The 60,948-nt window shown below is 42.7% G+C and overlaps 1 protein-coding gene across 1 annotated transcript; it reads right to left on the reverse strand.

Annotated features, from left to right (window-relative positions):
- Nucleotides 1–38,464: 38,464 nt before the first annotated feature.
- Hlx (H2.0 like homeobox) lies at nt 38,465–43,960 on the reverse strand. The gene is made up of 4 exons (XM_047520741.1): nt 42,924–43,960; nt 42,025–42,204; nt 41,100–41,284; nt 38,465–39,292 (listed from the first exon to the last, which is right to left on the reverse strand). Exons 1-4 carry the CDS (start codon nt 43,522–43,524, stop codon nt 38,783–38,785), a joined length of 1,476 nt encoding a protein of 491 aa, XP_047376697.1. The 5' UTR covers nt 43,525–43,960; the 3' UTR covers nt 38,465–38,782.
- Nucleotides 43,961–60,948: the final 16,988 nt, after the last annotated feature.

The following is a 60,948-nucleotide window of genomic DNA, read 5'->3' on the forward strand; positions in this document are numbered from 1 at the left end:
CTCATCCAATCTGCCATAACACACTGATGTACCTCTAGCACCTCACTACACTGCCACACTGTGAACAAAGGATAAAAGGAACATTTACCACACTAAGTATAAGTCCTCTAATAACTGTGTTCGCTGGCTAACTCACTGAGGGGAGTGGAAGAGACTGCATCATGTAAAGAAGGAACAGTAGTGTTGAGCTTGCACCAAATCAAATAATCACATATTATTAGAAAATTGTAAGGAACTTGTTTCCTAAGTATATAAGAAAGTTTTACTGGATAACAGGTAGTCCTAATCAAATTCCTAGAGTACTTGAGGATACCTTTTGCTTTTAACAAAATGCCCAACAGAAATGGATGAAATAGAAGGACATTGATTATCTTGCATAACGAAGTCTGGAGGAAGGCAGTTCCAAGGTTAGTTGAGCAGCCCTGTGATGTTGTTAAATCCCAGGATTGTTCCATCTTTCCAATCTTGAAGTCTAAATTCACCTGGGTGCAGTGGTGCATGCCTGTAATTCCAACAGCTCTGGAGCCTGAGGCAGGAGGATCACAAGTTCAAAGCCAGCCTCAGCAAAAGCAAGGCACTAAGTAACTCAGTGAGACCTTGTCTCTAAATAAAATACAAAATAGAGATGGGATGTGGCTCAATGGCCAAGTGCCCCTGAGTTCAATCCCTAATACCCCCCCAAAAAAAATCTATCTTCATTGATTCAGTCTTTAAGCATCTGTCCTCATGAATGCAGAATGACTGCTCTAGTTAGTCAACATTGTAAAACATGGTAATATTCAGCAAAGAACTTCCCATGGGTCTTTTTTAGTGTCAGGTTCTTTCAAGTACTATTTGCTGATATTGAACCACATGGTGAGGCCCTGGCTGCAAGGGAGTCTGGGAAAACAAGTGTCTGGTATTTTTAGCCTCTGTGATGAGAAATGAATTGCACAAGTAAAACACATTAACCAAGGATGTCTCTGGAGTGAATAATTGAAGAATCCAGAAACTATGGATGTTTACTCAAAACTCAGAGTTTTTATTCTACAATAGTAGTAATTGTGTGTTGATTATTACTAACTCATTGAATGTGATTTTCAAACAATTAGTCCCTTCCAATGTGTAGCCAAATATTCTAGTATTTCAAATGAGCCACAAACATAAAAAGGCTGAGCACTCATTTGCTATACTGTAGTAAATGCTACTCATGCAAATGAAATGGTTTGGAGAAGATGAAAGAATCAACCAAGAGATGCATACTTACATATTCATATAATAATTAATTTTTGAATATCTGATATGTATCTGATACCATTTTACATTAGTGAATAAGATGTCCCTATTCTCATGGAATTTAAATTGGGGGGTGATTATATGTCTTTAGTACCAATAATTCTGCTGTCCTATGTTTGTGGTTTTATTATTTCTACACTCCATGTCCCTTCTCCTGATGCCTGTATCCTTATACTCTGCACGTTGGTAATTGTGCCTATGGAATGTAAATATCTTTATATTTATTAATAAGAGAGTTTCTTATTATTTTAAGTATATGAAAACTCTGGATCTTTTCTCTATCAAGTCTGTAAATTTTAAAGAATAGGAAAAACAAGACTTCCCTCCCTCAAAATGCCTAACTTAGTGCAGGTCATTCATCTTGGTTCTGGGTCAGAGTGGGAAATTTCAAACCCACACGCTCATCCCAGTTTTGTTCCTTATCTGCCACATAACCTTGAGCAAGTCACTTTTCCAGCCTCAGCTTTCACATCTGAAAATGGGCATGATGATAATGCATATATTGCTATGTAACATGATAATAACAGCACCACATCTTGTTACAACACTTAGACAAAATAAGTATACAATCTTTTGGTAAATGAAAAACTAGTAACAATCTTCCCTGCACTTTGACCTTCTACTCTCATTAACCATTTGTCAAATAAAGCAAACCCTCAGCAGCAGGTGGCCGGGGCAGCCAATTAATGCTTGCAGATGGCATGTGATCTGCTAATTGCTCCAAGGTTTCCAAATCTAAATTGGTGTGTAGCCCAGCTGCCAAGGACATCAAGTCTCCCTCTCTCACTCTCCCTGCCTGAGCCCCACTCCTGAGAATTCCAGTGAAAACTCTGATTCTCCAGAGACAGGTCAGCAGTTTGCACAGTTAAAAATAAGTTGCTTGGACCCTGACCTGACATGTATTAGGAAACAGAAGGCACCTGATTTCTTCATGCCCACCAACCATAATATATAATATATAACATTATATATGCATAGTAAAAACTATGGAGATCTTGACATTTTTCTCACAATGAAGATCTTCAACCTTCATCCAGACAATTCTCTGACCAAGCAGGAGATAACCAGAGAGGCTGAGATGACACAAGGAACCTCAAGAAAACTTCAAATTCCATTTTTCATTCAAGTGGCAACACACAGCATAGACTTGCTGCTACAAAATAATAGATTTTTTTAAATAGCCAAGCATTTCTAAGTATATAAATTTATGCTATATTTTTTTTCTAAATAAATAATCAACTTGGTCTCCATGCAACTCAAGAAACCATCTGTGTTTCTGAGCTCTATCCTCACAGATGTCCTTCCTGAATTTTAAACCACGAGCTGGGCCTGGGCTTCCTGCTAGGAAGTATGGGTAGCTCACCACTTACAGGGGAAGAGCCTCGGCACGTATTTTTTTATTGCCATTCTAAAACCATGGCATGTTACCCATATATCAAAGCATTACTTTTCTCTGGCACATTATTACCTGTGTGTTTAATAGATGGTGACTGAACATGATGGAAAATAGTTAAGAAATGGACCGCAGAGGTAAAGGAAACAGATAGAGAGGGAAAAAAACCTCTCCCTTTACAGCCCAAAAGACCACACATCAATGGAGCTGTGTCTTAGATGAGAAAAGAACAGGAATTAGGAGAAAACAAGCAAAAAGCCCAGCACTTTCCAGAGTCATTCAAGAGCAGCATTGGAAGGAAGAAGCTTCTCTGGAATTGATCATTTCATGGCAAATTTCATCTTTATTGCTTGTCTTAGTTCAGACTGTCATGAAAAATTGCCGCATATTTGTGGCTTAAACAGCAAAGACTTGTTTTTAACAGTCCTGGTAGCAGGAAAGTCCAAGATGAAGGTGCCAACCGTTTCACTCCATGGAGGGTCCTTTTCAATGTCTTCACATGGCAAAGGGAAAGAGAGAGGGGAAAGAGTCTCTTCTTGTAAGGACACTAATCCTGTCAAGTCAGGGCCCTACCCTTATGGTGTCATCCAACCTTAATTACTCTTTTATAAGCTCTGACTCCAAATAAAGTCACATTAAGGTTTAAAACTTCAACATATGGATTTGGAGGGGACACGATGCAGTCCATAATTCTGGTAAAGAATGTTCTTCATCTGAAGGCACCTCCCACATTCTAGCTGGAATCATCTCTGGCACCTACCATGTACTCCAATAAACAGTAATCCCAGGACCTCAGGCTCAAGCAAAATCCTCTACACAAATTTTAAAGAAGTCCTTTATCAATATCAAAATTTATTATTTAAAAAGGATTGTCACTTTGTCAAAGAATTCCTCTGATAAGCCTACATTTATGAATTGTTAGAAGTAGGAGTATTTATGTGGGAAGCATTTGAGATTTCTGCCCTTTAAAAAGTTATTAGAAATAAAGATAAGGCAGGACTAAAATCATGGCAGATGGACTTCAAATGGTAGCCTGCTTTTCAGGAATGCCTCTGTTGCTAAAACAAGGCCATCATGCTCCTCATATTGGATATTATTTTAGTGTTGCCTTGTTGGGTTCCACTGTGTGCTCATTTAAAGAAAAGCAGCATTTCAAAGTGCAGGGTTTGTTCTCCCTGACAAATTCCACATACATTCTATTCAATTCAACCAATATGTGTCAGGCAGCTACTACAGGTCAGAGATCATTCTAGACACTGAAAATGTCCAGGCTTTGGAGAGGTATTATTTGCCACACTAATAGGTCTCTGCCTCTCTCTTCCATACACTCTGGGTCTTCAGGTTGTGCCTGCCCACAGCACACAGAATTGGAGGAGTGATCCAAATGACCCCTTGGTCCTTCTCGCCTTTCCCCTCCAGGACTGCCCAGAAAGGACTGTGCAGCTGCCTTGTACCCAGCACCATGGCAGTCTCCACTCCAGGTCCCATTAATGCCACACAGAATACTTTCAATTTTCTTTCCTAGTTGTAATACTTTTGCACCAAGCCATTCACATGCCACTTATTATTGACCACAGAACCACACTTAGAAGCAGGTTATATAGAGTTAGAACAAAACAAGGCTCAGACTCCAGTAGAGGAGTCATCAGAGGAAATGATGGTGAAGATGTCTCTGAAGAGCCTACCAGGTTCTCCATCATCCCCAGGTCACTCGGTATATTTTCCTTCTCTTTCTCTCCCTGCATCCTCATTTCTATTCTCTTTTACCTCTCACTTGACTATGCCTTCAAGGTTTTGGGTGTCTCTCTTGGAGATTCACATGCATATCAGCAAGAAAACGTGCCATAAAGAAATATATCTAATCCAATTTCTCCCGAATGCAGTTCACTCCTAAAGTAGTGCCTAGCACAGTGGGTGGCTTTCTAGGGGTTACTGATCTGTTTCCAAGGATTTTAAAGTTGGTGATTAATCTGCCCCAATTACAACCTTACCTTCCTAAATGCATTTGACTACAGCCCCCTTTTTTGACACCTAACAATAGCAGAAGGAACTATTATTGTACATGTCAAGAAATTCTGTTGCAAAACAATTTTCTCTTCTGTTCTTTTCCTCTTCTACCAAATCTCCTCTATTCTGTGTCTCATTCTGTGGGATAAATTTAGATAGCTAAGCTAATCATGACACTTATTTTGATTGTTTGGTACTAGATCCTACTCTCTAAAATACTGTGGAGGGAAAAAAGGTGGAAGCATCCTCATTTCATAGTTGAAGAAACTGAGACTTAAATAAGGTAAAGAACTTTCTAGGTCTCATCTAACCCCAAGATGTCCAACTGGACTTAAAGCCCAGGTCTTCTAATGATTTCTTTTATGCTAATCATTCTGTCAATAAGGCCTTAATATGCTCACCTCCCCCAGATGTTTAAATTTCCAACCAAAGAGAGAAAAAAAAATACTTTAATCCCAGAAGAATGAAATGAATCCCTACTAGCAGGAATCATGGAAGCCTTCAAAGAAGTAAAGGGAGAGAGAATGTGAGGAGGCTACTTGCTCTTCCTGTCTTTCTCCCAGATCATAGTCCCATCTCCCTAAGGGTTCCAGAAAAATCCTGCCTGCTTGAGCCAGAGAAACTTCCATCTTCTTCCAAGCTAAGGATATGCAGATAGCCCATACTTATGTGTAGGCACAGCTATGGAGCAGGGTTACATAAAAATAACACCAGGTATTCTGATTTGTGTAACCCACATACTGTGCCCTTCATTAACAGCTTGGTTTACGGTTTTATTCCAGTGAGGTTGAACTAAAACCCCATCATGCGTGAACATTCTCCACCATAAGGAATACACCCATGTAAAGCTAGTTGCATAATGCCCAGTGTGTTGCCTTTCAAACCAATTGATTTACTAAATATTTTCTAAAATAATAATCCTAGAAATTGGTTCTTGTTTTCGGCATGTATTTGCTCCAAAACAGATGGCAAATTCGCCCAACTCCCCAAATCAGAATTTGGGGTGAGTTTTTCTGGGTGTCATCCCTTCTAAGGTGTTACAAATATAAATGCATTGTCTGTAATGATAATCTAGGCTGCGGGGATGCATCAGTGGAATTTCCCTGGGCCGCCTGATGGTCATCTCATTAGGCTCCAATCCAGTTGCGTTGGTTCTTCTCCATCACCTTTATTTGTTTAAGAGGCCTGACAAGGCAAACACTCTTGATGCGATGTTTACACTGCAGCTTTCACTGGAGCTTATTAAACTCATCGTTACTTCATATAAGCTGCAGATATGTGGTTAGGGCCCGTTAAGTGTTGACAGTAAGTAACAGACACCCTGTCACAAGGTAACATGTTTATATACTCCATTGGATGCCTGGTGGATTTTGTCCCTGTAAAACTATCACAGATAATGAAGCTACTATCAGATAAGTGACTATAATAAATGACCACAATTAGGTCTCTGGTTGATGAGAACACTTGGTGGTCTCTGCTGCCTGACTTGGACAAATCCCAGACTAAGTTCACTTGGGGAAAAGAAAAGGAATAAAAAAATCAAATGCAATTGAGATTGATGGAATAGAGCACCATTTGATTTCAAAGGGAGCAAGAGTTAAAATTTTTTCATCTTCTTTTCCAGCCCTCTTTCCCTTACCTTTTTTCCCATCTCAAAAATGATTACTTAATTGATTAGTCATACTTATAAAATTCAGAAGCACTCAGTATGGCTTCTCCACACATATCCCCATGAAATCTTGACTGGTAGAAAATACCACCACACATCTAAGCCTGGAGAAGCTTCTCCCAGGAGGAAGACTCTGACTTGGGTTGTAATTGCCCCCAGAAAGAAAACTGGAGGAGAGACCACATCTCCCAGGGGTCTTGTCATGGGTTTCAATAAGGCTGGATGGCCAAGGCTACATTCGGCAGATCACAAGGCAGGACTATAATCACTTCTTTAAAGGTTTTTCGGTTACACCAGGCAGGCTCTCATTACATGACAGGGAAATAATAGCACAGAATTTGAGTACTCTGATGAAAAGACCTTTAAAAGTCATTCGTTTTCTTGTGCAGAATAGTCATTTCCATGACTTATAGATTTACAGGGAACTTTTTCTATAGATGTATAACTTAAGAATGTGCTGAAAGAAGGTTTGTAGTGCCCCTTCAGAGACCTTAAAAGATGATAACTGGCAAAGTAGGACATGATTGGCAGTCAGACGCGCACTCTGTGCACCAGGAAATTATTTTTCATCAGTGACAACTATGCTGTTTATGTCATGTCGTGATGGCCTGCCCTAGATATCTGCCCCCTCTTCCCCTCAAGTCCCTTCCCCACCCCAATACTTCCAGCCATCCTTCCAGCCTTCTTTGAATCACAGCTCCCTTTTTTAAATGTGACCAGAGGGAAAGTGTTTTTCTATAAAGGTGTGTGGAATCTGGGGTTTTCCATTGTTTCTTGATTTAATATCCCCTAATAATAGTTTCAAGGGAAATTACCCTGAATGATAGAATGATCCGCCCTAGGAATAAATGCTTTGGGAGTGGAGGATCGGGGTGATGGATGGGGCTTTTGTCTATCCCTGTTGCCAGAAGACCTCATAAACTCCGGAAAGCTGCCCAGGCACCACTCTGTTTACCTTTTCACGACTTTAAAGGTGATTTATTTGACCTTTGAAAACAGCGATCATACTTCTTGCTGAAAACAGTGCACATTTCAGCATAAACGGTGACTGTCAAGATGGAGAGGTCTCCAGTCTGAGGTCCTTTACCATTTTCTTCTCTGTTCTAATCAGAATGGGGAGCATCTGCTGGATTCTTAGTACAAACACATTTGAGGGACATTGTCTAAATACACGGAGATAAGATGTGTTTATGTACATACATATAGTTTCCATAACGATTTCTAAAACTATTTATAAACGCCCTACATATTGGGTAAACAAGAGGTAGTATGGGTAAAGAAAAGACCTGGAATTTGAGATAGGATCTGAGTCCCACACTTACTAGCTGGTTTACCCTAATTAAATAATTTAGGAACTTAGAAGTGAGAACTCTAGAGCCAAGCCACCTGCATTGAATCATAAGCTCTGCCACTTACACACTATGTGATTGTGAGCAAGACACTTAACCTCTCTGTGCCTTGATGATTTATATGCAAAATGGAACATTAATAGTGCCTGTACCTTATAAGGTTGATGTGAAGATTAAATGAGTTGAAACATGCACATTGCTTAACCTAATGCCTGGCACACAGAAAACAATAAATGTTAATTGTTCTTATTATCTTCTGTAAAGGGGATAAAATAATTACACTTCCAACAAGTAGATAATGTAGGAAGAAATACTACAGTATTTAAGCATCTTGTACAACATGACATGCTATAAAAATGCTACTTGGCCACTGAACTAAAGACAGCTGCACAAGACCTGTTTATATCATTAGTACTGAATGCTATGATGAGGTAGCTTTTTATAACATTAATCATTAACCATAATGCTTTTTAACTATGAAGCAATAAGATCATTTGTATCTTCATTTTACATGTGAAGAAACTGAAGGTCAAAAATAAATGAAATTTCTTGCTCAAGGTCACATGGCTCCTTAGAATATAGTATTCTGTATATTCTAATTAAAATGCTATGGCTTTATAATGTTGTTTATTGACTGATGAGCAAGAGGCAAAATACTAGTTAGGGGTTCTTTGGATTTGTGCAACCTGTTTCCCTACAGGAACCAGTTTCCACTCCAGGGGGACCCAATCAGCAGAGGAAACAGTTCCCAGATCAGAAAGAATGTGAACAGCCATAGGCAGCATTTCCCAAAAACAATCCTGGGAGGAAATGAAGGGAAGCATTAAGCTCCAGATACTGGAGTTAGAGAATTGCTTTCTCAACTGCACAGAGTTTTACTTCTCTGGACTATTGGAAAAAATATTTGGTATCAATAAGATCTCTATTTTAAAACATTTTATGTCTTTCTAAAACTCAGTCCATCAATAAAGAATGAACAACTGCGAAGAGAACTCATTCTGTGAAAATAGAACTGGGTTTATTTCCACCGATGACTTTGCAAGCCCTCCCAACAACTGGTCAGCAGGCGAGGGCAGGGATATATGAGTATAGGGGGAACATGTTGACATTGAGACCATCATACCTTTTGCAAGCCAGGAGGAGTTCACTGTGTGATGATTTTTTTTAAAGCCCTAGGAGCTAGTTAGTGACACAGGGTATAGTTAATTGGTATGGACAGAGGGGACAAGCCTTGAGGGGAGTCAGAAGTTAAATTCTTGGGACACATGAAATGGTGTTTTCCCAGGCACTGGGGATAGTGGTAGCAATATGTGATTGTTTTCTAGAAACCAGAGGGCATCCATTCTGGGACTAGACTCACCTACTTCCAGAGCTCTGCCTATAGAAACTGCTCACTGACTGACACTTCCCATGGTTCCACCCTCCCCTGTCTCACTCAGAGGCATCAGCACTAAAGAATGCTGCAACAAGGTGCCCATACCTGACCCTGTACAGGCCCAGCTTAAAACCACAAACTGAGAAGGGCTCTGGAGTTGCTCACCATCCTCTATGATGACAACCTATAATTTATTAGCCACTGCCTTTCTTTCAGGACGTGACGATTGCAGGTGCACTAAGGGGACAGCTGAAGGCTCATTAATCTTCACCCCGGTGGGTAAGAGACTGATGGTAATTTAATTTAACTGAATGGGTGAGGTAGATACAAAGACCACAAGGTAAAAATGACAAGATTATTAACTGCTCCCAGATACATCTGTTTACCAAGCTACCTCAAGAAATGGAAGCGGGCTGGTTAAATGTGGACCAAGGCTCAAGACAGGTTGAGAGAGGGGAGCCTCTGGCAGATGTGGGTAATGGTAAGGCTCCACATTTCCAGAAAGAAGGCAAAGGACTTTTGTGGTCAGAAGAGGAACTTGGGCTTTAACCAGCTCAGCAAGCAGGCTAAAGTTTAAAAGGTCAGGGTAAATTCAGAAATATTTCTCTCCCATACCCACAAAAAGGAAACGGTTAAACTTAATCACCATGGTCCCGTCAAGTCCTTCCCTGAGCCACCTCCCATTCCAACTAACTCAGATTTCCCTCCTGTCCAAGGTTTTTTAAAAGCTGAGCTGCAGCTCTTTGCCTGAGAGAAACCAGTTCTCTCTGTGGAAAGGTCTGACCATCTGCCTCAAGCCAGCTCTGGGAAATTTCCTGATCTTCCAGGAGAGAAAGCACCAAGTAAAGAGATATGAATCCACCACTCCTCCTTGTCCATGACCACCTCAGATACTCTCTGTGGGATATTTCCTAGATATCTGCCTTCTCCACCTCATGGAAGCCTAGGAAATTCCAACAGTAAAAAGTACTGTCCCACACACAGACCACAGGTGGAGAAATGTAATGACATGCTTCCAAGCTCTTGATATATCCTCACTTTGTGCCTAAACTGGCCCTGACCCAGCCCTGTCATTCAACCCACCTCCATGCCCAAATTAACCATGTCAAACTACAGATCAGTGGATCCAATAGGTCCTCCCAGACAAGGACAAAAAAAGAAAAAAAAGAAAAAGAAACAGGCAAGTGTAAGGTGCTTAAGGCCTTGTGTTTTACAAAGACTTCATCTAAAATGATCCTTACTTGCCCTAATAGGTGGGAACAGAGGAAGTATTAACCTCTCCACTTGACAGATGAGAAAACTGAGACACAGAGGCATTAGGCTTACCAAGGTAGTAGGAAGCAGGGCAGATAACTAGAATCGCTCCAAGTATTTATTTCATGTTAGTGTACAGATTTGTATAAGTGCATATCTCCCTGTGGAAGATACTCATTTACCTCCTTGAAAGTCATTAGTCCTTCCTTATTCACAGAATTCTGGCCAGAATTCTGTTCTTGCCAGAGATGCATTGGTCTCCAAAAATGAACCCAGCCTCTGGACTAAGAACAGGCATGTGACTGATTTCTGATCTATAAGATGAAAGAGGGAGTCTATAGTGGTTTCTGGGAAATTTTTCCTCCATGATGAGAGAGAGATCCTTGAGTGGAAACTCTCTTGCCCTACATTGCTCATCAGCTCCTGATTTTGACCTGGAAAGGATAGTGGTATAATGATAGGGGTCGATGCCTCTTTGGGCAACGAGGAAGATCAAGGACACCAAAGCGAAGACAACCCAGAGCCTTGAAATCTTTAAGCTGCTACCTTAGCATCAGTAACTGAATACTAAACACACTTCTAGTTAAATTCATTTCTAGTTGAGCATTTTCTTTTTACTGATGTTCAAAGCATTCTCAGCTAATATGCTTCTCCACCAAACAGTGAGAAGTTTAAAGACAGAAAATATTTTATTTGTTTGAGTCCCTCTGGAACTTGGTCCAGAAGTGGTTGCTTAGGGTCTGGGGACATAGGTCAGTAGCAAAGTGTTTGCTTTGCCTGTGAAAGGCCTTGGATCAATGCCTAGCACCAAGTGTGTGTGTGTGTGTGTGTGTGTGTGTGTGTGTGTGTGTACATGTACACAGGGGTATTTGTGTGTGTGCATGTGTGTGCACACATGCTAGAATGAAGGAAAGAAGGAAAAAAGCATACTTATATACCTTAGTGTGATGAACTTGTCAAAATCAATGAAATAAAACTTGGGGTTTTACACTTGCTGATACTTGATATTCCTTTAGGTTCTGTATTACTATTGCCATTACTCTTTATTTTCTAGAACTGTTCTTACTGTTCTTATAAACTTTGACAGCTAAAAACATCTTTTTAGAAAGCAAACAGATTAGTAATGTGTTTTTGCAATTTACATACAGAATCATTTAAAAGAGACATTTGAAATCAGTGAAGTTATTCAATAAAAAAACAAAACAATCTAATGATTATACAAAAAAATTAAATAAGATTCCCAATGATACACACCAAAATAAATCCCAGATGAATGACAGTCTACTATACTACAAAACTAATTATAGAAATCTTAAAAATATATAAAATACATAAAGAATATATTAGTGAATATTTACATGTTGACTTTCAAAGAACTTTACAAGGCAGAAATCACAAAGGAGAAAATCAAAATATTGACTACCTAGAAATTTAAGTGTTCTGAGTATTAAAAAGTACCATGAACAAAATTTTTTTAAAAAAATAACATTTACACACAAAATGAATGTCTTAATCTGTATAGGAATCTTATAAGAAATCATGGAAGAAAAATCACACCAAAAAATAATGTGCAAAGGACATTAGCTTAAAATTCACTACTAAAAACAAAAATACCAGAAACAAATAAACATATGAAAATATAGAAATCTCACTAGTAACGAAAGACATTCAAACTAAAATGAGGGGGTTTAGCTCAGTGGTAGTGCATGCCTAGGTATACATGATTTGATTTGATTCCTGGTACAGAAAAAAAATTAAAATGAAATCACCTTTGTCATTTTTTGGCAAATTTTTTTCATGAGAATATCAAGTGCTTCAGAGAGGTTAGAAAAATGTGCTGCTTATAATCTCCTTCCTACTGGAACCAGAAATCAGAAAATGAAAATTCACAGAAAAAATAAAAACCTTTGAACCACCTTTTTTTTTTTGAGTTTTTAAACTTTAGTCTTTGTTATGCCAATGGTGTTCTGCGTGTGGGGGGGGTGAAAAAATAAAATAATGCACAAGTATTAAAAGGATCAAATCTGGAAACAGACTCCAAAACTCACCTTTGAATTATTTCACTGTCTTTTTTTTTTAATTATTATTGTATACAAATGGGATACATGTTGTTTCTCTATTTGTACATGGAGTCAAGGCATACCATTTGTGTAATCATACGTTTACATAGGGCAATGATGTTTGATTCATTATTTTTTTTCCCTTCCCCCCCACCCCTCCCACCCCTCCCACCCCTCCCACCCCTCTTTTCCCTCTATACAGTCCTTCTTTCCTTCATTCTTACCACACTCCTTATCCCTAACCCTAAACCTAACCCCAAACCTAATGCTAACCCCTCCCATCCCCCATTATATGTCCCCATCCGCTTATCAGTGAGATCATTCATCCTTTGGTTTTTTGAGATTGGCTTATCTCACTTAGTATGATATTCTCCAATTTCATCCATTTACCTGCAAATGCCATAATTTTATCATTCTTCATTGCGGAGTAATATTCCATTGTATATATATGCCACAGTTTCTTTATCCATTCATCAACTGAAGGGCATCTAGGTTGGTTCCACAATCCGGCTATGGTGAATTGAGCAGCAATGAACATTGATGTGGTTGTATCTCTGTAGTATGCTGATTTTAAGTCCTTTGGGTATAGGCCAAGGAGTGGGATAGCTGGGTCAAATGGTGTTTCCATTCCAAGCTTTCTGAGGAATCTCCATACTGCTTTCCAGAGTGCCTGCACTAATTTGCAACCCCACCAGCAATGTATGAGTGTTCCTTTTTCACCACATCCTCGCCAACACCTATTGTTGCTTGTGTTCTTGATAATCACCATTCTACTTGGGGTGAGATGGAAACTTAGGGTAGTTTTGATTTGCATTTCTCTTATTACTATAGATGTTGAACATTTTTTCATATATCTGTTGATTGCTTGTACATCTTCTTCTGTGAAGTGTCTGTTCATTTCCTTAGCCCATTTGTTGATTGGATTATTTGTATTCTTCGTGTAGAGTTTTTTGAGTTCTTTATATATTCTGGAAATTAGCGCTCTATCTGAAGTATGGTTGGCAAAGATATTCTCCCACTCTGTAGGCTCTCTCTTCACATTGCTGATAGTTTCCTTTGCTGAGAGAAAGCTTTTTAGTTTGAATCTATCCCAGTTGTTGATTCTTGCTTTTATTTCTTGTGCTATGGGAGTCCTGTTAAGGAAGTCTGATCCTAATTTGGACCTACTTTTTCTTCTATAAGATGCAGGGTCTCTGGTCTGATTCCGAGGTCCTTGATCCATTTGAGTTGAGTTTTGTGTAGGGTGAGAGATAGGGGTTTAATTTCATTCTATTGCATATGGTTTTCCAGTTTTCCCAGCACCATTTGTTGAAGAGGCTATCTTTTCTCCATTGCATATTTTTGGAACCTTTGTCTAGTATGAGAAAATTGTATTTATTTGGGTTTGTGTCCATGTCCTCTATTCTGTACCATTGATCTATCTACCTGTCTATTTTGGTACCAATACCATGCCGTTTTTGTTACTATTGCTTTGTAGTAGAGTTGAAGATCTGGTATTGCAATACTCCCTGCTTCGTTCTTGCTACTGAGGATTGCTTTAGCTATTCTAGGTTTTTTATTCTTCCAGATGAATTTCATAATTGCTTGCTCTATTTCTGCAAGGTACATCATTGGGATTTTAATTGGAATTGCATTGAATCTGTATAGCACTTTAGGTAGTATGGCCATTTTGACAATATTAATTCTGCCTATCCAAGAACATGGGAGATCTTTCCATCTTCTAAGGTTTTCTTTAATTTCTTTCTTTAGTGTTCTGTAGTTCTCATTGTAGAGGTCTTTCACTTCTTTTGTGAGATTGATTCCCAAGTATTTTATTTTTTTCGATGCTATTGTGAATGGGGTAGTTTTCCTAATTTCTCTTTCTGAAGATTCATCACTTATGTATAAAAATGCATTGGATTTATGAGCATTGATCTTGTAACCTGCTACTTTACTGAATTCACTTATGAGTTCTAAAAGTTTTCTGGTGGAATTTCCAGGTTCCTCTAAATATATAATCATGTCGTCAGTGAACAGGAATAGTTTGAGTTCTTCTTTTCCAATTCGTAGCCCTTTAATTTCTTTGGTTTGTCTAATTGCTCTGGCTAGAGTCTCAAGGACGATGTTGAATAGAAGTGGTGAAAGAGGAGATCCCTGCCTTGTTCCAGTTTTTAGGGGGAACACTTTCAGTTTTTCACCATTTAGAATGATATTGGCCATCGGCTTAGCATAGATGGCCTTTATAATTTTAAGGTGAACCATCTTATCATTTTACAGAATCTACTCTAAGGTAATACGTCTAAGAAGAATTCAAAGACTTATCTGTAACTATGTTAACTGCAGCATTATATGCAAGAATTTTCAAAAGAATTAAACTAAATGTCATATTGTCAGATTGCTTATCTATTCAGTGCTCTTACAGAGCAATGCAGGTACTCAGAGATGCTTCATCATGGTATAAGTGAAAAAGCAAAACAAGCAAGTCATGAAATAATTTTAAGTATCTCAATGTTGAGTATGAGTGAGTAGTGAGGTAGCAGCAGCACAAAATTTTTCTTTTTTCTTTCTTTTGTCTATTCCAACCTTTCTAAGCATTACCATGAATTGCATAAATTATTTTCATCATCAAGAATATTATTTTGTGTCAGAAAGAATAATTACAAGCTGAATATCACACACCTGGAGATAGGCTCTTCCCAACAGTACTTCAATTCCTAACAAATTACTTCCTAGTCATGTTGCCAATACAGACTACTAACAAAGACCAGGTGCTAACCAAAAAAAAAAATCATATTTTCAGTGCATCAATAATAAACCTTCCTGAATAAGTTTTGTTAATAAAACTGACAAAATATGTATCTTCACAAGACAGTTCCTTATACAGACACTATATCCTGTACCCTTAACAAGAAGAAACTCCAAGGGAGAGATGTGCAAGCATCTCTCAGGACATCTAGGTGGCTTGTCCAAGGGAGAAAATATTAAGTGCTGGGCCTGAAGGCCTCTGACTTACTGTGCACTTCAGTCCCTTGTGCACAACTGCATAAAGCATGTACCTGTGGGTGAATCCTAATGACTGCATGGCTCCTAAGGGCTATGGCCCTGGGAATGAGGGGCCTGCCTGGAAACGAGGGACCTTCAAACCTCTTCCAGTCATTGCACATCCCCAGCCCCCAGCATTGCTCATGACCCTGAAGGGGTCTCTTGGAGTATACTGTCTTGGGTAATGGTGGGCTCTCTGAGCAGTGTAATGTACAAAGCTGCTCCCCCCGACCTTTCTGGTGCAGCCATTTTCCCCACCTCCCAACTACTGTCAGTCTGTGAACATCCTAGCTAGCTATTGGTTCATCAGTCAGCTTGCAAGTATCCTTCTCCATTATTGGTCCCCTGTTAGCCCAGTTGAATTCAACTGCTTCACAGTAGCTACCCCGCCATCTTTTCTCATCCTTCTCTCTCTCCTACTCACTTTCTCTATCCTCCTCGTTTTTACACTCTTTCTTGCGAGTGCCCTTTCTCATTCCCTTTCTTTTCCTCTCATTTTCTCTTACCCTGCAGGGAGACACTCTGTTTGCTTAATAAACTCCCTTATGTGATTTCCCGTGTCCGGCGTGGTTTCCGTGGGATCCCTTACAAGCAGCACCCATAGAGAGCCCAATAGTGGGTTAGAATGAAATACAGTTAGACACAAACCTATTGAAGACTCAAGTCATGTAAGAGGTTGTAGCTCAGCCACAACTGCCAAATTGGTCTCCAGTGCTTCATTGCCTGGAATCACTTCCCCTTAACATTATGCCAGGGACTAGCAAGGGGATGCAGCTATTTAATGCTCAATAAATGTTTCTTCTCTGACTGATATCTTCTTATAGGGTGGCCTTAGAAATTCCTTTTAACAACAACAAAAAAAATTCATAAGATAGATCTATTTTTGTCCTATCTACCATCATAATAGAAATACTTGACCTAAACCTCAGGCCTTAAGCAGACAGAAAGAAAAAAATATAAGGAAGTAAGACAGAAAGAGAAGAAGGAAGGAAGGAAGGACAGAAGGAAGGAAGGAAGGAAAGAGGGAAGGAAGGAAAGAAGGAAGGAAGGGGAAGGAAGGGAAAGAAAGAAAAGGAAATAGAACTTGGTCATGGGGAAATACATATACACTGTTGGATATAAGATGCTTTAAAACTTTATTTTTTTCCTTCTTCCAAGAAATGTCCAAGTCAGTTCATCACCATCTCCAAATACGTGGATCATTACAATCCAAGAATTAGGGAGGAAGATACCTAATTAAAGCTAAGGTGGGGTTAGGACAAAAGTTCAGACATGGTTGTTGACCTCATGATTATTTTCATAATCACATTCAAAGATATGCATCTTAAAAACAAACTTTCATCTTCATCTTAAACACAGACCTGAAGGCCCATACCTGACACCAACTCCAATTTCACTGTGAAAGAAGGTGAGTTTGGAAAAGTTACTTTGCCTTTCTCCAAATTCAGTTTCCCTAACTGCAAAATGAAAACAGCAGGATCTATCTCATACAGATTCTTTAAATCTATGATTAAATTAACTATTGTGCAAAGGTGCTCAATGAAAAATCAGATCTCCCCTGACATTTTCCTCCTTTGCAAATGGCTCAGAATGCATATTTGGAGCTTGGGGAAACTACCACCACCTGGTGTATGGGTCTCAAAACTGCATACGCTACAGAAAAGGTGAAAATACAACCCTAACTGAGAAAACTGCAAATGTTCAGAAATGACAGAAAGTCACATGCATATAATACATTCATATGTGTGGGAGAGAGGCCACTGGAGATTTCAGGATGATGGATAGAGTCTATCAAGGCAAACTTCCTGGAACAGGTACATTCAATTTTGAAATATGAGAAAAAAAGAAAAGAGGATGTTGACAAACTGGAAAGAAGGTAGAACCACTTTCTGTACAAAGTTTGAGGAAAACCTTAGACGCAAAAGAGGAAGGTCCTAGAGGCCTCAGGAATGGTGTCCACTGGACTTTTAGCATGATCCAGTCTTAATAAGCCCTTAAGCCCAATGATCACAGAAAAACAGCTGGGTGTATGTCACCCCACCATCAGGCACATATTCTCAGACAGCCAGCTGGGAGTGTTCAAAGCACAGTATCTCTAGCTTGTGGCCCATCTTGGTGTCCCCAAAATACCTAAATCAGAACCTGTAGCTAGAAGAAGGCCCACATGTCACTAAGTCAACTTCCCCACCTGACAGGGAGCAGGCAAGGTCTCGTTATACAACTAAGCTCCTACCTACCCCTCCCCTCTGTACCCCTTACTCTATATCCTGGGACTTGCCATGTCCTCTCTTTCTTCTTCATTTGCCTGAAAAATACTGGAAAGTTCCTAGTTGAGACATCTTCCAAAAAAGTGTTTTCTGACCCCCTGTAGCACTAAATAATTAATACCCTTAAAGTTCTAGCATGTCTTATTATAAAATTATTTCTTACCCTCTTATCTGCTTCTGTGTTTGACTCTAACTTCCAGGAAGGCAGAAAAAATATTTCTCTTATTGGTCGCTGATTCTCAAAAACCTAGCATAGCATCTGGTACCTGAAAGATCATTTAAAAAAATACAAGTTCAAGTTAATGGAATGCCCCCAAACCCCAATCTAAGTTGTTCTGAGTAGCCTAAAAATGAAGGAACTCAAGAGAGAATGGCCCTCCACAAGTGCCCAGCTCAGCAGCCCTGAAGCTCAATGCTGTTGGTGCTGACCATGGTAGTTGTCAAATCCAGCACCACCTTAACATTGGCTAGCTTTGGCCACTGTATCCCCACCTTCCCTGAACTAACAGGGATTCGAGTTACTTCACACCCCATATGACACTCTGAGCTTGCTGCCATATGTTGAACAGCCTTGGTGACTGGGTATAAAGCTTCAGTCACAAGGCTGGACAAAGCAGAGCAAGCCCACTTATAATTCTCTCATAGACTCAATTTCTTGAAATAAGGGAAGAACTCACCCTGATTCTCTAACTCCAACAAAAAGAAGAAGAAAACACGATGAACTTGGGAAAGAAAGACAATTTCTCACCCCTGTACCCCCACTTACTAGTAGGACCCACAGTCCAGAACCTGGACAGTCACAACAGGAGCTTCCAATGGAACATTCAGGATGATCTAGGAGTGGGTAAGAAGAGGAGGGAAGGACTAAGGCAGGGAGAGATGTGTATCCAACACTAGAGGGCCAAGCAACATCAGCCAACCACCGTACATGATCCCAGGCATTTCTAGCACCAGCTGCCAAAGAGACTGCTCCTCCGGCACAGCAGCTGCTGTCACCGGGCCGTGATTATGTCACAGCAGCATAAAACCCCCAAGGCAGAATACCAGCAATATCCTGAATATGAATATAAAGTTTTCCTCTGGCTCCACCCTCCTCTCCCTCCTATCAGTATCATGAAGAAAAGAATTTTATGTCCCCAAATGACCTAAGTAGCCTATTTCTGCCAGGAGACATCCCAAACTCTTAGATCACTTGTCCTTTGCAGGTGCACATGATATCATCAAGCAGTTCTGCAGCTTCTTGCACCCAGACATCTATATGTGGTGGCTGGAATTTTGCTGTAAGTGGATTTGGCAAGAGCTGGGTGCCATAACAGAGCTTTAGTGCTTTCAAATTTCTCACCCCTGTACCCCCACTTACAACCCTCCAACCCTCCAATTCCAGATGTTACCTTCAAATGTGAACCATGGCCTTGACTGGGTTCTGCCCCATAGACCACATGTGACATAATTACTCCTGCCCTGTGACCATGGGTCTAGCCAAGCCTGACCCTCACTATCGACTCGCCTTGACTCATTTATCAACAAGGTGGCTGTTTCTCCTGTCTGGGTAAGCATGGGAGGTATTTCATCAAGACATTTGACACCTTCCTTTGAAGGGTGAAGGACAGAACATATGAATGCCTCTGATTAACATCTGAAGGCAGCCTGGCCCCCTGAAATTGCCCCTCCATGGAGCAGCTCTCAGTAAAGACAGCCAGCTCCCACTGCAGGGACCTCTACCATTTCAACTCATTTATCAGCAATTCCATCTGCTTGAGTTTGGGCACTCTGTGTGTCTATGGTTCTGTCATGTCTGCCTGGGTTTCGCTCTTAAGAGTTCCTGGCCTCCGTGCAAGGTCTAATCCAGGCCTGTCATTTTTCCCAATGATATAGCTAGGGCAGCTGTGGCTTCTTCCTTGATAGTAGAGTGGTTGCCAGAACTCCTGAGGGGCCCACCATCTAATTTCCATGCTTGGAGTTAAATCTGTGTGTGCATGATCTTTCCTTGAAACTGTAGGAGAGGACTAGGCTCCTCTACCTTTTACACCAAATTGATTTAACATCTTTTTAAAGAGTGGTGAGCTCATCCCTCCTTCCATTCAACTTCAAAAGGCCAGTGGTCTCATTAACCTAATTGCCTGACTTTAAGTAACTTACTTAAATTACCAATTAATGGATGGCCATTTCTGTCCAAACAAGACATTTTAAAGTATTCCCACTATAAAGAAATTGCTTTCAACCATGACAGATGCATGTCTCCCTTCAGGGGCTTATCCCAATAATTATAGTTGATATGCTTCTAAGCCCTGAGAAATTTTTAAAAGAAAGGTACAAGTGGCAAATTCATATAGATTACAAACTGGGGAATCCTTTTTCAGTGATGGTGTTTTGGAAAGAGTCTGTCACTCAGCCAAGTTATACTAAATTATAAAAACAATTAAATGTCAGTTCTGTAGAACATTTGTCCTTTGAGGGGAAAATATCCCTGAGGAAAAAGAATACTGAAACTATCAGCAGCCCCTGTTGGCTATATTAAAGCTAATAAAATTACTAATGATAAATTCCTCATCAATGAGGAGACCCTGCTGTGCTGCCTCTTCTGGCTTTAGTCACAGTGAACACAAGGCATAGAGATTGAATTATTGGCTGTGCTCATTTTATTGGTTTGGGCTTTGGGGGATGCAGTAGGTTCTATGGGAGATTCTTTTCATGTTTTGCTTTTATTCCCCTCAAGGAGCAGCTGGTTTTGTCTTTAGTTTCAAATGTCAATAAAAAAAATATATCAGGACAATCATTAGAAGTCAGGAATTTGGACATGGGCTCTTCCCAAAACACCTAATGTCAATCCCAGTTTGCCAGAAGGGATCACTCAAGTCTCAACTGGGAGAGATATGGGGAAGGAAAAGATAAAGTGCTGAAATGAAAGTTGCAGGCATGGCTGATAGGTGGGCCCTGGCAGAGAGAGAGAGAGAAGGTACTGTTAGGCAGTGGCAGAAAGGAATGAAAGCTGAGGAGTCTGTGGCCAGGGCTGCCATCAAGGCTGGCCTTCAACATCAGGGTCTCACTCATCATACCAAGACTAGGACCCTGCCCCTTGCTGATCCATGCACAGTTTTAAATTTCTATATAGAGATGATTGCTATGGCAGTGAAAATATCACAATTCCACTGCAAGTCTCAAGAACAGCATGGGGTTCCTGAAGACAAGATATGCAGTGAAACTGCCAGGGACTGGAACTTTCCGATGGAAACAAGGGCTGGTACTGATTTCAGAGTGCAGTTTCCCAAATGCCTATGATCCTATTACTGCTCAGTTCCTTTCATGTCAACCTAACAGTTCTTTTCTGCCTTAGACTAGGACACCAGGGATGACAAAGAGAAATCCAAAACTGGAAACAGTCTCAATCTCTCTTACTATCACCTCTGAACTTGAAGGGCCCGTACCCAAGACTATATGAAGACTCTGGGTCACAGCATACATCCACATGCTGAGCAGCTATCTCTAGCATAAGACCCTCCTCTGAGAAATACTCCTCAGCAGCCAGGGTTGAAATCAAGCCCACAGCTTGACAGTGGTCAGTATTGATGCCCACCTGCTGGCTGCTTTTTCTCTGCTTTAATTTTCTGCATTTTCCTCTCCTGTGCTGTACCCAAAGTTGATTTTTATGGATCATCTTCTGTCTAAATCAATGGGATAAACTTGGGGGAGACTGGGACAGTGGGTAGAGAATGTGTTCAAGGTATTCCTTCCTTCTGCTCACTCCTTACAAGGACAAGACACATCATTATGACAGAGGCTATGCCCTCTTTCCACAGGCACAGCTAGGCACCTTCTCTTCCCTAGCTCCAGGCTACAGCAGCACCATAGTCCTCCTGGGAGGTTGAAGAATGGCCCCCAAAGATAAGCACTCAGAACCTGTACTATTTGCCTTATGTGGCAAAAGGAACTTTGCAGATGTAATTCAGTTAAGGAGCTTGAGATGGAAGGACATCCTGGGTTATCCAGGTGGATACTAAATGCAACCACAAGTGTGTTTATAAGAAGAAAGCAGAGGGATCAGGTACAATGGTACATGCCTGTAATTCCAGCTACTTGGGTGACAGAGGCAGGAGGATCACAAGGTCAAGGTCAGTCTTGGCATCTTAGAGAGACACTGTCTCAAAATAAAAGTCAAAAGGGCTAGGGATGTAGCTCAATGGTAGAGTGCTCCTAGGTTCCCTGAGAAAAGAAAAGACAAGACAAGACAAGAAAAGAAAAGAGAAAAGAAAAAAGAAAGAAAAGTAAAAAGAAAGGAAAGGAAAAGAAAGAAAGAAAGGCAGAGGGAAATTTGAGCAGAGAAGCCAAGATTGGAATGACGAGAACACAAGCCAAGGAATTCCAGAAGCAACCAGAAGCGGAAAGGGGTAAGGAATGGATTCTCCCCCTGGAGCCTTCAGAAGGAACCAGTCCTGTCAACACATTGATGTAAGCCCAGGGAAATGCATTTCAGACTTTTGGCTTCCAGAACTGTAAGGGAGTAAAGTCTGTTGTTTCAAGTCATCAAGTTTATATTAATTTGTGACAGCATCCTAGGAAGTTAATACCCCTCCCAGCCTAGTTGCCATTCCTAGTGGCAACATCCCTTGTTGGTTTCCACACCTCTGTAAATGGTCCTTCAGGAAAAAGTCTCTTCAAAAATCTCTGCTGAGAGTATTCACTATATACTGCCAGAATCCTAATTGATATATTCTATTTGATTTCAAAAAGAATTGAAGATGGTCCAGTTATTAAATGGAACAATAAAATTTTGTTCAATGAGAAAATCAGGGAGATACAGAAAATAAGGATAAAAGAAGTATGAAGCCATGACTAATATACATATCCAAAATTCATGACTTATAGGCTAGAACACTTTTCAATAATTAGCCTACAGATATGACTCTAAGCTCCCAGCAGCCCTTGCAAATCATTTTAATACACTATTTCCTAAACTAGTCTGATAAAAGAAAACATGGATACCCTGCAAAGCATCCAAATACCCAGTTATCCCCTCATCCACAATCTGGTAGAGAAATCATAAGATTCTGAATTTTTAAAAAATTTTTATTTGTTCTTTTTAATTATACATGACAGTAGAATTTATTTTGACATATTTATGCAAAAATGGAATATATCTTATTCTAATTAGGATCCCAGTCTTGTAGTGTACACAATGTTGAGGTTGTATTCATTGTGGTGTATTCATATATATACATAGGAAAGTTATGTTAGATTCATTTCACAATCTTTCCTATTCCTATCTTCCCTCCCTTCCCTTTATTCCCCTTTGTCTAATCCACTGAACATCTATTCTTCCTCTCTCTCCACCCCCACTCACTGTGGGTTAGCTTCCACATATCAGAGAGAACATTCAACCTTTGGCTTTTGGGAACTGGCTTATTTCACTTAGCATGGTAGTCTCAAGATCCATCCATTTACCAGCAAATGTCATAAAGTCAAAGAATCTGAATTTTAATAAATATCCAAGATAAATTAGACAAGTCATAAAATCTATAAGAAAATAACATGGGGATTATTCATAAGTGGAACAGCATTAATGATATAAAAATAAGGCATTATCTCAAGACTGGAAAAATGCCACCAATTATGTACTCTTCCAGAGGGACGAAGCTTTGTCTCCAATGCCCATCCAGTATAACTTTATGATTCAATGACAAAAAGCCAGGCATAGTGGCGCATTCCTGTAATCCCAGTGGCTTGGGAGGCTGAGGCAGGAGGATCACGAGTTCAAAGCCAGCTTAGGCAATTTAGCAAGACCCTGTCTCAAAATGAAATATAAAAAGAGGCTGGGGAAATGGTTCAGTGGTTAATGGCATGCAGGTTCAATCCCTGGTACAAAAACAAGACAAAAGGAACTGTTCTCATCATGAATAATAAGATTACAATTTAACTATGTCCTAAGCACAGATGCATACTGTAGTGGATTCCTGCATTCCCTCTTCAGTTTCTATTCCCTTTCCCCCTTTTCCAGATAGCTGCCCAATGTACTTTTGAGGATTCCCATGGTCAGGGTTAAAGAGGCAAACCGGACTCGTGCAATCAGGTCATTCCATTCCCTTGACCACAATGATTGGAGCAAGGAGGGGTATGTGAACTACACCAATCCAATCAGGCCTTTTTTGTGGAATTCTGGTTACAGGCCATTTCTTATTCCAGATGGTTGTAGTACATACAGATATGAGACTTTTCTACTGGGAAGGCAGCTGTTATTGTTCGGATATAAGGTGTCCCCAAAAATCTCCTGTGTTGATAAAGGAATATTCAGAAATGAAACAATTGGATGGTGAGAGTTGTAATAACCTCATCAGTCTATCCTAGTTTGAATGACAGTCTGGATGATAACTATAGACAGATGGGGCATGGCTGGAGGAGACTGGATCTTGCTCTGGAAGGGTACATCTTTCCTGTGATCCCTTTCTCCCTTCTCTCTCTCTCTCTCTCTCTCTCTCTCTCTCTCTCTCTCTCTCTCTCTCTCTCTCTCTCTCTCACTCTGCTTTGTTGTTGCCATGAGAGAAGCAGCTTCCCTCCACCATGCTATTCTTTCCTAATGTGCTGCCTCACCTTGGACACAGAGCAATGGACTTGGGACTTGGTCATCTGAGATCTCTGATACCATGAGCCAAAATAAACTTTCCCTCCCCTAAATTGTTCTTATTGGATATTTTGGCCATAGTAATGCAAAAGTTAGGCTGAGCTTAAAGTGGATACTGAGAAAAATCACAGGGGTGAGAACTCCTCAGAAAACAGAGTTAGAGTCCCAGTCCAAACATTCATGAAATTCATGAAACTCACTCCCCCACTACACTTTTTAAATCAAGTGAAACAATCATCCTATACAGTATACTGCTGTATTTATCTAATATTTTCAATTGAAAATCTACTTTTAGGGAAAATAACAGAAAACTAAATCTTTGAAGAGAGGCAAAACTCTACCAAAAAACAACCATCATTTTTTTTTTTTTTTGGTACTGGGGATTAAACCCAGAGACGCTTAATCACTGAGCCAATCCCCAGCCCCTTTTTACATTTTATTTAGATACAGGGTCTCACTGAGTTGTTCAGGGCCTCACTAAGTTGCTGAGGCTGACTTTGAACTCTCCATCCTCCTTTCTCATCCTCCCGAGTCACTGGTGTTACAGGTGTGCACCACCACACCCAACTTGAATCTTTTTATTAACTACTGATATTTTAGGAATTTTTTTTCTCTCTCTTTCCTGTCCACTGAACCAAAAAGAAAGCTAAGCCTGGATGACTCATTCTGTTTTTTGTTCTCCTGATAGCTAATCATTAGAACTTTCCATGTAACCAGAAACTTATTTTAAGCTTATTTTTCCTTATTTGTTATTGTGCCACCAACTTTTCTGGCACTTCTCATTAAAAATATCATTTCAAAGACTCCATTATTCTCATCAGCCATCATTGACTCCCTAAACTCAGGATCAATGGTCATTTGAACATCACATCTTCAACCCAAGGGTATATACAGTGCTTGGTTGGGAGGGAGCTGTCAGGATCCTGAGGAAATCAATGGAAATGGAGTATTCCATGGAACCCAGTTACATTTTTTTGGGGGGGGTGGATACCAGAAATTGAACTCTGGTGCACTCAACCTCTGAGCCACATCCTAAGTCCTATTTTGTATTTGATTTAGAGACAGGGTCTCACTGAGTTGCTTAGTGCCTCACTTTTGTTGAGACTAACTTTGAACTTACAATCCTCCTGTCTCAGCCTCCTGAGCTGCTGGTATTACAGATAAGTGTCACCATGCCTGGCAGAACCCAATTACATTTTTGATACTCTGGTTATTCTGTCCCAACCACTTCAGCTATCTTGAATGACTGACAATGATTTCTTAACTGGAATGCTTAGCACTTAGTTAAATGCTTCTGATCTAAATCCTAGAGTCTGAATCACATCAATGTAAAAATGTTACTTGTAGGGAGTTTTTAAATGGGTATAGAGTTTGAACTTTATAAAATAAAAAAAAAGTTCTGGATAGTTGTTGCACAATACTGTGGATACCTTAAAAATATTGAACTATACATTTAAATTTTATTGTCACCCAATAAAGTTTGCACTTTATATAGGGAATAATATCTACCATATACAGTAGGAGTTTCAATGTGCTAATTGCTATTTAAGTACCTTTTACTATTAACTCATTTAACCCTCACAAAAATCCTGAAGGATGTATTACTACGATTATTATTGTTATTCCAACTTACTGGTAAGGAAACTGGGCTGCAGAGAGGTTTTGAAATGAGCCCAAAATAATCTGGGCTGGACTGAGACTGAAGAGCCAGAGTTCATGTTCTTCACAACTAGCTATACTCCCTCTCCATAGTTTTTTATCAGCAATTATTATCCTCGTTTCAGAAGCAAAACAAAGTTCAAAGTTTTCTTTGTTTTTTAAGGGTCTAAGATTATGAAGATAGCAAGAACAGAGTTCAGACACACAGTCTCTGTAATGTAAATGCCTGGGTTAGAGGTGTAATCTAAAGAATGCTCTAGGGGATAATCTCAAGAATTATAGGCCTCTGAATTATTTTATAATTTGAAAATTATTGAGAACACTAAAGGGCATTTGTTTGTGTGATTAAATCTATTTATATCCATGGCATAATTAGCACTTATCACTAGAACTTTCTATGATAGTTTAAGTAGTCTGTATCTTCACTGTCCAATTTGACAGCCACTAACCACATGTGGCAATCGAATAACTCAAATTTGACTGCTGTGGCTGAGGAAATAATCTTTTTCATTTCATTTCATATTAATTAATGTAAATGTGAATAGTCATACAGCACAGGTATGGCTATAAAACTGAACCATATTTTCTAAAACATTTCTACTAAGCAAAATATAAAACTGAAACATTTGTAAAACATTACAAATGCATTCAACATTCCAAAAGCCATCAGAGTCATGATGTCACCACATGCAATGTGGCCTCTGGGAAACTCCATTGTACACTTGTGAAAAAGGCAATAACCTTTTATTGTGAAAATAGTTTTGACCTCAGGGACCCTCTGAAAGGGCCCTTAAGGGACTTGGGACCACACTCTGAGACTTAAGGGACTGACAGTACAACTCCTCCAGGCTCAGGAGCAAGATTCGTCATCCACCCTGCTCTGGGGCTCCTTCCTTCCATTTTTGTGGCTTCTGCCCCGCCCCCGCCTCCGCCCCTTGCATTTCGGCTCCACGGATTTTGGCTTGCTGGGGCGCCGAGAACTCGCTCTTGGTCAACGCAGCCCACCCCAGGGAAGGAGAGCAGGGAGAGCGGCTGGGCTTGCTGCGGGAGAATTTTCCCCCGAGGTTCCAAGGCAGGGGGATCAAACCAAGAAATAGAAGCTCGCAAAGTGAAATTCAAGCTGCTGGAAAAGATGGAAAGGCCTCTTCTCCCTGGAGTCTCCCACTTCTCTGCTCCTTCCGGCAGGCAGGAAAGAGGAGACCGTTCAAGGCAGAGAAGAGAGGGCTTCACAGGGTCTTCTGGGGCAACTCAGTCAAAGAAATTATTTTCCCACAGACGAAGCCAAGAATATCTTAATGGCTTTTTCCTGATTGAGGGATAAATCTTCTATTAATTTATGGCCCAACCCGAAACGAGTTGTGTCAACTCCTCCCACTTCTCTTTTAAAAAATGTGAGAAATGCTTCAAAATCCCATTTATTTTCATCTTCTTAGTTTTCCATCTCTTTTTTTCTCTGTTCATACTCCACCCTGCTCCTTCTACACCTACCTCTTCTGTTTTCAAATAAATCTCCAACTCCCTCAGAGGCACGTCCCTACCCCCGGAATAAAATCCCCGGGGACACCCAGTTAGAGTTGCTAAAAACCTCAGAAGTGCGACTCCCCACCGTCCCAGTGTAAAAAAAATAATAATAATAATACAATTTTTTAAAAATTAGATGACCTTGGAGAGAAGGCGTCAAGGACAGTTCCAGCACCCCTTACCCAAGTGGCTCTGCGCGTTCCTGGTGTGCGCTTTAACCCAAAACCAGGTTCTGGTAGAGCGCCTGGTCGCAGAGACCTGGCCACAACATTAAATAAAAATAAAAATAAATTTTTAAAAAGGAGGAGGACGAGAAGTTGATGTCTAGGAGGCACGATGGCACACCTAAGAGGTAATTGCTAAATGCCCCTGTTCATCTACTTGGAGGTCACCTCGTTCGGCTGACCGTCACTTAGAGCTGCTCACAGCTCCAGAGCCCCGGAGCGCGCCCCCTCTGGAGAAAAATTAAGAATGGCTGAACTGATCCGACTTCTACGGGAATTCAGCTCCTCTTGTCTGTCTGAGTCTCAACAAGACTTGAGATAAGTGTTTGTTTCGTTAGTGCGTAGATTCATTAGTACTGTAGATGACTCGGGAAATGTAGGTTGTGGCGAGAGGGAGAAGTGAGTTATTCCCAATTCTACTTGCTAAACTCGCGTACTTAGGCAAGTTAATTCAACTCTTACCACAATGTACTTTTCTGTAAGATAAGGATAAAGTCAGTGATGAAATAACTGGAATTTGATAGAAAGCAAATGAACTAATATAAAGTTTTTGGAACAGCAAGGCATGTAGGCACGCAGCCTTTTGTTATGTATAGATTGCAATGTTGTGTCTGGTATTTATTACAACAGTTTTGATAACAATGTGAGTAAAGGGACCTGCGTTGAGTTGACCACCCACCTTAACTCCCAGCTCCTTGGCTTAGGTGTGGCAGGGAGTGGGGTGGCGAGGAAACAGTGTGGACCTGCTGTGTGCTAACCTAGCAGGAATAAAGCGCGAACAGCGGGACCCGTCCACTGGTGTCCACCAGCAATGGGCCTTCTGCTCCAGGCGCGATTCCAGGACCATCTTCGCACCTTCGCAGGCACTGAATGCCCACAGGGTTTTCTTCTTGGTTGGCCCTTTTATCTGCTACGGACTTAGAGAATCTGGTACGGAGTCGTAGGAGAATCGAATCTGACCATTAAGGGCAAAGACTGTAGACTGGGTCTCCGTGTGACCCCCAAGTAGGAAGCACCGTGGTCTGGACCAGCCAAGTGACCTGTCCGCACTTTGGGTCATGCGGCCATTCTCTGGGCCTGGAATTCCACCCTGAAAATGCTGCTCACAATTCCAAGCGGTACAGATACGCCCCAAAATATACACCAGAGAGGATTTTCTAAGGTTCCCAACGGGTTTCCTAGGCTTATCTTGCCAGGTTGGAACTGCGCAGGCTGTACCCATCTCTAGCCTGGACTTTCTTTTTTAAGCTGCACCCTATAGGAGACCACAGTACCGCAGAACAGAAACCCTGGCACCTTACAAGGCCGCAGCGTCTGCGGCCCCAGCTCGCGGCCTCGGGTTCCCAGGGCCTCACCCCTCTGGTGCGCGGGACTCTGGAGCCAGAGAGTGTACACAGACCATAAATTTCCCGCCTCGCCTGGCGCTGCGCTCGAAAGCCAGGGTCTGCGTGCCTCAAGCTGGCTCCTAGTGCTGGCTCCTTATTTGCGACCTGGTAACTGCAGCCGTTGGCAAAGCGCGGATTATCCTCACAGCAATGACGGGCCAAGTCCTATCGCTGCCCACTGCTGCAAGCACCACAGGAGTACAGCCTGCAGGAAACTCCCTGAGCAGCCTGGGAGGTGGGGTTTGGGAAGTACAATAGAGTGGGAAGGAGGCAGGCCTGGGGGAGGCAGGTGAAAATGGAAAGAGAAGGGAGTGAGTAGGAGCACGGGAGAAGAAGTTTTGCTACTTCTAAACCCTTTAGTATCGGTTATATCCAGAAGTCTGAATTAGGGTACACAGTAAGTGCACGTGGCGACGCTTTGCCTAAAGATGTTTTTGCGGTGGGCCCCTGTCATTGAGTTGCACAATGCACACCATGAATGAGCTTTTCCTGCGGATGCAGTGAGTTGATCCTTTTTAAAGGATTTGTGGGGCTGGAGGTGTAGCTCCGTGGCTGAGCCCTTAACTAGCATGCATGCGGCCCTGGGTTCCATTTCCCGTTTTGCAAAATCAAAAATTAAATCTCTGAGGTTCTATCTATACTCATATTGTAAGGTGAATATTTGAATGAATAGTTGGAATAGTTCAGCAAGAAAAGGGAACAAAACTTCTTTTAAACTTTTCCTTTTTTCCTTGACTAAAGAGAATCATCAAAAGCCCCCCTGATTCAAGGAGTAAAGCAAGAATCTTGCAGATTTCTGATTCAGAGGCTCTAGAACAATACCCTTTGCCAGCTCTGTACCTTGATTGAATTATTCAACCTATTGGTTTCTCAGAATGGTTCTCTCTACTTCCTCTGTAAAAGAAGAGAAACAGTCTTTTATTCTGAGTTGTGTGAAGGTTAAATAAGATACGGAACTTCCAGCTCTTATTTAGCATGGAAGAGTCTCTCCTCCGCGCTCCCTTCCTCCACTGTTCATGTCCCCATAGTCATGGGTGGACACCCACCTCCAGTGTAGATGCTCTGGGTGTAAAGTTGGCAGTGGTGATGGTAGTTTAGTAGCAGTTTCCTTTGGTTGAACGCTTTCTGTTTGCCAAGAAAACTCTATCTATGACACTACTCAGTATCAGATGTCTGGAGGGAATGTGAACTGCCTTCAAGTTGCAGAACAAACTGAGGAAGAAAATGGAAGAGCATAGTGGGAAAGTATGGCATGGGGCATGAGGAGAGGCATCTTCTCACAACCCTTTGTCTGTATGGGAAAAACAAGAGAAGCAAGGAAAAATAGAAGGGAAAGAAGGTTTCCTAAAACTTTTGTTTGAGAGGACATACCTAAGACAACTTTAGGATCTCTCCAAACTCAGATGCTGGCAATTCTAACCCAGAGAGTAGCCGGCACATGTATGGATGGATAACACCAAGGCTGTAGGTAGCCTGTGTGTCCCTGGCACATCTCCGTTGACTCCTCAGTAATGCCCCTGGGGAGGATATCACCTTTGCAGGGGAGGTCTTCCTTTTTTTTTTTTTTTTTTAATTGCAAACCCCTTCATTTTTTCCAGCTCCTCCTCCTCCTCCTTCTCCTCCTTCTTTCTTCTTTCTTCTTCCTTCTTCCTTCTTTTTTGCCTGTCATTACACACTGGCTCATAAACTACCCTCCAGCACAGCTGGAGCATCCCAGCTGACCCATTTCTTTATCTCTCAAGACAATACCCATTCCACATTCTCAACTGTGGTCATCCCAGAACTGAGTAGGAGTGGAGAGTCAACTCCTCTTAAAGTCCTGTATGAAACTTCAGAGGATTCCCAAAGGAAAGGAAGCAGGGTGTCCAAAAGTGGGTAGAGATGGGTATGTGAAATCAATAGGACAAAAGAGAGTGAAGATGGAAGGATATTGGGGAAATTAATTATAGTAAGCATTTAATTTTAAAATTGTGGGCAAAAAAAAATGAGTCTTTAGTCTGACTCCTTTTTAACTTTTTATCCTGTTTTTTTCAGCTATGAACTACACTCTCTTGGCTTGGGAGATTAGTCATTACAACCTGCAGTGACCCTCCAGGAAGGAAGGAAAGGGGGACTTGACTTAGATAACTTCAGGTGACCAAGAAGATATCAAAGGGACAATGGCACTATCGATCAGTGAAGACTGGTGTGGGGATCACGAGGAATTAAGTTGAGGCCAGAAAGTCCCGCGCTGATTGTAGACTACATGATTAGCGGCAGCTTGGGGGAGCGTGCAGGACTCTCCACTGAAGAACCAGGAGAAGCCAAGCAACCCTCTAAGCTGAGGCTTAAGGGCGAGATCTGTGTGCCCTGGGGTCAGAACTCCTCAGCGCCTAGTCTCAGAGGCACTCCTTTGGAGAGTACCCACAGGCTCGCGATTTTCCACATAGTGGAATTCTGAAAATGGATCTATGCCTTCACAGATGCATGTGGGGAGTTTCTAGATAAAGAATCCGATTCACTCCTTAGTTCCTTCTTTTGTTCATTCATTCCTTCACTCGTTTCTGGAGCTTCCACCACGTGCTGAAAACTGGTGGGTGCACTCCTCACCCGGATTCTGAGAAACAAAAACGACCCTGTCAAATCAAAGCAAAGCTGAAACTTACAGATGGGAAAATTCCTTCCAGTGGCAAGTAGAAGTTAAGGGTGACTCAGTAGTTTTTTTGTGAAACAAACAACCTGGACTCTTGAGCCCAGGTTGGAGAAAGCCAGTTTCGGGCGCCCAGAGACGAACCCTACCTTGCATTCTCTCAGGCTGCACTGCGCTTCCCTATTCCAACAGAGGGTGGAAGACCCCAGCGGGAGCCGCCAGGCCGGAGAGGAGGTCCGGACAAACCACAGAATGTTTCTGGCTTCTATTCTCGTTCTTACTTTGACCACTAGGGAGGTGACAGTGGGCAAACCATGCAACTCCTCCCATAGTGCACGTCCACCTACAAGATGAGGCCGATAACGCCTGCACCCTACACTCCAAGTGAACGTGTGCCGAGGAGCATTCCCAAAGTCTCCATCGCGTCCCACATGTGAACTCGTTCTCTTGCTGCGCTGTGATGGTTTTGGTAGCCAGAATTCTCGTGGATCCTCAGCCAGACGATTCGCTGCTCCTACTCCACTTCCAGGGTCACTACGTGGTAGCTCTGTTTGTTCATCTTCCTCCTGTGTTTATAATGCTAACCGCGCGATTTTATTGTTTTTGAGGACTCATTGCTACTATAAATAACCACAAGGGCAACCACAATTACGTTATTCGTTTATTCAGTAAATACTTTTCGGAGCACCTTTCCTGTATGACTGGGAGCGTTGTACCGGTCGCTAGAGTTTCTTCAACCACACACCAGAGAATGGTCCTTCTTTTAAGAATCAGAGCGCCTGTACCCTTCAAAAGGATTGTTAATTTCCTGTTTCCGTTTTGAAGACCCTTGCTGCTAATAGTTGAGAATTTAAAACTCCCTCCCAGAGTGCCATTTGTCCTGACATACTTTCAACAGCCTGAGCAAAATTTTCTCTCCTGAGACCTCAAACACTTGCTTAAGCTTCCTTCAAACCTAAGCGTTAGAAAACCTTAGCTTCTTACCCCATCTGAATCCCAAGGTTAACTCCCAAACACACCAACAAAGGTTGTATTGAAAACCTGCTATGCGCCCAGGGAATGCCATACAACCCCTGGCGTCATAGGCAGCAGCAGCTTCCAAACACTCTGCACTACTCTTTAAATGGTTTCCCAGAGACACTGCGCAGGAGGCACCCACCCGCCGGTGTTCATTAATGATTTAATATCTTGAAGAGTAAGGATAGTCACGCATTCTTTTTTTATTTTTCCTTACTGTGTGGACACTAACAAAGAGTTCAGTGAATACTGCAGTGAATAAACGAATAGATGAAGAAATATAACTAAGACTATACTGCTAACTGTATACTAGCATTGCTCTTTTTCACTTTTTAAGAATGCAGTGGCTACCAGCAATTTATGAATTAGATATCTTTAATTATATCCCTACAATAAGGAAAGGGAAGCCAAATGGTTAGATGAATTTCCCAAAGTCACACGGCCAGTTGCTGGTCCATTGAATAAATAATGAATGAATGCCTCTAGGGCTAGTTTGGGTCCCTCTCTGCTGGGTTGAGATTAGGTACACTTCTTCCAACGCACTCTGCTCCCAGATCCACCCGCTGGCCTCTTGGTCATTTCTTTCCCCTACCCAGAGTCGCTTCGAGTCACCAGATCCATGAACTGTTAGAGAGGTGCGGCCACGACAGCCTCTGAAGCCTGGCTCTCGCTCTCTGGCTCCTTGTCTGCAGCGTGCAGGGGACTGCCGGAGAGTGGGAAGCTTATCTCCAGCCGCTGGGGCAAGTCCGAGGCTGAGAAGAGAGAGAAGGAAGCAGCGCCCCCCATGCTCTGCAGGCGCTATAGGAGCTCTGCGTCCTACCCAGAATCCCGAGTCAGCGTCCACCAACAATAGCCGAAAAGCGCCTCGGTTAGCGCTGGGTCCCGAAAGCAGGGCGTGATTGGCTCCCTACGCACTATTAGCAAAGTTATACCTGCTACTGAGACTGCGCAAGTTGGAGGGCAGAGTGTCAACTGGAGGAGAACTAAGCCTGACCAGCGACTCCTAGAGGGACATCACTCAGGGACCACCAAGGAGGAGCTAAGGAGAGACCAAAGACCCGCCGCTGCCGTAGGACCTCTTACGCTATTCTTTAAAACCATTAAGCGTTGATAATCCGGACTGGAATCTGGTTGGCCAGGTGTGTCCAGGAGGAGCCCTCACGTTCTTGGGGACCTCAGTAGGCATTGTCCCCAAGACCCATCCTACTCCTAGTACCCATTCTCCTAGGAACTTGGTCTCATCCGAAAAATAAGGGACTCTGAAGTAATAGCAGCTGTGAAGACATACATCCTTGGTTTCTAAAATGACGGAGGGTAGGAGCAGCAAAGGGACCCAAGGGCCAGCAGTTCTCCAAGCAAGCCTGCCTATCTGAGGCAGAGGTCCCAGCAGACATTGCTGCTATCTTGGAACTCTGTTGGGGGGGTGCGAGTGCAGATATCTTAGAAAGTGCCTTCCACCTTGTGTCAATTATCTGTATACCCCAAGAGCAGCTGCAGCACAGCTTTAATATCTGCTTGGATGAGGAGATGCCCTGAAGGACCTCCACTAGTCTTGGAGTTGCTGGCCAATCCCATCACAACATCGAAAGTGGAAGCTGGAAGCAGCACTTGTCATATCAAAGTTTTTATTCCTGTCCCCAACATCTACAATTAAAGTTCTCCTTAAAACCCAATAATTGCATCTTCACAAAGACCTTGGAGTGTGCAGTGTCCCCACTCTCCAGAGGCTGGAAAAAAGAGAAATGTGGTGTCCCTCCATATTTTGGGTCTTCCTTGCCATCTTCAATTCAATGCCATTAAGTTTTATGGGGAGAACTGAGCTTGTGTTCCTCTTCCCTCTCTTAAGTGAGAGAGAGAGAGAGAGAAAGAGAGAGAGAGCAAGCACCAGCACTGGGGGTGGGGGGGGACACTCAGCATAGAAAAACCAGAGGAGAATGAGGAAACTTCAGCCTCTGGCCTCTCCTCCACTGTTACCAACTCCAGAATGCCCCAAGCCCATCCCACCAATCTGGAATCTGTTTGAAATTGGCTTCAGCTTGGTGAGGTATGATTACATCCTGGAATAGGTTAAAACTGCACAGAATAAACTTCAAGTCTAAAACATCAGAAAATCCACTGCTGCAGGTCTAGTTTCCTGCCCAACACTCCTTAAGACCCCTAAGCTTCAGGAAGTGGCTGTGAGTTCATGCAGAAGAAGCTGGGTTCACTCTCAGGTTACTTTGACCTCTGATACCCCAAAGAAAACGGCTGGAAGAGATGGGCAATCTTACTCTGCCTGATGTAGCCTACATCCACCAACATCCCACTCCAGACCCTGGGTAGGAAGAGCTGTCAGAGAAAAGATCCCAGAGTTACTGGACTTTCTTTATGGTTGTCTCTGAGGTTCAGAGGGGTCAGAGGGATTTGTGACAACCAGAGTCTGAGCAACCTCCCCCTCCACACACACACACACAATACCCCAGTACTTGAAAAGTTTGGAGTAGTGGGGAGGAAAGGGAATCTTTTCCTTGGCTGATGTGTTAATAGGAGTCTCTCATAAAAACCTTAATGTCTCTCTGGACCTGGTAACTTTGGTCTTGGTAAGGGTCCTTGGTAAGGACAGGGCAGTGAGGGTGACACACTACTGGCATATGGGTCCCTGCTCACTCTCTAACAAAGCCAGAAAATGCAGGGGTATGCGTTCTGGCTTTTGGTTGTTTGATCTGAAGAACTTGGGCTACGAAACTTTTCTACTGAGACTAGCATCCACCCACACAGGCAGAATAAGACGGCATGAGGCTCATCATGTTACTTTGTCATATGAAGGAGAATGGGAAGTTTGTGTGGTTTCACCCAGAATGTGCTGAAATAGCCAGTAGAGTACCTGTCTCTCTTGTTTTTATATGAATCTTTGTGTCTGTGTTTCTGTTGTGTGCATCTCTGTGTGTACTGCTGCGGGGAGAGAGGACTAAGTGTTGGATTCCCACCCATCCCCACTCGATCGAAATACACACGGGTCACCATCCGTCCATGTGCTTCACGTACCTTGGTAAAATGTTCAGAGGGCATGGTACTGCAGAAACTTCTGGGACTGTGCGAGCAAGAGCCCTGCTCAGAGAAACGAGTAATTTCTGCTTAGAGAAAAGCTTGGGGAAAGTCCTGTGTGGCATAGGAAAGACGCGGGCCGGGCCTCAGCTCTGCTCCACTCTCTGCTTTCCAACGAGCACCCGCCTCCTCCGGGCTGTAGCCCAGAAGTCTGGCGTCTGCAGATTTACCAGGCTCAGACTTCTCTCTCGCGTCCCAGAACCCTCAGTTCTAGTTGCCCAGGCAGGATTGAGTGCTGCCAAAAAGATTTCAATAGTCGATGTCCTAAAGAGCAACCCCGGGAAAAAGCAATCCGCCCAAAAACCAGCCTTTCTGCCTGGCCTTTCAGGCTCCTAAGTCCTGCAGCTGCTCTTCCTCCAAAGAACTTTAAATTTCACCAGAGCTTGAGATATTCCATTTCTGATGAAAATGTGAAAAGCTCCTCTACCTGGGAGAAGCCCTTCAAGAGTTTCACAAGATAAATATTCATGGACGGGGTGAGGGTGACAGAGACAGGGGTGCCTCCTGTAAGCACTAGAGGAACATCCAAACTTCAGACTCCTGCAGCCAGGCTTATTTTCCATCCCACCTTCCCTGTACCCTCTGGTATTATGGAAGCAAGACCGAAATTCTACCTGAAATCACACCATTACATTCCCTGGGTGATAAGTTTCTTCAATTTCTAACCCCCCCAGGATGACGAAGAAATGCAGCAGAGATTTTGAAAGGGCAGTAAGCTCCTGAAGAGCACTGTGAGCAGTAGAGGTAAGTACAGTTGGCAATAAAGCACCAACCGCTCCCAGTCTCTCCTCCCCAGCAGGGCTCTGCTCCTCAGTTAAGTATATACAAAAAAAAAAAAAAAAAAAAAAAAACCACGCTCATCTCCTTAATGCCAAAACTGGGTTTAAATGCCGCAGAATTCAATGGTCTTGGGATTGTTCTGGTTCCAGAATTTCAACATTTGGGGAGTTAGAGATTCATTAATCTTCATAATGAAGGCAAAACTGGGGTACAAAGAGAATACCACAGCTAAGGTACCAGAGCCTCTGCCCCAGCATGCTGGAAACCCATAGCAGATTTGGAGGCTGCTGCTAGCCCAAAAACTCCTGTGGAACAATTAGGGATAATAGCTAGTTCAAGGTCCAGTTTAATTTACTCTTCCCTACTCTTGACAACCTTGCTTGCTTCTTTTACTTGGTTCTTTCCTCCAAGAGTTCAGCTCCATTTGGGGGCTTGGGAAGTTGACTGCAGCAGCGAATAGTCAGCCCTGCATCCCTGTGCTTACTGACTCTGAGATTAGTTTAGGTATCCGGTTTATCCTAGGGAGAGAAGACTAACTCTGTGGCACAGCTCTATCCCTCTATGGGCGATAGGTCTAGTACAAAGGTCCTGGGATGAGCTCCAGGGAATGAGTCAAGGTAGGGCAGAAGATAAGCAAGACCCCTGGAACTCCTGGGAATCTTCTCACTTGATCAGGAGACTGGAGCACATCCTAGGCTCTATGATCTCAGCAACTCTCCCCAATGACATATACTGGAAAAACAGCTCCTGGGATAGGATGCTGGATTTGTGAGAAACCTTGTTACCTCTCTCAACTTGCAGTGCCAAAGTTTTTCAGGGCCATCTTTTTTTTTTTTTTTTTTTCAAAAATTTTTCAGAAGATTGTTTATACCCATTTCTAAACATTTCATAGTTTCCAGGGAAGGACAGTAGAGGAGACGAGACCTTGGAAAAGGTTTGACCCCCATCCCTTGGCAAAACAAAAACCAAGAAAACAAAAAAATTTGAATCTACCATCAGCAGCAAGGCAAAATAAATTTAGGTTTACTATTTTGTAACTGCAGCGGGGTCGGGGAAATGTTAACTCTAGGGAGGCTGAGGCAGGAATGAAGTAGAGAAAGAACTGGGTGCCTGCAGCAGAGGAATGAGAAGGAAGATTTTGTGCAGTGCAGCGTGAAGGACAGGGGGGGTTCAATTTTGTAGCTTCATCGCTGACCAAAAGTGAGCCAAGAAGTCTAAGTTCTGATTTGGGCTCTGCCTCTGCATAACCTTTAACAAGTCACTTCCTTGACTGTAAATTATTTTAGCATCTTTAAAAGCAGGACCTTGGCACTCTTAAGACTCAGGCTTATACTCATAACTACTGTGGCATTCCGGTCCTTTCCTTCAATAGACACAGCAGACCTGTCCTGTGTCCTCTACCCCATCCCCAAGCAAAAAGCAGTTTGCACTAGGAGAGAGTCAAGGTTCCTGCCAGAGCCCTGAGGAGTACACCTAAAGAGTACTGCTGTGCCTTAAATGGACCCCCCAGCCCCACCAGCACAGCCTTCTCCACTCCAACTGTACACTGTGGAACAGGGAAAGCAAGGTACACACACTCATTGCAACCAGCCTCTGAATGGGGAGGCCATCTGCGGAACAGGCCTAACAGATTCTATGGCCTGTTCCTCGCTTTTCTCTCAGGACATGCAAAGGGTGATACCCGTGTTAGTTGGTGGTTGGCACCAGTTACCCAACCTCTAATTTAGGTGAGACAGATCTCTGCAAAAAGATGGCCTTTTTCCCAAAAGCTCCAGCCCCCCACCTAAGATCCTGGTCCAGGTCTAACATTTGGTTTGGAGATCCTTGTCTTTAACTGCCTCATCACCCCAGCAAGTCAAGCGCCTTTTACAAACCATAGTAAACATTTTATTTACAAGTTTAAGGCATCCTAAGTGCAGCATGTCTTTGTGCCACGATCCCTGGGAACAGAAACAGTTCAGTCAAACACTTCACAGTGTGGGCTGCACATGTCCAGAGAAGAGTTCCATAGAAGTCTTTGGTGGGGAACACACCTCCAGCCTCTGGGTTCTAGGCACCAAGGGGCATGGAGTGAGCACTGAAAAGGGTCTTCGCTGCATCTCTGGCGCCAGCTCAATGCCAACATAAAATGGGCAGAAAATCCAGGCGGCATCTAGGAGGCTGCACGCAGAGCCACGAGTCCCCTGAGTCCTCCTGAAGTCTATAAGCCGCCCAGAGGGGCTTGGGAAGGCTCAGGGCTTTGGGGAACACTGCTGACTGTGGGCTGGGGCGCAGGGAGCAGCTCCGAGGTGCTGCTGCCGCCGCAGCCAAGACTGCTGGCGCTCCCCGCGCTGGTGCTGTTGCTACTGAGGCTGCTAGCGCTGCCGAAGCTAAAACTGCTGCCGCCGCTACCTCCTCCACTCCCACCGCTGCTGGTCGCGATGAGAGCGCCTGTGGCCGAGGCCTTGATAACCGTCGTTTGGTGAAGAGACCGCTCAGCCCCCTCAGTCCGCTCGGTGTCGCTGGGGACCATGTCCAGGGACTCGGAATCGCTGCTCTCGCTCTCGGCCTCGCACTCTGAGCGACTTGGGCTCCTCTCCTCCTGTTCACCCTCGGCAACTGGGGCTCCGCCTGAAGGCTTCTCGCCGGCCTCCTTGTCCTTATCCTTCTGTGCTTGGGCCTCCTTGGAGTGGCGCCACTTCATTCGCCGGTTCTGGAACCACACCTTCACCTAAGAGGAACAGGGAGTCAAGATGAGTAACAGGCTCCCTCCATCTGACTCTCTTGCACCTGCCAGTCACACCGTAAGGGTGAAAGCACGGTACTAGGTACGGCTACCCAGTCAGATACTGGTATAAGCCTAGAGATCGTGAACCACTGAACCACTAGGACCATCCTCAAAATGTGACCCCCAGACCTCAGATTTAAAACGACCTAAATAGTTTGTTGATCAGGCAGATTCCTGCAACCAGCCCTGAACCTACTAAAGCTCCCTTCTCTAAATTGGTCCTTCTCGACCTCACTTCAGTCAGAACTCGTGTAAGAATCCAATTAGTTATGGACTGCTGACCCAGAAAAGTGCATATGTTGCCACGAAGGCACACACAATTTCAGGTTTTTGGTGAGACAATATAAAAAATTCTCTCTCCACATGGTCCTATCCTGTACTATCATCATCTTAAGCAAGTCACTGTGAAAGCTATTATTTTAAAGGATAAAAGTGGGATGCAAACGAGAAAAGGGGAGCAAAGAGTTAATCCTAGTGGAGTAGGGGTACTGCCAGACTTTGAGTAAAAGAGAATTTTTTGGCATATTTTTACTCAAAAGTTGATAAGGACCCTGCCTCTACCAGGGATAAACTAATTCTTCCTGGGGATCAGAAAATGCTGGAATTAAACGTGAGCAAAGTGGAGGAAGAGGGTAGAGATGGAGCAGAGAATCTATATAAATATATACGATCCCCTGGGGGACCCAACCCGTCCACACAAGTTCCAGCTTCCCTTTTAAAAATAACATCCACAGCTGGTGGAAAACGGCTGGGCTCCTCCAGAGTGCACACACACACACACACACACACACACACACTGGGGAGCCGAGTTGTGTAATGGAGAACAGAAAGACACAGAGACTGAAGTCAGGGGACCATCAGAGATCTAAGAAAAAGAAGGCTGACTTTGGCTTCTGCCCTGCTGGGGACAGTGAGCACCAAGGTAGCAAGGGTTAATGCTGAGGTAGGCAGAACAAGATGACTCTCCTGCAGTCAAAGCTAAAAGAAAAGGAGGAGAGAGAAAAGAAAAGGAAAGCAAAGCACAGTTCTTGAATTGAAGAAAAAATAATAAAACTTAGGTACAATAGGTTTCCTGTTGCCTTGGGGGGGAAATTCAAGTAGGTAGAACCTGCTGAAATGCTCTTGGGCATTCTAAGAAAAACTTTCTTTCCTTGACACCCAGCCCCCACCACAGAGACCTTCTTCAGGGCCAAAGCCGTTAGAACTTGGACCTGTGGCCGCTCTAAGCGGACTCCTAGCCCTACTGGAGCTAAGTAATTCCGTTTGAAATGATATTTTCACTTCCTCACAACTAGGGATTTCACAATCCAGCAGCAGCAGAGGAGGAGGAAGGGCAGGAGAAAAGAAAAATCAAAAACAAACCAACAATCACTTGACTTTGGGTTTTTATCGCTTCTGAAATAGACTGACTCCTACAGCAAACTGCACCCAGTTGAGTACATAATTATCATCTCCCGCAGCCTATTTGCTTTCTCGGTGGCTCTTTTGCCTGTTGGCCAAAATAAACACGTACAGCTTGTTGACATCTTCGGGATGAACTATTCTCTTCGTTGTTCTCTCTCACCCCTAACTCACCCTCCTCTCCTCCTGCCTCAATTTGCAAGTCCACAAAAATCTCATGAAATTCAAGACACTGTGTTTTAATTTTAAAAGGTGAGTCGGTGGGTACCGAGAGGGTCTGAGGGGATACGCCACCTGCTGCTGCCCACCCTGGGGAGGGTGCTGTGTGCTAGAGCCCCAGCTGACTTACCTGGGCATCTGTGAGGCCCAGCATTGCTGCCAGCTGCTTTCGGTCCGGCTTGGTCACGTACTTCTGGATCTCAAACCTTTTCTCCAGGCCTTTCCTCTGCAGGTTGGAAAAAACTGCACGCGACCATGAACGCTTCCTCTTGTATGTCTGTGGCATGGTGTCCTTCGTTAGCACAGCATAGGGACCTGCCGCCGAGCAGGAACAGAAGGGAAGAGAGACAACAGGGCTGCCTGAGTACCCAGGACAACGCCTGCAGGCCCAGCTCACTGGACTGCTTAAAGTTAACAGTCGGCTCCACACACACTGAATGGCCTTTCCTAAGGAGGAATTTTACAGCTCTTAGAATGACAGTCAGAAAGCCTAAAGCAAGTGTGGGGTGGGAAAGCAAACCTAATACTTGATCACCAGGCATGCAAAGAGCAGAGGAAAATGTCCCTGAGATGTCAATGATCTAGGGATGACACCCTAAATTTTACTTTGTGTGTGTATTCCTGCATGTGCCCATGCACTCAGACAAAACCTCACCAAGCAAGAGCGTTTGAAGTTATCCCCCCAATGTACGAATTTTAATAAGCAACATCTTTTGAGGCTTCATTTACAAACCTCTCCCCTTAAAAAAACAAAAACAAAAACAAAGAAAACAAAACTAGGGGAAAACCCCACCCAAGTGACCCGCCAATGCACACACTTTCTTGTCTCCCTGTCATCCCCTTTCCCTCCACCCTCCTCCACTCCCAGTCCTTTGAAGCAAGCGCTAGCTCTAGCTGGAGGAGAAATCTTCTGGTTCCTTTCTCTAGACTTGTTAGCCTCTCCCACCCCAACTACAGAATTGCAACACTGTGTCGGCGCTTGAGGAATCAGTCCTGAGATTTCTGACAGTCACTCAACCTGCTCTTTGGGCCTTAATTCGAATTGTTTTCTGTACCTGGAAATGTGTCTTGGAATTGATGCTGAACTGAATTTCTCGGGTTGGAGCTTAAGGGACTGAGGATGGCAGAAGCCTCGTTAATGGGATCTAGAGACGTGAAGAACTGGCCGGTGGAGGGTTGCAGGCCTGGGAGGTGCACTCCTGCAGGTCGTCCACCAGTTAGCAGGGACGTGAGATCTGGGAACAAGGAAAAGAATAGCTGGTTACACCTTAGACAAATGCACACTCCCTCTGGAATTTGTTCCTCTCCTTCCCCAGGCCATGGATCCACTGGAGCCAAGTCCAGAGGGACCCCTGTCTCAATGAGGAAACCTTCCCCACCCCCACCACAGTCCCCAGTGAGCAATGCTGGGAATGTTACTGTGTGTCCCTCATGTCCACATCCACATATATAGCTTTCCATGAAAACAGCCCTAAGGAAGTCACTTTCAGGAGCCTTCCAGGAATTTCACAGACCCCAAACCTCCATCCCTAGAGCCCCCACTCTGTTCTCCACCCTCGAGTCAATTTTATTTATCTGCATTGCTTGAGTAGAATATTACTAGAAATCAGAGAAATGGAAAATTCTGAGTCAGAAAAAAATATAGTTCTCTCTCTAGATATGATTCAAGAGACAAATTATAGTCATTTTTGCAAACATTTACACCGATCATTAAATGAATATTCATTCTGTATCTTGTCTTTTTAAAGCATCCCAAGAGTATTTTTTAACCATACAGTAGGTGAATTTTAGACTTAATGTTTCGTAATTTTCTTACGATTAGTTTTCTTCTCCCCCATTTTAGTGAGTTGTCCTTAAATATGAACACACTGAACCCCACCCCCTCCAAAACCGGTCCCGGGAGTGGGACAAGGTTGTGATCAGCGTGGCCTGCAGTCTTCCACTCAAGACCTACCTCTTAGCGTGTTGCCTTCTTTGACTTTGGGGTCAAATTCTGCAGACAAAATACGGTCAATTCCAAATTTGAGATCTTTGCTGGAGGGGGCTGGTATGGAGCCGCTATGGTGCTGGATCACCCGCGTCCCCGAGGCTGGGGTCTGTATGGAGCCGGCCCGGGTTGGAGGTGCAGGCTGTGGCTGTTGTGGCTGTTGTTGAGGTTGTTGCTGAGGTTGTTGCTGCTGCTGTGGGTGATGGTGGTGATAGGCAGCTGAGAGTGGAGAGAGCCTCTGCGGGAAGCCAGCGGGGACTTCGGAGGGCGCCACCACCGGGGTGGGACGGAGCGGGGATCGGGTGGCAGCTTGGAAAGAGGCGTGCGGGTGAACCGAGCCCAAGTGCGCGGTGAGGGCGGCAGCTGAAGCCCCCACCAGTCCCTCTGGAGCCGCCCCCGGATCCCCCACGCCGGCATGTAGGATGTCTGCGATGCAGAAGGAGGGTTTCTTGACGGCGGCAGGGTCCAAGGGGAAGGAGCAGCCACCCGGGCCCGCCGAGGAGCAGTAAGCAGCCGACCACAGGCTAAAATTGGAGGCATAGAAAGGAGCCAGCCCGGCCGCGAACATCCTGGCCCGGTGAGCCGTGCGGCGGCCGCTGTCTGGCCGGGCCGGGTGAGTGGGTGTATGGGTGGGTGCGCAGGGAGGGGCAGCGGCCCAGTCGAGTCCGATCCGCTTTCGCTTCTCCGCCCGCACTGAAGAAGAGAGGCCGGGAGCCCTAGCGCCACAGACGGAGGAGGCGAGGGCCAGACTCTGGCCGGTCGCGGTCTCAGTCCCTGGCCTTACGTTGAAGGCAGCGCGTCGCCGGCGCTCTTCGCGGGACAGAGGCGAACGAAGAGCGCTGGAGCTCCTAGGCGGGCGGGGGCCGCGGCTCGGTACACGCGGGAGGAGCCGGGGGACAGGGGCCGGTGACCGAAAGAAAAACCCGGACAGTTAAGCCTAAGAGCTAAATTTAAAACAACAAAAATAATCCGTTAGTTAAAAAAAAAAAAAAAAAGAAGTATTAAGAGGGGGGGAGGAAAAAAAAAACACAAAAAAAACTCCTCTCTAAAAACTCCCAAAGTTTTGGCAGGAGCTTTCGAGTCAGACCCGGGGTAGGACCTCGATCCAAGAGCTCATTGGCCATCCTCGTGACCAATGGAACCCGGGCGTGGAGGAGAATTGGGAAAGAGGGGGCGTGGCCCGGCCTCAGCCACGCCCCGGCCACGCCAAAGTGTTTTCAGCGGCCGCGTGGGCTGAGCAGGGTCGGGCGAATCTCTCAGCTGCGTAGAGGCCGGGCGGCGGCTCCTGCGGCAACTAATTTTAATTCTGCAGCTCCGACCGCCACCGGGCGAGGAGAGTTGATAACTGGAGCGCTCGATCGCCGGCCGGGGATGGGGAGAGCTGATACTCCCATACTTTATCCGGTGCACAGTGTGTCTCCGGGTGGAGAACTGAGCGCACTGGAAGCCCCGTGGGCTTCCCCCATTTTTACCTCAGTCTTGTCGGATTTTTCCTTCACTCTGTTTTTATCCCAACAGCCATCTTTCCTGGGCCCCTGCCCGGATGCTGCGGCTCTGAGTCCCGGCCCAACTCAGCAGTGCGTCCGCCTCGCTGCCTCCGGGGAGTCCTCAGAGAAACGTGGAGGAGGGGTGGCCGCGAATTAGTTTTATTTTGAGCTGTCACACTCATGACAACTTGAACGAGTGACTTTTCAAACAAAATAAGATGGATGACTCCGAACAACTCCCTTAGACGCAGCCAACGCTTCCCCGGAGCCCCAGAGACAACAACCGACCTCCGAAACCGGGGAGAACAGCAAGCACGTCCCCTACTCTGCTGCACCTTGTAGGAAATGCCACCCTCCCTTCTCTGCCACATCCTCGGGTCACGTGGGGTGTGTTGTTTTGCAAGTGCCCTACAGAGCAGATTTCCTTGGGGTTAAACTCTACTTTCAATTCAGTGACAGTTTCCCCCAAAGATCCCCTTTGACCTGGTCTCTGGAGGAGCTGCTAACGCCTTTGATTCGCTCTTTGGGCCTTTAGAACACAGGGTGGGTAGAAGTAGGGGGAGGGTTTCTGCAACATCAACATCTCTATTTTAAGAATTCGTTCTCGTTTAAATTATAGTCAGAATGGATTTCCCCACCCCTCTCCCAAACAAACCACAGGCCACCCAGATGAACTGTTCTTGCACATTTTTAGGAAGAAAATAAAATAATGACAATAATGAAACCACAAAATCTTTTGTTTTCGATTGTCCTAATAAGCATCTCCTAACAGAAATTCTTTGCATTTTTATTTTCCTTCAGCACTAAGACACCAAATGAACCCCAAAATGCAAGTGAACTTGCCATTCCTATCTGAAATTCAGATTTTGTGTGGTCTCATTAATTACTAGGACCTTCTAGCCCCTTGTCACAGATGCTATCATTTTAAGATTTAGACCTTCTTCTGAAAAGTAATCAATAACTAATCCCTATCATCCACACTAACATTCATTCCATATTTCTTTCATTTTTCCTCCTCTCCTCTCTCTTCTTCGCTTTCTTATTAGAAAGTTTTCTTGCCCTGCTTTTTCCCAGGGAGGTCCGAAGTGATATCCCCACAAAGGAGTGTTGTCAGTTGAGGGCAGAGGCACGTGGGGCGAGAGAGCCAAAATGCCCCATCTAGCTGGAGGTAAAGAAGTGACAAGTACTTACTTAGGCCATTTGAGGCATTGGCTAAGGGTTCTGGTGTGCTCTGGTTAGGAGGACAGCTTTTCCGCAATTTCACAGGCTCTAGGGAAAGTTACTAGCCAAGGTAAGTAGAGGTGGACATAAGCCCTCTCCTCTTTTTTCTAGTGCCACTTCCAATTCGGTTCCGATTCCAGTATGACTGTAAATATTCACACTGTGGCCTAAACCCAAACTCCGGGCTCTAAAAGAAGACCATTTATTTATGCTTCATCCAAAGGCGATGCGCCGCACCTTCACCTCCTCGCCTAGAAATAAGAGTTCCCGCCCCTTTTCACACTTTCCAAATCGTGAGACCCTTTAGAAAGAGCTCGGGATGCAGACTCAGGAAAACACGCGCCCTACAGGTTCCCTGTGCGGTCCACGACCCGCATCAGCCGTGCTTCTAGACTTTGAGCGCCCGCGAACACCGCAGAAGGGAGGACAGGAGGGCTGCTTTTCCCACCGACTCCTCATCCCGCCGCGCGCCTCTCTTTCTCTGCAAGATTCGCGGCAATATAGCAAATTGCAACTTCGCCCGTGCGTCTCTCTGCTCTCCCAGGCCTTCGGCTTCACTACAACCGCATCAGCGCCACCCAGGGCCTACCAGGAGCTCCCGGAGTCAAAGGCACTGTGAAGGAAGTGTTTGGGGCGATCCCCGCCACCATTCCCCAGCCCCAGGCCTCGCCCGGACAGGCCGCTCGCCCTGGTCTGAGCCCTTAGATTCTTTCCTCTTCCCTGTTCTCTACCCCTCAGAACCAAGAAAGCAGCAGGAAGCCCTGGGCTCGCCGGAGTTCAGGTCATCTCCTGTTTTCTGATGGGCTGAAACTCGGACTAAATGAGCGGATGTGCCTGCGAGATTGGTCTCAAAATAGAAGCTGCCTTAGTATTTTAGGATACTGCAGAAATCCTTATTTCTTCCGGAGAAAAACTCTATAATGACTCCTAGCACTTCCCCTTTCAATATTTGTGCAACTTTATCTCCACCGGCAAGTTGCTCGGGTGACGCAAATCCGCCCTTGTGTATTACAACTACCAAAATAAATGCGCGGAAATCAATTCCCTTCTAGCAATGAAAATATAAATATACAGCTGCGACTTTTCCCTTTAATCTTTGCTTTCCGAGCGGCTCCAGGCTGTGGCAAAATGAACTGGCCTAGATCTATTGAGAGGGGCAGGGAGGCAAAGGCTCCCTGGAGCCTGGTAACCGCGAAGAAAAGTAAAGGGCCCAATTAAACCCGGTTTACTTGAACTTGGTCCACACAGCCTGATCCTACATGTGGTCGTATTTGGTGGGGAGGGAGATGCTGCATTTTAGCTAGGGTTTCAGATCATTTCTGACTGTTGTCTCCACATTTACAACTCTCCCCTTTTCTTCTCCTGGGTAGACAGAACCAAAAACTATTTCATACTGAAAAGGACAAAGAGAAGGTCCCTTTTATAATTTAACAACAGTTTACAGGGATTTAGAATTGGAAGGGGCTTATGCAATGAGTTAGGCAAGTGATGAGTCTGGTCATCCTATGATTCTCCCTTGTCTTCAGAGCCTTCACACTTAAATCACCGGTGCAAATTTTGCCCTAAACCAAGGGACATTAAAAAAAAAAAAAAAAATCAATGAGAATGAATGCTGAGTTTTGTTTCTTAAAGGAGTGCAAGATAATTCTGGATGGGTTTAAACTGGCCAGCTCTGCCATATGCTTTTTAAAAATTTTTCCTGTAAACTCTGGAAAAAATGTGCAAGGTAGTTGCTCTGTGCACCTGAATTACCACCCCACCTTAAATTTAAATATTCTTTAAAGTATGGAGCCTACTGATTTTAAAAAGAGAGGGAGAGAGAGAGAGAGAGAGAGAGAGAGAGAGAGAGAGAGAGAGAGAGAGAGAGAAATATTCCTAGTCAAAAAGAAAAGGAAACACTGCTTACTTAGTTATTTAAGAATCTGAGCGATTTGTAGCATGGTAGGAATCTGTGTACATTGTATCTGTTATTCTGTCTGCTGGAGATTTATAGGCCACTGGACCCTGCATGCCCAATTAGTGGTGGATACAGGATTTCTGTTCTTTGTGGGTTCTAGATACTAGGCATAGAATTCTAGGGACCCCCTATAGATACACCCCCCCACCCACACACACACACAAAGACACAGTGCTTAGATTTTTCCAAGTAGGCCTCAACTCTTCCTCAAGACCATAAAGTACCTATATTATCTCCATTGAGACATGGCACATTATAACACAGATGCACATGTATTTGTGATGAATTCATGTTTCCACAAAAGTAAAATATGAAAGATCATCTATAGCATATACAAAATCTAATACTTCATTCCATAGGCTACTCTTTGGTTGCTAGAAAACTGTGTTCTCCTACTCCCAGTGCATTAGCTATATACCTTGGAGAAACTGGATTTGTTGCCCAAATTATTGAATCTTACTGGCTCTTGTTCAGGTAGGAAAATGAACTGTAGGTTTAAAAATCACATATTCAAAACAACCCTAGATTTCAGAGGGAGAGATGAAAGTCACTCCCAAGGCAGTTCTTCTCTAAACAAACAAATAAAGCAAAGGAAATTGAGGTAAGTTTTCCAAGCTGGAGCACAGGTCTGAAAACAGAACTGCAACTCAGCCCAGAACAGAAGACCAGAATAGGGAGAGATCTTCTGAGAGTTGAGGATCCTGAGCCAATAAGAAGGACTTTGTAGATAAAATCCAAAGGTTGTCCCCATCTCAGTGAACACAGTATGTCTACTGGCACCACGCCAGAATTACAATAGCCTTGGAATTCATGGCAGAATCTTATCAGACCTGTCCCAGCCCACCAGACCTGAACACAGCCTCCCTCCCGAGTGAGCTCACAAAGTAGGGAAAGTTGGTTCTCTGCTGACACCTGCTGGACTATCTCCGCACTGTTTTCTGATCACGCCCATCCTGAGCCGGCAATATTATTGTTAAGAAAGTTGACTCTTCCTTTTGCAAAAATGTAGGTTTCTAAAATTGGCTTTGACCGGTAACCATTTCCTTCCATATTGCCAACAATATGGAAATATGTGTTAAAATCACCAGGCAAGGTGAGGGAAGTGCTCATCCTTCACAAGTAGTGCTGTATGTTTTATAGATCTCAAAGCCAGTTCTCATTTATTATCTCACTTATTCTTCAAAATAATGGCTTGTAAGTATGCAGAGGGGAAATTATTTTGGGTTTAGGAAGTATATCCTCATAGAGGTTAAGTGGCTTGCCCAAGGTTACATAGTTAGGAAATGGTGTTGCACAAGGCAGAGGCTAGGTTTTCTGACTCATTGGCCAGTATTATGCCACTAGGTCAATTTCTTTAGAGGAAGCAGTTTATCCAGAGCAAAAACTACCCTCAATCAGAATGTGCACTGGTTTCAATCAATGGGAATTTTAAAAAATTAGCATATACAACACTGTTAATCAAAGCCAATTAATATATGATCAGAGGTGTAGGAAGACCCTTGGCTTTAGAATTCTTTTCTCCTGTCACTATGAAAAGCAGGGTGGAAACTCCTTAAAAAATTAGGAATGAAACCACTATGTGACCCAGCTATCCTACTCCTTAGTATATATACAAAAGAACTAAAATCAGTATATCATAGTGATAGAGCCACTTCAATGTTTATAACAGCACAATTCACAGTAGCCAAAATATTGAATAAACCCAGATGCCCATAAACAGATGAATGGATCAAGAAAATGTGGTGTGTGTGTGTGTATTATATAATATAATATATATAGTTTCACTTAGTCATAAGGAATAATGAAATAATGGCATTTGCTGGGAAATGGATGCAAATGGAGGAAATCATGCTAAGTGAATTAAGCCAAACTCAGAAAATCAAGAGCCAAATGTTTCTCCTGTATGTGGAAGCTAGACCAAAATAAAGGAAAGAATGTGGCAGGGAAGGAAACTGGATATCATAAAGACTTAAGGTAGATCAAGAGGGTAAAAGGTGAATGGGAGGGAGGGAAGAAAGAAGGGAAAGGGATAGAAATATGGAATGAATTTAACAACAGCATGTCATATACATAAATGTATAAAAGAAATTCATATATGTGTGTATACACATACACATAATACCAACCAAAAATAAATAAAGGAGTGAAAGAAAGACCAGTGGAGGAGAGGAGAGGAGGGAGAATAGGAGGAAGGAAGGGAAAGGGTGAAATGGGAATTGAAATCAAATTTCTTGAATGTATGATTTTGTCAAAATGAACCCAAATGCTATGTATAATTACAATGTTCTAATTAAAAATTTTTTTCTCTCTCTCTCCACTGGGGATGAAACCCAGGGCCTTGAGCATGGTAGGCAAGCACTCTATAACTGAGCTACACTCCCAGTCCCTCTTCCCTTTCTTTCAGAATATGTAAAATTATACTTCAGGGGAATTCTTTCTTTGGAGATGAAGCATTGTGCTATGGTTTTGTTTTTCTGACCCTTTTTGTTGTGCAAATACCTGAGGGAAAAGGAACTGTTTCAGCAGGGAGAAGATAGAAGGAAGTTCTGAGAATAAGTTCCAGTCAAGGGGATAAGTCTTTTGGGGGTACACAGACAGTAGTGTGGGACCCTTAAGTCATGTTCTCCTGCAGGGCACTGAAGAAGGAGATTAAAGGATGGCATTTTAGAGTTTTTCCAGGTTCTGTCCTCTTTATCCACAACTACTCTAAATTATGAGAAGGGAGCAAAGATGTCCATCCCAAACCTGCAGCTCTGCTATTCTTGCTGTCCAGCACTGAATAGTTTTGTAGGATTTAACTGCCTTCTGAAAACACAAAAGAAAAAGTCTTACACTTTTAAACCTCATAGTTACACCCCAGCAAATTTCACAACCTATGTGCATATGACTCCTAGGTACTAAAATGCCCATAATATTTATCTTCATGGGTCTTGAAAGAGAATCAACTTGCAAAGAAATAGAAAGGCAGTCCCAGTGTCACAAAAGGCTTCAGTTGAGCCAGGTGCAATGGTGCATTCCTGCAATCCGAGCTAGTCAGGAGGCTGGGCAGGAGGATTGCAAGCTCAAGGTTAGCGTGAACAAAGGAAAATAAAAAGGGATAGGGAAGTAGCTTAGTGAAAGCAGTCTTGCCTAGTATGGTTCAATCTCCAGCACTGGACAAAGAAGGAAAAAAAAAAAAAAAAGGTTTCCTAACACTGAACCAATGCCAAGTGCTTTCAGGTTACAAAACTGTCCCCAAGAAAAATGAGGAGGACTTCAACTAAAGCAGGGGTGGTGGGTTTGGATGGAGATAAGGAGAAGACTTTGAGCTCTCTAGAAGGTGGGATTGACAGGATATTCAGTGTATCAGTCTCCAACCATTCTCTGTTAGGGAACACACAGTACTGAAGAGGTATACACAGTACACCCCCTTATTTGCAGTTCTGTTTTCCAAAGTTACCCACCATCAACCACTGTCCAAAAATATGAAAGGGGAGATTCCAGAAATAATTCATCCATTTTATTTGTGTGCTGTTCTAAGTAGCATGATGAAATCTCACACTGTCCAGGTCCCTCTTGCCTGGGACATAAATTATCCATGCTGTATAGATAACCTGTCTTTTAGTCATTCAGTCTCATTTAACAGATGGACTGTCATGGTACCACTGTTTGTACAAGCAGCACATACACAGATACATAGTAACTTAACAGTATGCCACAGTACCTGCATCAGTCACCTCACTTCTCATCACGTAGGCATTGTATCATCTCATTGTCAGCACAGGAAGAAGGGTGAGGACAGTACAATAGATACTTTAAGAGAGACTTTATTCACATAATTTTTATTACAGTATATTGTTATAATTGTTCTATTTTATTAGTTATTGTTGTTAGTCTCTTGTTGTCCCTCATTTATAAATTGAACCTTAACGTAAGTACATATGTATAGAAAAAACGTAATATACATAGGGTTTACCACTATCCATTGTTTTAGGCATCCCCTGGGGGTCATGGAACTTATCCCCCAGAGTAAGAGGAAACTGCCATAACTATATTCCATCATAAATTTGTAGGTGGAGCACCTTAAAACTTAACAGTCAACATTTTGACCCACTTTGTTTTTCACTCAGTGTGTTCTTCAGCATCTACAGAGTTAGTTTTTTTTTTGTTTGTTTTTTGTTTTTTTTTTAAGTTTTGTTTTGTTTTGTTTTTTGAGGGATAAGGTACTGGGGATTGAACTCTGGGACACTCAGCCACTGAACCATAACCCCAGCCCTATTTTGTATTTTTATTTAGAGACAGGATCTCAATGAGTTGCTTAGTGTCTGGCTTTGCTGAGGCTGGCTTTGAATTCACAATCCTCCTGCCTTAGCCTCCAGAGCCACTGGGATTACAGGTGTGCACCACCATGCCTGCCCCCAAGATATTTTTGTTTCACAATTTCTAACATTTCAAATGAGATTTATGTTACTTCTCAACTTCATGTGGGCAGGAGACTAACTCAAAAATTGGACTGACACACACAGGTTTCCTTGACATGTAAAACAGAGTGAATGGTTGACAGTGATCCATGCAATTCAGGTCTGAAGTCAGGAAACGGGGTTTTGGTGTTACAAATCCCCATGAATGATTCCTTGATTCTCATTGTATCTAAGCCACCTGCTCAAAATCTACTTGTCTCTTCTGTCTGTCGAGCTCCACATCCCCCAAACTTGGAGCCTGTACACTGGCAAGCATTTGGTAGACATTATCACACTTGATTCTTAAAATTGAGCCCAGGAAGGAGCTATCCTTAGTATTTCCATTTCACCTGGGGAAAGGGAAGTTTAGGATGATTAACTGGTCAAAAGTCACAGTAAGTAGTGCACATTCCATTTGAACCTACATTTTTGGCCACTAGCCTTCTTGCTCATTGTTGATGTTAATTTGATGTGTCAAATTTACTGGGCCATGGAATGCTCAGATATTTGGTTAAACATTATTCTGAGTATGTCTATGGGGTGTTTCTGGACGAGATTAACATTTGAATCATAAACTAAGCAAAGCACATTGCCCTCCCCAGCGTGGATGCGCCTCATGTCATCTTTTGGAGGCCTGATTAGAACAAAAAGCTAGGTGAGCAAGAGTTCACCCTCTCTGCCTGATGGTGTTCAAGCTGGGATGTTGGTCTTTTCCTGCACTCAGACCGGGACTTATACCATTGGTTCTCCTGATTCTCAGGCCTTCAATCTCAAACTGCAACTATACCACCAGCTCTCCTCCCCTGTTGCAGGTGGAAGGTATGAGACTTATTGGCCTCCATAATTGCATGAGCCAATTAAATAGAAGATAACTAGATACTATGATTGACAGATGATAGGTAAATAGATAGATAGATAGATAGATAGATAGATAGATAACTTATTAGTGTTTCTCTAAAGGACCCTGATTAATACACTAATTTCTTCTCCAGTCTCTCCTTGTTTTTCTTCTTTCTATAGATATTGGGCTAGAATTTTCTCTACCAGACACCATTGCCTCCTTATAATACACTGTTCAAGAATCTTGACTAGTATTTGTATATGAAATTCTCTGTCTCCACTGACTGAGCCTCACTCCCTCTACCCAATCAAATCTGTTCTCTTCTACTATGATCTTCTGCCTCTTTTCAGTCCAAGAGCTGAACATGTCCTTGAGATGCTTTGTCATATGGGGTTCCACATTAGCAGTCTCTCCAACTTCACCTTCCTTCATTCTTCCTCATTCCCTAGGCTTCAGCACCACTGATCTTTCTCTTTCTACAACATGCTCACTTCAGAGACTTGGCACTTCTGCTTTGTTTCCTCTCCTTAGAATGCCCTTCCCTGGAGTTTGGCATGACTATCTTCGTGTGTGGCTCAGAGTTCAACTCAACTGCTATGAAAGAGGCCATCCCTGAAACCTCTTCCTCACTTTCTATCACGCTACCCTGTTTTATTTTCCTTAGCGCATCTGTGAATACTTGAAATGATCTTGTTTACTTTTTACACATGCTTATTTTGTCTATCACCACTGAACTAAAACACCAGGAAAACAGCTTCTGCAAGCTCACCACTGTTTCTCTTATAAACAGCACAAGGCCCACAGTAAATGTTCAGTGAAGATTTGTAAGTTGACAACAACCAGGACATCAGTGTCTTGCTCATTCTATCATCCTCTTGCAATAGCTTCATCCTCACATTCACTGTTTCTTTCACAATCCAAACATGCTCTGCAGATCATCTTGGCTGGTCTCCTTTCTGACTCTCTTCCACATCTTTTTGTAAAAATCTACAGAAATTCTCTCATTCATACATTTTTCCTCCACACCTTTTTATTTGTTTACTTTTGTTTCTGTTTCTGCTTTAGATAGGGTTTTGCTATATTGCATGGGCTGGACTCCAACACCAGGACTCAAGCATCCTGAGTATCTGGGACCACAGGCACAAGCTACTGTGCCTGCCTATGAACCACTTTTTTGATGCCATTCCAAATGGGCCACTATTTAAGGAGAAGTCTCAGGCAACTTGCTTCTTTCTTAAAAATTCCAAGAAGATGTGACATAGAAGGTAGTTTAAATGGGAAATATAGGTGTAGTCACCAAAAAAGTTTGTCTAAATTTCATAAATTTCATAGGCTTCCATTCTTCATTTGAAAAATAAAGGCAATGGCCAGGTATGGTGACACACACCTGTAATCCCAGTGGCTCAGGAGACTGAGGCAGAAGGATTGCAAGTTCAAAGCCAGTCTCAGCAACTTAGTGAGGCCCTATGCAACTTAGTGAAGCCCTGTATTTAACTAAAATATTTTTAAAATAGCTGGGGGTGTGACTCAGTGATTATGTGCCCCTGGGTTCAATCCTTAGTACCCACCCTCCCTCAAAAATAATACAAAGAAAAGGAAAGACAATGGAATGTTAGTTGGTCTCAAGGACCCTGTCATGCCCCCATGTTCTATTAAGTCTATGATCCTCCACCCTTGGTGCTAGACGTTTAGGAAATGTAAAGGCTAAATGTCATTAGTTCTGCACCATAACTAGAGTCAGTCACAGGGGACACCAAACTCTAAGCAATTTTATTGAGTTAGCAACACATTGGAGAAGAAAGCTTTGCCCCCTTTATCTGCTTTCTTTCATCAATAAATATTCAACAGTTACATGAACTCTCAGTATCCTCTGGAGATTCATTTTAAGTACTATTACATGATTGAGAATGAGGAGTACCTGGTTACACAAAACTTAGCCTAGGCTCAGTGGCAACAGAGGAAATAATTTATGGGACTTGTCAGTGTTTCTCATTTTGGTGAGGTTATTGATTCAATCATAAACATTAATTCATGAAAGTCAGAACTGGTTTTCTTCCAATAGTTACCCAGAATCTAATTGGAATTCTGTTGCAAACTTATGGTATACTAGTTTTCTATATGGTTTAACAAATTACCACAAATTTAGTGGTTTAAGACAACACATCACCAGGCACCATGGAGCATGCCTGTAATCCCAGCAGCTCAAGAGGCTGAGGTAGGAGGTTCACAAGTTCAAAGCCAGCCTCAGCAAAACTGAGGCACTAAGCAACTCCAGTTGGACTCTGTCTCTAAATAAAATACCAAATAGGACTGGGGCTGAGATGTTTCTCCAGGCTACTGTTTTAATTCTGTATTTCTTTGGTGAAATCAATATTTTCACATGCTTTTTAGTTGTTTTAGTTGCCTTTTCTTCTTAACTCATCTCTGAGATTTTTTTTTTCCTACTAGTAGCTGTTGACTTCTGTATATTAGAGATATATGACAACTGTCATATTTACTTTTCTCAATTGGTGGTTTGCCTTCCCTTGCTTTAACTCTGTACAAATTTCCTAGAGAGCTGACCTTGCTATATAGGCCTGGAAGTCAAAGTATCCATGACCTCCTAACAGATGTCAGTGCTATAGTTTGGCCGTTGAAAGTCCTCCAAAAGTCAATATGTTCAAGACTTGATCCCCAGGGTGGCACGGTTGGAAAGTGATGGACTTTAGGAGGAATGATCTCATATGAGGTTTTTAGTTCTCTGGGGTCTCCAAAGGGATTGTGAGACCCTAGCCCCTTCCTCATTTTTTTTTCCTTCCTAGCTGATGAGGTGTTTTGTTGCACTATGTGCTGCCACCATGATGTGCTGCCTCACAGCATACCCAAATCTATAGAACCAAGAGATCATGAACTGGAACCAAAATAAAAATTTTCTCTTTAAAGTTCATTTCCTCAGGTATTTTGTTATAGTGGCATAAAACTAACACAGTCACTATTAAATTTGTATACTAGAAGTGTATTTGTGTTGCTACCATATTTTTTCCTTGTTTGTGCCTTGCTTCAGCTTCATTCCTTGACTTCCATAAGAAGTTGAAGCTTGTTATACATGCCTGAAGTCAAAATGTCCATATTCTCCTAATATCGATTGTTATGGGGCAACCCTTTTACTTCTTGCTGGACCCCCTCCTGGGCTCTGATTTCCTGTGCAGCAATCTACCCATAGAGATCATAGTTTCTGCCTATAACAGTACACCGCTACATCTACTGACTAGTTTCCTGTTAACTGAAACTTTTCTCCTCTTAGTTTTAATGTTAGTTCTTCCCAGATAACCCCTCAAAATTGAATGTGACAAAAGTTAAAAAATAAAAATAAATGCTGGGTACAGTGGCACATGGCTATAATCCCAGTGGTTTGGGAGGCTGAGGCAGGAGGACAACAAGTTCAAAGTCAGCCTCAGCAAAAGCAAGGTGCTAAGCAACTCAGTGAGACCCTGTCTCTAAATAAAAATACAAAACAGGGATGTGTCTCAGTGGCTGAGTGCCCCTGAGTTCAATCCCCGGTACCAAAAAAATACTTTAAAAAAATAATAAAAATGAAAATGGGAGGAAAGAGAAGGGGACAGTAACATTTAACCTAACCTACTCCCAACCAAAATTCTATGATCAATTCCATAATGAGTAGGGACTGGTGGTTACAACTCATTATAGTTTCCTTTGAAACACATTTAATATAATTGTTTAATAAACATGATTGTAGTATTACTTATTTTTAGTTCTTTTATAATGGTTTCAACATAAGCTCCATTATGAAGATACGTCCTCCATTAAGCAGGACTATATCATTGCTTTGTTAATTTTGACATTACCTAAGAACAAGAGAAAAATGTGGGTGTTTATAGAGCTATCATTTGAACAATGTAATTTTTATCCATAGCCAGTGTCTATAATGTGGAATTTTCCTTAGAGGGAGCTAGAGATTCTCAAACTTAATACCATAACGAACAATTCTACAAGATCTTAATGGAACAAGGGGCAACATCTTAAAGAAGCCAAAATGGCTATACAGGGAACTCTTTTGCAAGATTCAGTCTTTTAAAATAAAAACCTAAGACAAAGCTAAAACTTAACAAAGAAGTCCAAGAGAATAACAGGAATTTAAAAGAGCAAAATCTACAACTAAAATCTACAACTAAAAAAAAAAAAGAGGAAGGGATGGGTTGTTGAAAAATCCCAGACTTCAGTGAAAATGGTGTTATATGAGCTAACAACGAAAGGAAATAAGAATTGTCCCACACTTACTTTATGAAAGTCTTCTCCGTTAGGGAGAATGGTTTCCAAATACAAATAATATCATAAGAGTAATGTAAATTTGGAGTTCTAATCCAGTACACTTCTGAAGGTACATAAAAGTAAAAGCAGTTGTTTTAAATTAATTTGCTCCTTAAGCTCAGATTCAATGTTTTTTATCTCAAAGTGCTTAAAAGCATTCTGATATCATCTTAGATTCATTGTTGACTATGTCTTTGGGAATTTATGAAGAATGGGAAAGATGCCAAAATCTACAGGCAAAAAATAGGCCAAATTTTTTAAAGGTTATAAACTTCAGACTAGTAAATATGAGATGGGTCCCTGGAAACTCTGAACTGAAGTTTCAAGTCAATCATTTGTTTGCATTTTGAAAAGTTCATAGTATTCCACTTCAGCATCATGGATTTTTTTTTAAGAACAAATTATATCAAGCTAATCACATTTATTTTTTCCTGAAAAATTATTAAGTAGCTGGGCATAATCCAAGTGAACCAAGAGACTGAGGCAAGAAGATTTCAAGTTTGAGGGCAGCTTCAGCATCTTAGTAAGACCTCAGCAATATAGCAAGACACTATCTAGGGAGGAAAGAAAAGAAAAGTACAGGACTGGGGACATAGTTCAGTGGTAAAGGGCCCTTGGGGTCAATTCCCAGGATTCCCCACCCAAGTAATAGAAAGATTACTAAGTTGATCAAGTAATTCACTTATTACATTCAAAAATAATTTTCTATGGGGAGTACCAGGGATGGAACGCAGGACTTCATGCATACTAGGCAAGCAATCTAAATTTGAACTACACCCCCAGTCCACAAGTAATTTATTGAACTAGGTGCTAAATGCTAAGAACTTTTCTAGACACTGGCAACCTAGGAGAACAAAGTAAAAACAAACTCTCACTTTCAAGAAGCATGAAGGTTAGTGGTGAAGCAGACAAAAAGGAAATAGATACATGATAGGTTCATGGTGAAGAATGCTGTAGATAAAAATTAAGCAGGATTCCAGGATAAAAAGTAAGCAGGGTAACACTGAAAAGCTACATTTTGTAATAGGCAAAACATTCTAAATGACTGTGTCACTGGAGCAGATCTAAGGACGGGGACCTTAACTTAGGACAATGAGATCCTTGACAATTGTCTCAGAAAGGAATTTCAAGACCTTTCAGAAGAAGCACAAATAGATTTATTTAGGAAAGCAAGGAACACACATTCAAGTGAGAATGCAGGCTGTCAAGAGAGATAGTTTTGGGGGTCTTGGACTCTTCTTTTAAAGGAAACTTGGTAAGAGATGGGTGTGGGAATGTATGCAGGGTTGACATCAGTCTGGTGATCCCAGAATGGTTTATGATGATCTGGCAATTCTCAGAATCCTTAGGTTAACATCTTCTCCATTATCTGATCAATAGAAAATATTGAGAAACTAACCTATTATAAATTTCTTTTCCCCCTTTGCTCTCTCTATTCTAAAACTACATATATTAGTGGGCTAACAGTGAACAGGGAACTTTTCATAAGTGGGTGACTTTCTAGTAACTTTAAGATTTTTTTTTTTTTCGTGGTGCTGGGAATTTGAACCCAGGGCCTTTTGCTTGCGAAGCAAGCACTCTACCAACTGAGCTATATCCCCAGCCCTAACTTTAAGATTTTTAAAAATATTTTTTACTTGTAGATAGACACAATATCTTTATTTTATTTATTTGTTTATATGCAGTGCTGAGAATTGAACCCAGTGCCTCACATGTGCTAGGCAAGTGCTCTACCACTGAGTTACAACCCCAGCCCCAACTTTAAGATTTTCAGTGAATATTTATAGATTTCCCAGAAATTTGGGAGAGTTGCAGGCCTGGGGAAAACACTGGTTGGGGGAGTGAGGGCATGAGGAAGTTCAGCAGAAATCTTTTAGATTGAAGTCATAGTCTCTTTTTTCTTCCTGTCATTTCTTTTTCACTTATCTCTTACTTCTTCTATTCTATCTCATCTGCAAAATATGTTTTTGGACAACCTAATGAAATGTAGATTGACAATGTAATGTTGTTTGATTGAATTCAACACTGACACTCAGTAATTGACATGGAACCAAAGGGTTTGATTCAGGAATGTGCACCAGATTGCTCCTGGTCCAGTCTTGATTGACACTGGTGTGTATAATTTAGATGGAGATGCGAGAAGGCATCATACCAGATGTGCAGGGCAACAAATCTAAGAGGATCAATGGCACAAAACCAAAAAGGGAAAAATGGTGGCACTAAGGATCTCTGAAAATCCATTCCTCTCTAAAAGCAACAATACTGCAAAATATAACTAAAAATCATCTTTTTCAGGACTCTGGAAATTAGCTAAAACATTGCAACAATTGGAGAAGTATTTATTCAAGGGAAAAAAAGGCTAAACCTTGATAAGACTGCAAGCTCTGTGGATCTTGAGCTTACCCGGTGCAGACCCTCTGCTCCTAGGTTAAGTAAATAGCCTTGGAAACCAATAGCTTTGCCATGAAAACCTGCAGTCTAGCAGTCACCACAGTGGAAAGAGACTCCCCAAAAGTCCCATCCCCAGAAAGCTGCCACTGTTTGACTTGTCTGACAGTGTTCTAGAAACCTCAACCTGCAGAGCTGACCTGTATTTCCCTAACTCCAAGCTCACTGATGTGAGCAGCCTTTCTCAGGGATATAGGGCAAAACAATCAACAACAATTACTTAACATCGCAGCTGCCTGAGGCTGCAATAACAGTTGGTGGGCAAATAAAACACTGACCAAAAAAGTTAAAAGGAAAGGCTAGGGAATATGCTGTCCATAGGGAGCTTTGAAAAGCTTTCCCATATTTCTGGTACTCAAGAAGGCCATGTGCATATGCGGAACTGTTCAAAAGCATGGGAAAACCTAAAGAGGCACTAATCACTCACCTTTGGCTGAACTTAAGGTTCTGCATAAGCAGGAAATTAAGACTAAGGTATAATTGTAAACTGTCTGCAAGAGCATTAAGGATACAGCTCCAATGCATACACAGAGTCTCTGGGCAAAGGTGGGGAGCATTACTAGCACGAGGCATAGAAGAAACTCTAGGTTCAATAATTAGTTGAACACTAAACTAACCAAGCAGACTTTAGTGGCTACAGGTGACTATGAAGAATAAAGACTTTACATCATTAATTCAGGATAGTCACTAAACAACTGCTACTATACAAACATTAAAAAAATAACCAGTAAACCCTAGAGAGAGGTGGGATCTGATTTTTCAGTAAAATGAATTGCCACAATTTACTGCTTAAGATGTAGAGTTTAAGACACACACACACACACACACATACACACACACGCACACAAGGCATACAAAGAAACAGGAAAGCATGCCCTTTACTCAAGCAGAAAAAGGGGTTAAAAGAAAATATCCCAGAGGAAATCCATACTTTAGACATAATATTATACTATACAAAAATTTTAAATCAGTTAATTAATATGTAGAATGAACTAAAGGAAAATTTAAGAATGGTATACCACCAAATAAAGAATACCAATAAAGTCAGGCACGGTGGCAGATGCCTGTAATCCCAGCGGCTCAGGAGGCTGAGACAGGAAGATCACAAGTTCAAGGCCAGTCTTGCAACTTAGTGAGCCCCTGTCTCAAAATAAAAAATTAAAAGGACTTGGGATGTTGCTTAGTGGTAGAGTGCCCCTGGATTCAATTTTCAGTACTGGAAAACAACAACAACTCTGTGTTGAGGGGCTTAGTGTGTATAAAAATGTAACTTATGAGATAATAGTACCAT

The sequence above is a fragment of the Sciurus carolinensis genome, chromosome 12 (genome assembly GCF_902686445.1).
Source record: "Sciurus carolinensis chromosome 12, mSciCar1.2, whole genome shotgun sequence".
NCBI classification, from domain to species: domain Eukaryota; kingdom Metazoa; phylum Chordata; class Mammalia; order Rodentia; family Sciuridae; genus Sciurus; species Sciurus carolinensis.

Bases quoted from the DNA above. Each gene is read 5' to 3' on its own strand.
- Hlx (XM_047520741.1), bottom strand. From the start codon at position 43,524: ATGTTCGCGGCCGGGCTGGCTCCTTTCTATGCCTCCAATTTTAGCCTG. The intron at 41,285-42,024 runs GTACAGAAAACA...GCTCGGCGGCAG, and splicing joins ATTCCAAGACACATTTCCAG to GTCCCTATGCTGTGCTAACG. The intron at 39,293-41,099 runs GTAAGTCAGCTG...TGTTCCTCTTAG, and splicing joins TGGGCCTCACAGATGCCCAG to GTGAAGGTGTGGTTCCAGAA.